Raw genomic sequence first — 72,089 nt, forward strand, 5'->3', positions numbered from 1 at the left:
CATGCAATTGTTTATTGGACGACACCATAAATGAAAACCCAGTGTTTTAGATGATTCGTTACAAATATTTTTGTACATTTCTGAAATTATTCCTCATCTTCTTATAATAGTGACTACTGCAAGCAACATACAAAATGAATTGATATCCCACCACAACATATTCTTGTCAAATATTGCCAAGACGAGTACATATTATTTCCTTCACACTTGAACTTCTTTTTGTTTTCATTGGTTCCTCGGCACAATAAAAATATTTAACATATTTTCAGTCCTCATCAAAATATTTTTTCATGTAGTGTTACGGTTTGGATGGTGCATCCCGTAACTTCAAAAACTAAATTGGTCCGATAAGCCAATCGCCGTTCGCTCGCAGCTCGTCCAAGTGGACAATTCGTTCCTTGAAAAAAAAAGGAAAAAAGCGAACAGCTGATCTGGTTTTTGATAAACAAGTTCTCTTCTGGTCGTGTTTATGTGTTGGTAGGTATTTCGGAATTGTACATTTTTCTCTATTGTGCAATAAAATTTGAAGTAATGTAACTTATTTACTTGACTTACAAGAATATGGAAGGACACTGAAGTGAGAACTCGAGTAGGAACGTTATGTAGGAGTAGAATGTGGGTTATTATAGTTAGTTGAGTGCTTCAACGTTAAGAAGGAATTGGTTTTCATCGTTGTCTCTGCTCCTGGTTGTGGAAGATTCTAATATTTGTGGGGAGAAGCATTTCAAAGCGATATTAGGAAGAGCTTTTCGCCAATAATATTCACTACAGGGCGGATATAATACTGTATAAGCAATTGTGCCTTTTCCTTTGTTACTTATTTTGGATTCGAGAGGTTTTGTGGACGTAAAGACTCTAGAAGTAACTTAACACGTATTCGAGAGCAACTGGTGAGTTATTTTTTTTGTAATTTATAGGGTTCCAGTGAGGGGGTCACTATTTCTGATTGAACTTGATGTGGAAGTTAATGAAGTAGCCATTTGCTTCTACATGCAATATTGCTGTCTTGGGCAAGTGAAATCGGTAGCTCCCAACTCAAAATCCCGTCTGAATTCTTCGGAAAAAACCGTGGAGCTTGTAGTTGTTAGGAATACTGATTTATTCAAATGGCAAGTTTTGAAATGGCCTTCCAGGTTTATTGAATCATTAGTCAATACTATTTTATTTAAACCCTCTGGTCCGTTAATTTAAGCAAGGACAATTCAAAGAAAATAGGATAAAAAAATAAAGATATAAGATTACACTCGAAATAAGAGCAATAGGGATTTTGAAGGGAATTTCAATGACGTTCTTCTTTAAAAAATGTATTATGTGTTTTGTTCTTAAGGTAACGTGTAAGCGACAACGTGACGTCACTGCGGCGTGTTAGCTGAGTTTGTTTTGCCTTATTTTTGTTGTGAGTAAATACATATTGGATATTTAGGGGCAGCTAACACGCCGCAGTGACGTCACGTTGTCGCTTACACGTTACCTTAAGAACAATATATATATATATATATATATATATATATATATATATATATATATATATATATATATATATATATATATATATATATATATATATATATAGAGAGAGAGAGAAAAGAAAAAATATTTGAATTTTGATAATTGACAATATGAAAAAACATTTAAAGTTCAATAATTTGACAGAGAAAACGACAGGATTACCAAAAGGCACAACAAACCCATGGCTGACCCAATTAAAATCAAAAGTATCTGTTTGACTCTGGGTACAGTGCTGCCAATCACTCCCAACTGACGTAAATGGTTTTTGACCGACTCAGCACTGCGCCTAAACCCAAATGTATATGTTACTTAGGGAAACTGGAGGAATTAGTTCCAATTTTAAAATGTAATTGTAAATATTGCTGAGGTTGTTGGGATCAGTTTTGTTCATATTGTTGGTATTCCTTTTGATAAAGAATATTTCTTTAAACAACCGTTTTTGTAAGTTACTTTCAGTACACAAAACTTCAACTTCGGTATAGTTCATTGTGTGTTTAGAGCTGATGACATGTTCTGCGAGTGCACAGGTGGCTTCATTTGTGTTACAATCACTTCTGTGTGACATTAAGCGTCCAGATAAAATTCTAGATGTTTATCCAATAAATATCTTGTCACAAGTATGACAGGGAATTTCATATACTACATTCGACTCTTCTAAAGTTTTCAAAGAAGTTTTAATTTTGGAAAATAGACTTTTATTAGTGGTAACGATGCGCTAGGCAAATTTAATATGTTCACTCTTGAAAACGTTAAGGAGTTTAGGTGTTAGAGACTGAAAATATGGTAGTGACCTAAAAACCAAAGTATTCGGAGATATCTCTCCACTATTTGAATTATTTAAATTACTATTTAGATTGCTATTGTTTATAGAAATATTTAAATTATTTGGAAATGTATTCCTGACTATGTATGGAGTGCTAAAAAGTAATTTATTCAAAAGCATATCATTTTTCAAGAAAAATACCTTTCAATTCGCTAATACATTCGTCTTTAAAATCTAGATGTGTTGAATTGATCACCCTGTTCTTCATGGTTAGGACTAAGTTTATTTTCATCTTCGTTGGTTGGTAAGAATGGTAGTTCAGTAACCTGTTACTGGCACATGGTTGACTATACCATTTTGTACGTAGGACATTATCTGGATCTCTTCATACACGCATATCTAGGAACGGTAAACTGTTATAACCTTCTTCTTCAGCTGTGAATTGTAAATGTTCGTTGAAACTGTTGAGTGTTGTTAACGCTTCCTCAGTTCTCCCACGAGGAGGTTTCGAGGTATTATCTTTCATGTATCTCTGTCAGATATAATTCAATATCCAGCGTGCTATTGCTCAGAGAAGTAGTTGTTTTCCGGTAGACATTTACCAGAATCTACTTTGTAGGTATTTGGGATGGATGAATGTTTCGAAATTTAATTTCGAAATATTTATTTTCTTGTACGTATGCATCTCTCCTCGATATAGTCTCAGACACGTTTCTCTCTATATGTTTATACCAACCTACTCTCAAACAAGAACAAAAACAACTAAATAACTATACAGTGTATAAAATTAATAGGTTTGTTGTGGTTCTACGAAATTCAGGTTCTAGGACGCTAGGATCATGCGCAGTTGATATAGGGCGTTCTGGTTTATTGAGGATAACTTCGGATTGATGAATCCTCTGTTCTGGTTTCGAATACGAAATGATTCTAAACTGTCTTGAACTGTCCTAAATCGTTCTTGCAGGTAGAATTTTTCGACAGGTAAATTTGTCAGGTTTCGACAGGTAATAATTCCAGTATTAAAAAGGCTGGAGGTGATATCTTCATCATTCCATATGTGCTTTACATTTCGGTGATAAGGCATTTTTACTACTATCAACATAAATTCTTTCTTCATTCGAAGTATATCGCTCATTCAGTTATCAGAACATAATATATATTTGTGCTACAAATTGTGATTAATAATAATCAAAAATACTGAAATTTGAGAGTGGTAAGTACAATGATAATTTATTCATTCATATGTAGTTTGAAATGTTACAAAGTGTTTGTTGTTCCGGGTTCTAATTACTACTAACAGACGATAGTCTGGGCTAAGAGTTTCAATCATCTCCAGATGATGCTGACTTGATTATCATTTATTGGTATAAGAGCTTGGCAACCATAATAACCACAAATGAATTCAATTCGATCAAATCTAATCAGGGAATGCAATCTCGCGAGATTGGGGCTCAAGCGAGCTCTCGCGAGTTTATGAATACCAGTACCGCGAGATTGACTGAAGCTGTTTAAATTGTGGCGTGTGAAAAAGGATTTTTATTCCTGGGGCAGTCTGAAAATTTCTGTTCATAATTTCTTAGTTTTGTTTGTTTTAAGATACATTCACAATGTTCGTAAAAAATCAATTATTCCAAATATTAAATTAAATGTTTCTTTCATAAAGTAATCTTAAACTTTGAAATAATAAAATTCATCTTCTATGTTCCCTACACAGTAAATATTTGGAATACATGAATAAATTTAAACGAATAATCGAATAAATCACAGCGAGAAATCATTTGAAAAAAACGAAGTAGTTATTACTTCTTACGTACGTACATAAATACACACACACTCTTCAATTAAAAAAAAAAACTCTCGGTACACATTTTGGTGAATGATTTCAAAAGAAATTCATATATTGGCTACATTGCCAGGTGAATTCAACAGGTAATTTTGTCAGGTAGATTCGACAGGTAAATTGAAATCACAATGGTTCTAGTATTTAAAAGGTTGAAGGTAATACTTTTCATTCTATATGTGCTCTTCTTTCTTCATTCGAAGTGTTAAGAATACGAATAAACATCAGTTTGGGCACTTCAGGTACAATTTTTGGTAGATAAAATTTCATATATTGACTATTTCGACAGGTAAATTTGTCGGGTGAATTCGACAGGTAATATTTTAGTATTTAAAAGGATGAATATCTGATATCCTCATCACTCTACATGTGTTAAGGCTTTTGATAAAGTTACTAACTACTTTCTTCATTCGAAGTGTATCTCTCATTCAAGTGATCAGAAAATAATATATTACTGCTACAAGTTGTGATTAGTGCTATTGCAATTTGGAGACTGGTGAGTATACGATGATGATTTATTTTTACTATTCAGTATACTTCTCATCTAGCATCTTTATGCGATTGCCTGTCGCTCCTTAATAGCCTGTACAACATTACTTTATTTATTGAATGAATTCTCTTTTTTCGAAGAAAGTGACCAATAGCATTTTTTTTCAGTTCAGCGTTAGTGGATTAGGAGAAGTGGACGAGAGAAATTTTCTGAGAATACGAGAAATGGGTGAGATAGAAGAGCTGGTACAGTACAATGTTCTGGAAACCACGATTGTTCCGCCTCCATCCCGCTATTGCGGTTCATATAGTGTCCGGATCGAACAGGGAAAAAGCGATGATGAATATTACTATACTAAATATGACCCTCTAGGATCACACCAAGAAGTGACAAATTATTTTCATAACGAATCTTACCAAAGAAAGGATTATTCTGGTAGTCATAGGATATTGCGAAGGAATAACACTTATTGTCAATTATCTCCACGAATACATTCGAGACATAGAGAGTACATTCCACAAGATTTGACATGTCAAGTGGCTCAACTTACTTCAGTATCGGGACACAGAACAGTCTCAAGAGTGTTACAGCCTTCGCCTTACTTTATCGCTTTGGGGGTTTCGGAGAGAAAGTTTGAGTTATTACTTCGCAGATATGTGATCCCTCCCACTTTATTATTGAGGTTAGGGTATCCGATTAAACCAGTAAATAGTTCAACAAGTGTTAGCTTTCCGGTTTCTGACGGAAAATTGAATATAAATGCCAAGGAGTTCAGGCCTAAAGAGAAATGTTTGACGAGGGCATGCTGCAGGTGCCAGAAAATATTTTTCACGACTGCAAACGCCTACATTACGCAGGAGACGTGTTACCACCATTGGGGCAAAAGACGTCGATGTAATAATCCAACGCATGAATATTATGGATACTTCGTTCACGATTGCTGTTATCAAAAATTTGGTTCCTTGGGTTGCACAGAGAGTCGTCTTCACGTATGGAGTGGATTCGAAAATAACGATATAGAAGATCCTTATGATGGATATGCAATAACGAAACAGAGGCAACATTTTCAAGTCGGTGAAACTAGTGGAGTTTATGCATTGGACTGTGAAATGTGTTATACAGTGAGAGGATTGGAGTTAACAAAAGTCACCGTTGTCCGTATTGATGGAGGCATAATTTATGACTCATATGTGAAGCCATATCACGAGATTGTAGACTACAATACTCGATTTTCTGGAATAACGGCCCGTGATATGGAAATTAATACCCCAAAAAGAATACACGAAGTGCAAGATGACCTATTGCAGTTCATAGGAGCATGCACAGTATTAATTGGTCATTCCTTGGAGAATGATTTGCGAGCTCTGAAAATTGTACATAACAATATAGTGGACACCGCCCTTGTGTTTGGACACGAAAAGGGGCTTCCCTATCGTAAGGCGCTGAAAGAATTAGCATCAACGGTGCTACATCGCAATATACAGTCCAGCGCAGAAGGCCATAATAGTTACGAAGGTGCCGTTACGTGTATGGATCTAATGCTGTGGCGTGTAAAAAACGATTTTGGTTACTGAAGCTCCTAAATCATTCCTTTTTCTGATTTTCCAGTTTGGTTTCTTTCAATAAAAAATTAGTCGAAATAAATGTATCATTATTTTTTCTCTCACCGTTACTCTCTTACCGTTTACTATGTATTGTACTCACCAAAGTATTTCTTTATGCATTGAAGATTTTCATATAAAAAAATTGGTGGGGATTTCTTGGTAATTTAACTTCCTACATGAGGTTCAGCAACAAGACTATGAAATTTTAAATGTGTCAGAAATAGATACCATGTAAAAATGGTTTATTTTTCATCAAATCGATAAAATCATCAATGTTCACTAGCAGAAGCATGTATAGGCCACTTTATTCAGTGAAAAGTGTTTGAAATTATAGGGACCATGTGAACACAATAACTTAGAGAGAAATAATAGGCTAACTGAAATGCTATATCCCGAAACGCCACTTCAAGCTAATTATGTTTATTCAGAAAAATTATTGATACATTAGTTTTTCGATGTGGCATCGATTGTGATCTGTTGTTTTCTTGATAATTATTCGAAAATGCCCACTAAGTTAATGTACGATGCTGGTTCTGGGACAAAATCCCATGCTTTTATTATGGTGCTGCATTTTGCAAAATGTCAGACCTCCCAGCGGAACCTTGTGAAACACCCAACCTAATTTATGATACAGAGTGACCACTCTTGATGCGTGTCTTTTACCTACCAAGTTGGTATAATTAAGAAATGAACTAAAGGTGAGAGATAAAGCCTTGAGATGAACATAACAATGATCATCATTTCCACTTTTCAACTTTTCGATGCGAGCGGAACAGACGTATCGAAAAAGCTTTAAAGAAAGATCATAACCTCTACTATTTTGATGGAAAACATTAGAACTTCACCACTCTTATTGACGCGCGTCTAACACCTTAACAATTTGGAATCATCAGGAGGTGAACTAGATAATATTTTTTGTCACAACACTTTATTGAAAACAATGTTCATACTTTTTCAACTACAATTATGAAATAATGTGTTTAGGTAACCGTACCGATTCTCTAAAGAAAGTACATAGTTATACAATTCGAAAATTATAAAAATTGTTTTGAATGAAACGATGTATTTAATTTTCAACGTTGATGAATATATCAAATTATAATGCAGAATTGCAACTTGTTATTAGTATCCTTTTTGTAATCAGTTATGAAAAAATCACGCATAACAAATTCAATTATTATGCTGGAAACAATAATCTGTTGGTAGTAAAACTATTGTATATTTCAGAAAATTATAGGGTATTCTCAAAACCAGAATTATCAACTAAAAATAAAACGGTTTCCACTCCCGGTTATACAAGTTGCAACCAGCTGATATGGGTACTCGTTTCAAATAATTTTTACTGTAGATCACACCACCACAGCACCAAATGTCATATATCATTGGAAGAATTGTAAATTTAAAGAAAATTATTGGAAAAATTTGAATTGTGTTTGGTCTTTGAATCAAACTCAGAGTGTTTGAATTTAATGTAGGTACCATCCACGGAAATATTATATTTCTCTTGGAAATAACACAGAGTCGATTCAAAATCTACGGGAGAATTGTTGTTATCGATGTATGAAAATCATGTTAGATAAACTCACGATAGCTGTGGGAAATGTTAATAGACCTCAGAATTCTAATACTTTTGAATTCATGGACCGCATAGAGGATATGTTTTCAGATGTATTCTCAAATTTCAATTTAATCATCTGTGTCGGCGATTTCAATATAAATATATTGGACATAACTTCCAATTTTACCCAGCAATTCAACTCTATCCTGAGTCATTCGTCTTTATAGATCACCAGCTACAGAAATTGAACCTTTTGTTGATGAGTTAGATACTATTTTGAATCAAAATAACGAAATTTTGATTACCTATAACTTAATAATAGGGGACATGAATATTGATATATTAGTGAATTCACATGAAACTCAACATTACAAGGACTCTTTGAGTGAATATGGATATAGGTATATCCATTTTTATCAAAACAAAAAACCAGGACTATGACACAATCCTACCAAATACTTTGGAATCATGTATTACAGACCATTTCACAACCTTAGCACAAATTGTCATACCTCATGAGAATAATGTTCAAAATGATATCAAGTACTATAGGAAAGTAAATGAAAAAAGGTTCAGAGTTAAAATGGAAGTTGCTGTTACTTCGCAACAATCTTGATCTTGGAGTAAACGAGTTCATTGATATCATGAAAACTAATTTAGAAAAATGTACGAGGTACATCAAACTGAACTAACCTAGTAAATGTATTCATCTTTGGATGAATCGAAACCCTCTATTGCTGTTTTCATAAACATAAGGAAAACTTTCGACACCGTCGACCACTCTATCTTACTGAATCTTCTGGACGATATGGAAAGAGGTATAGCGAATAGTCTTTTCAAAAGTTATCTCTACAACAGAGAGCAAAGGATAAAAGTGAGCAATCATATAAGTGAAGAGGAAAATATTACATGTGGTGTGCAATAGGGGACGGTGTTAGGACCAATCCTATTCAATATTTACTTGAACAAAGTTTGTCTACGAAACATCAACTCCAACATTCTGAGGCTCGCCGATGATACTGTGTTGTTTTGCAAAGACGAAAACTTGTTTAATTTGAAACAGAAATTAGAACATGACCTCCATCAAATCAAATTGTGGTTCGACCACAGACTCTTATCTATTTGAGAAAACTTATTACGTACCATTCAGTAGTTATGACAACTATTTACCAGAATAATACATCAAAATCTTCAATACGGAAGTCATCAAACCCACAAAGAAAATAAAATATCTTGGAATAATTTTAGATAGCAATCTCAGATGGAACCAGCACATAGACCACATAGTTAAAAAATTACGTTGTATACTTTACAAATTCAAACGGATAGCAAACATACTCAGTCAAAAACAGAAAATTATGTTATAAAAGAGTTTAGTAGAGCCCCATCTGAGATATGGTATAATTGGTTGGGGTGGAGTGTCGAAAACTTATCTACATTCTCTTGAGGTTATACAGAAAAGGTTTATCAGATGTATCCTACGGAAAGGTTACGACCACACTAGCGATCTACTTTATTCAGAATCTGGAATAATCGATCCCAGACAGCTGTTTTTTATAAATATTACTGCTGTACAGCATGAAAACAAAAAATAATTAACTACCTATCACCATAAATGGGTAATGCTTATCAGAAAGGAACCAAGCGACATTTTTGTGAAAATGAGTTTATGGCACTATACGACAAATAAGTACTCTCGAGCACCGTATGGAAGTAAACACAAGTAAGTTCACTTTTCGCCATATTTGGGTCAAGATTCCCCACCTCGAATTTTATGCACGGCTGAACTATAGCGCAACCGACTGAATCTGAGGCGTTTACCAAGCGAGCCAAATTGAGGCATGGAATATTATTACAGAGTGAGTCGTTGTAAGTGGTGATTTTGTATTTGTGAAATATTTGTTTCTAGTTTCAAAATGAACAAGTGTCGCGATGTGTGTTGCTGTAATTTGCAGAGTGATGTCGGTATTAATTTTTTTCGATTTTCAATTGACGAAAAAAGATATGTTTTTCTATTATTTATTATGTGAGATTGAAGGAATGAAGGAATAAATTGTTATAGACCATATATATGCAGATTTTTTTATGAAAGTAATTTGATGAAATTAAATTTTTGGGGAAAGAAAGTTTTTGGCTTTCTACTACTCCATCTTGACACAAAAAAGGATGATGGAATATTCCAAAGAAAGGAAGGAAGTAATCAATTTGAAAAATAAGTAACTCTATACATGGATGTAACTTTGTATCCAACAACTGTCTCATGGGCAAGGACGTTGGAAAAAAAGTAAAAATAATACAATGCAACCTTCAACACAAAAAGGCGGCAACGGCAACACTATGTCGCCACCTTGATGTATTGGAGGATGCAATAGCTTTGATCCAGGAGCCCTGGATAATAAAGACCAAAATTACTGGTCTCAGTAGTTTAACTGGTCAAATTTTCAGCTTACCAAGCAACCAGCAACCTAGGACGGCTGTCTACGTTCCTAGGAAATACAGAGCGTTTCCGATGGCACAATTCAGCACCTCAGATCTCACTGCGGTCAAAGTTGAATGTCCAGTTGGGAAAGGCAAATATATGGCGTTGATAATCGCATCGGTGTACCTCCCTTCAGATGCAGCCACCCTACCACCGACCAGAGAAATGGAGGTACTAGTGGACCACTGCCTCAACCAGAGAGTGGAGCTCATATTGGGTTGCGACTCAAACTCTCACCACGTGAGCTGGGGCAGCAAGGATATCAACGCCCGAGGTAAGTCACTATATGAATATATAATACAGAAAGATCTAACTATCTTGAACAGAGGCACGGAGCCAACATTTATTAATGCCCGTAGCCAAACGTTAATAGATATCACGCTCACGACAGCCGAAATATCAAACAAAATCCAAGACTGGCAAGTCTCGGACCATATCTCTATGTCAGACCACCGCTGGCTGACCTATACGGTAAGCCAGGATCTCAGGACTACTGTAAAATCCCGTGACCCGAAGAGGACGGATGTAGATCTCTACAATCGACTCTTAAGAGGAGCTCTGCGGGAAACAGAGGTCCTGACTCCTGGCAACAATGAGGAACTGGAAAGGTACACAGTATCTATCCACAACAAAATAGACACTGCCTATAAGGAATCCTGTCCAATGAGGATGGTTCAAACGCATGGCACAACCAACACATGGTGGTGCCCTGAATTGGAACACCTCAGGAAGATAGCGAGAACGACCTTTAACAAGGCAAAACGTACAAGACTCGAAGAGGACTGGGTTATATATCAAGCCAACCTCAGAGAGTTCAAAAAAGTCTGCAGACGAAAACAAAGAGAAGCCTGGAGAGCCTATTGTGAGGCAGTCGAAGACTTTCCACTAGCTTCTAGGCTACAGAAGGCACTCTCAAATGACCACCATAAGACTATCGGCATCCTGACGAGGGAAAATGGCGACAAAGCCGCCAACCTCCGGGAGAGTGCTGAGATTCTTATGGAAACTCACTTCCCAGGTTCTGTCTTTCCTGGAACGGCGAACTGGACGGATGTACCAATAACACCCTCACAATATGACTGGCAATATGCTAGTACAGTAATTGATGAGGACAAAATAAGATGGGCTATATCGAGCTTTTCCCCCTCAAGTCACCAGGGCCTGACGGTATAAGACCAGCCCTACTTCAGTGGGGACTGGACACTCTTATGCCACACCTGGTTGGAATATTCAGAGCCTCTCTAGCTCTGAGGTATATTCCCAGTAAGTGGAGAGAAGTAAGAGTAGTATTTATACCCAAACCAGGTAGGATGGACTACACCCTACCAAAAGCATTCCGACCAATTAGTCTCACATCGTTTTTCTTAAAAACCATGGAGAGACTATGTGAGCGGTATATAAGAGATGAAGTACTTGTTAACAACCCACTTCATCCAAATCAGCATGCATATACCCCGGGAAGGTCTACTGATTCGGCCCTTCACCATGTGGTTGGCAGAATCGAGAGATCATTGGATAACAAAGAATCCACCCTAGGTATATTCATAGATATTGAGGGAGCGTTTGATAAAACAACCTTTCCAACAATTACCCAGCAACTACACTCCAGGAATGTACCCCTGGTAGTAGGAGAATGGATACTCCAGATGCTCTCTAGCAGAGCAATAAGTATTAATGTAGAAGACATCACAGTAAAAGGACTGGTCATGAGGGGATGTCCACAGGGAGGGGTCTTATCACCCCTTCTCTGGAACATAGTTCTGGATACCCTAATTAATCACCTTAACAAAAATGGATTCTACACAATTGCATACGCAGATGACATAGTTATCTTGCAGACCGGCAAATTTGTAAACACACTGTGCGATAGAGCGCAGGATGGGCTCAAATTGATAGAAACATGGTGTAAGGAACACTCACTGTCGATCAATCCCAAGAAGACTGAGATGGTCCTTTTCACCAGGAAAAGAAGTTTAACGAGCTTAAAACCTCCTGAAATCTTCAAAAGCCAACTAAACTTCTCTGAAGAGGTGAAATACCTTGGTATTATCCTCGACAAGAAGCTAACATGGAACTCTCATCTACAGAGTAGAGCAAAAAGAGCATACGTGGCTTATGAGCAATGTCGGAGGACAGTGGGACGCGCATGGGGTCTTTCACCCCGTGTAGTCGCCTGGATCTACACTGCAATAATAAGACCTATGTTAACGTATGGAGCCATTGCATGGGGACCTAAAGTTCTACAAGCAACGGCCATCCAAAAATTATACCAAATACAGCGACTGGCTTGTTTAAACATCACAGGAGCCATGAGAACAACACCAACCGCGGCAATGGAATTAATCACGGGTCTGACCCCTCTGGACCTGTACGTTAAGGAGGTTGCGTTAATGGCCATGGTACGATTGCACACGGCTGGTGTAAACCTAGAAGTAGGAATGGGTCGATTGAGGTTGGGCCTGTGGCAGAAAGCGCTTACTGCGCAACCTCTGCTGCAGGCAACAAGTGATGCAATTGAACCCAGGTTTGTGTTTAATAAAACCTACAAAATACAAATCAAGCAGAACACAGAGTCAGATGTTACAAATGCAATACGGATTTATACAGATGGCTCAAAAACCAAAGAAGGCTCAGGATGTGGAGTGTACTCCAGATCACTAAGCCTAAGGATTAAGTGGGGAATGGGAAGAAATACCAGCGTGGTCCAAACAGAACTGGCTGGTATCTCAATCGCCACAAAAGAAATAACCAAGAAAAGAATTTCTGGCAAAAACATTACAATCTGCACTGATAGCAGACAAGCACTATTAGCCTTGAACAGACACCGTGTTACTTCAGGGCTAGCACTAGAGTGCCACGAAGATTTAGCCAAAGCCTCGATAGATAATAACATTATCCTGAGGTGGGTTAAAGGGCACAACAGGAGTAAAGGTAATCGCATTGCCGACTCTTTAGCCAAGGAAGCGGCTGGACTAAGAATTTTAGGACCAAGTGGCACCCACGGCCTGATGACTTCGACAATTGCGGAACTAGTCAAAAGTTACACCCATGCTCAATCTCTAAAGAGATGGGATGAAATCAAAGGATGTAATCTTGCCAGGATCACCTTGGGCGACCCTGGGAAGCTGGCGCCGAAGAAATATCTGGCGATGACCAGGAAAAATCTACGCCTTACAGTAGGATTTCTGACTGGCCACTGTCAGCTAAGGAAACACCTACATAATATGGGGCTAGTGGACACACCTCTATGCAGGATGTGTGAACAGGAAGATGAGACTGTCAGGCATGTCCTGTGCGAGTGCCCGGAGTTATCGTCAATAAGAGAGTGTGTGTTCGGCGAGTCTTGGCCTACACCTGCCGATATAAAGGAGATGTCTCCCAGCGACCTGTCCACCTTCCTGGAAAGGACAGGATGGACGACGACCTAGGAGGACAACTCCTCGGGAGGATGTACAATGGGTCACATGTGGCCTAAGTGCGTGGGCTTACACTCACCCTCCCTACTCTACAGATACAGATACTATACGACAAATAAGTACTCTCGAGCACCGTATGGAAGTAAACACAAGTAAGTTCACTTTTCGCCATATTTGGGTCAAGATTCCCCACCTCGAATTTTATGCACGGCTGAACTATAGCGCAACCGACTGAATCTGAGGCGTTTACCAAGCGAGCCAAATTGAGGCATGGAATATTATTACAGAGTGAGTCGTTGTAAGTGGTGATTTTGTATTTGTGAAATATTTGTTTCTAGTTTCAAAATGAACAAGTGTCGCGATGTGTGTTGCTGTAATTTGCAGAGTGATGTCGGTATTAATTTTTTTCGATTTTCAATTGACGAAAAAAGATATGTTTTTCTATTATTTATTATGTGAGATTGAAGGAATGAAGGAATAAATTGTTATAGACCATATATATGCAGATTTTTTTATGAAAGTAATTTGATGAAATTAAATTTTTGGGGAAAGAAAGTTTTTGGCTTTCTACTACTCCATCTTGACACAAAAAAGGATGATGGAATATTCCAAAGAAAGGAAGGAAGTAATCAATTTGAAAAATAAGTAACTCTATACATGGATGTGTAGATCATGCAAAGAAGTAACTTTCAGACATAAACTGAAAGAAAGTCCTTCTGAAACAGCTACTTTCATATAAACATTGAATTAAACGAAAGAAAAAAATTCTTTCGAAACAAATACTTCTATATGAACACTGAATTATATAGAAGATACTTTTCTCTACTCAGTTTGTATTTCAAACATTCGTTGTGGAATAAAAATCAGATATCATGCACATGATCTACACATCCATGTATAGAGTTACTTATTCTCAAATTGATTACTTCCTTCCTCCCTTTGGAAGATTCCCTCATTCCTTTTTTTTGTATCAAGATGGAGTAGTAGAAAGCCAAAAACTTTCTTTTCCCAAAAATTAATCACTCCTAAAAATATAACCCCTTCAATTCAAATGAAATTAAACTTTAGGAATAGTATAGGCCTCACAAGTAATGATATGAAATGACAATCGGAGTTCCACTAGAAATCCACGTAGGAAAATAATTGTTGAACCACATTATTTTATTTGGCTGGTATGTATCTGTAGGAAAAATATTACTTCCACTGTAATATCTGCAAAACCAAAGTATCAAATGTATATTCAAATAACCTTTTTTGGAGCCAGCTGTTACATACAATTTTACCGATTCATTCACATAAATACTGGATATAAAAAGTATTCTGATTAAAACTGTTATCAAAAATTGAATTAAGAGTTAGGGGTATCATTTCAGATTTAGGTTTTAATTTTTATGCACTTGTAGAGCAGCTACATTCATTTGTTGATAAGAAAAAAATATTGTACTTTTTTGATACTTCTCATCTGCTGAAATGTAGCAGAAACCATTTTTTCGATGACCTTTTGAAATTTGATGAATTTACAACGAATGAATTCATCTTGGACAACTTTACAACTTGGATAAGGAAAAGCAATATAGATCAGTACCCAAATTTACTGATTCTCATTCATTTTCAACTAATTTTCAAAGGATAAAGGTTGAATTAGCCAGTCAAGTTTTCAGTCATTCAGTAGCTTCAGCGATGAATACTTATGCCAGTTTCAATCAGATACCATCAGCAGCAATAGGGACGGATACATTCATTGAAAAAATATATGAAGTGTTTCATATTTTGAATTCAAATCGATTTGACGACGTCAAACATTACAACAAACGTTTTTTTCGGAACATCAAAACAAATTGATTTCCTGAAAGGATCGTAAATAAGTATTTTCAGCAAATTAAATATGATATCTTAAAAAGGAAAAAACTCGTTTTGACAAATGAGAATCATTGAGGGGTGGTAGATAACAATTTCGGCATTTCTTCAACTTTGAGAAAACATAGTTCAGGAAAACATTCATGTACTTCACATGTAGGTACAAATTTTGCCACTAGTATCACACTGAATGAAACAAATGTATATAGTTATTTCAAGGCATACAATGATATAGAAACCAAACAGTTTGAAAATTTATATATGCCTCCAGATTCATTTTTACAAAATATCATTCATCTAGAGACAGAATTTCCTTACCATTTTTATAATTTATTTGCCACGGATTGCATAGGCAACCAGTTCAAAACAATGTTTTCAAAAATCAACATTTCTCACCCTTTTGATAATTTTCCTGGGCGCCCTTTTCACAAGGGTAAGAATTTAATATACTTTGAAGTTTGCCAATAAAAATTTGAAAACAAATGTTAAAAAAAATAAAAAATTCATCATTCTGAAAAACCTTTAGAATAGATTAGCATAAATTTTTAACTCAATTGTATAATTTTACTTTACAAAATATACGTTTATTTCACCACCTTGTCTTATTTTTCATCAATTCCTGAACAGTTCACAATCATATGAGATATTTATTGTGAGCTCCTCGTAGCAATGATGAAGTCAGATCATGGTCACATATTTTTTGATTGAATCTCGTGCAGAGGTGCACGATAGCTCTCAGCCTTCACCCTCCTGCCCCGCCACATGCCAGCAAAAAATGAAATCTCGACCCGAAATATCAAATAAACCGACCGGGAGTGAATTCACTTTTGTTTACTTCTATACGGTGTCTCAGGTCATGTTTCTGAACAGAACCAAGCGTCAGATATGTATTAACGCTTGAAAAATGACCGTGCACTGGGAACTAAGTGGATTATTGCAGATACGAAATGAATCAGAAAGGGCCTAAACGCCTGGTTCCAATTAGATATTCAAGGAAACGAGTAGCAATGTCGCTTAGACTCCTCCTCCTTGTGACAAGGTTATCTTCTGATCATTGTTCACTCTCTAATTATACTATCGGTTAGTTTCGTTCATGAAGGAATGCACTATATTTTCACTTTTGCACTTGTCTGGGGTTGTATTCGCAGGTCAATATGTTTTCTTTCATCAACAAACTTTAGAAACGGTTTATTTCAAGTATCTAGTTCCGGGCCACAACTCTCTACCAAATGATTCAGATTTTTCGTTTATTAAAAAAGCAATAAAGTTGATTCCAAGGATTTATACTAGCGATTATTAAATAAAAATAATGAAGCTTTGCCGACAAAAACCATTGACTGACATCTTTCTTAGTGTGAAATGGATTTATTCGTATTTATAAGAAGGGAACTAAGCGGCAAAAGTCTCAAAATTATATAAAAAGTCGTACCTTGAAACCCATTTTTTCAGAAATTAGTAAATTGAATTATTCACATCAATCATAAATAAATGTTGTTATTTGAAGGTAATTAAGTGTCTACAATGTTTCAACTTTAGAACCGGTTTTCTCGGAAATATACAGATGTCGCTTGGTGCTCTTCTGATAAGCATGCTCAAATCAGTTGGGCTCTAAGGAAAGAAGTAGTGATACATTTTTTGTAGAAAATTTCATGGTCTACAATTTTTATCCGAAGTTATTTCATGATAAAGTTCACCGTTTTCCTGAAAATCGCAAAAAACAATTTTTTCCAGGCATCGCAATCATTCGGAATTTCAAAATCTTATATATATATATATATATATATATATATATATATATATATATATATATATATATATATATATATATATATATATATATATATATATATATATATATATATATTTATATATATATATATATATATATATATATATATATATATATATATATATATATATATATATATATATAAGAGTCTACATCTCAAGTTTGGCTTCGAGGGAAACAAACTATTACAAGCAACATCAGATTTGACCGAAATTCCTTTCTTAACTGTACGTAAAATAGTCAAAAACAAATCTTATGAACGCAAGACGCCATGTGATACGGGAATACCAAAACCTTCAGATGTTCATGTAATTAGATCATTGAAAAAACAATATACGACTGTTACAAAAGCAATGAGATACCTACAATTGAAATCATAAGAAAGAAAGAGCTCCTTCACGCTGGAACCCGCTTCTTTTCAGCCTACTTTACCTACAAACGATACCAATAAATAGTTTTATCGGTTACTGAGAAATCACTATTGATATTATTCAAACTACGAAATAAAAGTAATAATGCGCTAAAAAGTTTCGAAATAGGTTCTAAATTGATTGTAGTTTATTGTAGTAACAACACAATATCAATTTATGTTATATTCTTTTGAAGTATAGCAAACAAACTACTATAACAAGGCTTCAAATCATAAAATAACAATTGTCCTCAGACAACAAAGGATGGAGTTGATCGTAGCTGAAATTAGAAGTTTGTAGTTACCATTAAACACATACAAAATGAATGAAATGAAATCGAGTATTTTTCAACTGAACTAACCTAACATAACCTTTGTTTGAAGGTGGTTGACAATGTTTCGTGGTGTATTTCATCAGTTGGGACTTCCATTGTCTAATATAATATAAATTGATTTGAAATCCCTGAAAAATATAAAAAGATCAAACGAAAATAACAATTTTATCAAGGTTAAGTTATCACCCAAAGACGATTGTGGATACTAACAATCGAAACGTAATTTGGTTTGGAATATTTTAATTTCTATTTATCATTTTTGTTAATAGTATTTTTTAATTTTCAGCTTTCATTAATATTTCAATTTTTTATTTTCTGGTTGTAGCTGGTATGTTATTTCCTTGTAATTTCAGTTTTTTGTTTTAATAAAATTGTTATTTTCGGTTAATCTTTTTATTTTTTTCAGGGACTTCAAATCAATTTATATTATATTAGACAATGGAAGTCCGAACTGATGAAATACTAACATAACCTATCCTAATCAACATATGAAATCTGAAGTGAAAACTAACGTATTTTAGAATGCTTCATTTGGAAAAAAAACATCTACCCTCAACATCTAACCTGACTTCTGAATTCGAAAACGAACTCATGTTAGTATGTTGAAATAATTCTTAATTCTGAACATCTAGCATGAGTTCGTTTTTGAATTCGGAAGTCAGGTCAGATGTTGAGGGTAGATGCTTTCTTTCAAATGAAGCATTTCAAAATACATCATTTTTCACTTCAGATTTCAGGTAACATATTTTGGTTAGAATAGATTATGTTAGGTTAGTTCAGATGAAAAATACTTGATTTTATTTCATTAATTTCTGATGTGTTTAATAGAAACTACAAACATCTAATTTCAGCTACAATCAACCCCGTCGGTTGTAGTTTGAGGACAATTGTTATTTTATGGTTTGAAGTTTTGTAATCGTATCTTTTTTGCTATAGGTACTTCAAAAGAATTTAAAATATAGTGATATATGTGATAGTATTATGTAATACTTGATGAAAATCCATGACTTATCTAAATAATAAAAATTGACATCGAGAAATACTTGAAATATGAGAAAAGAATTATAAATAGTTGATTATATTAATTTAAATCATAAAAGAAATGATAAAAATCATCAATATCCACTAGCAGAAACACCTTATTCAAGAGACAATCTTTAACATGATTAGGACCTTGAGAACAAAATAACTTTAGATTAAGGAAACGTGCTTCTGTTCACTATGAAAAGGAGGAGTCTGGCCAAATGCGTTCGATTGAGAAGCAACGGCCATATAAATTAAAGAAGAAGCTAACTTCAGGTTCGTGACAGTGTGCGCACGCATCATAAAAATTTACTTCTTTCCAACCACGACATCCACATGCTATCTTTGAGAACGGCCGTTACTGGCATAGAGCGTCCAGTGTCGCGATGGGAGAGGAAGTAACTGAACTTAGCCATTTAATATTTTGGTTTTTCAAAAAAGTAACCAACAGAGAAAATAAAGACTGGCAACTGTATTCACGAAATTTATTCAAGTGTTTTTGAACCTACTACACGTGTTTTGTATCAGTCCAAATGAAATATATATATAGGTATAAATATTTTTTTATCGTGGTGGCTGATATTTATCAACAAGTTTTTGATTGAAAGAGAATTTACTGTGATTATAAGTGATAAAAGTGGTTTTTGCATATTACTTTGAGTAAGTTTGTAGAATTTGAGGTTAGTTGAAGGTATGTATCATTTTTTCACAATAAACTATAATAAATGTTAACATTGTTATTTAATATGTGATGAGTGTAAAAATGACTCAATGAATCAATAATAGATAAAAATAGCAAGTGTCTGGAAAAAAACAATTATTATTCCAAATATTAAATTAAATGTTTCTTTCATGAGATAATCTCAAAATTTGAAAGATTGTCCCATACATGACAATAGTATCAAAATAAATTTCAATAAATATTTGGAATACATGAATAATTAAATAAATTACAGCGAGAAACAAAATAAAACGAAGTAGGTATAACTTCTTACGTGTGTAAATAAATACACTCTTTTCAATAAAAAAAACTCTTATTGAATTTAGTCTTTATAGTAACTCACCTAATCAGTCTAGTCCCAAATCATTTCGGTATTCGTGAAGTACACATTTAAATAAGATCGCAACTAGATGTAAACTATCAAGTCATATGCATTATTTTTGAAAGAGACTAAAGAAAAACATATAAAAATGAACCCAACTTGGACTTATGGATAAATTTCACAAATTCATCGAGTTTCCATATGAAGGCTCATTTCATTTCTACGTATCTTCAATAAAAAATTCTACCTACTTCTACTAATGAAAGTTAGTACAGGTACTCGAGGTACAAACTTTAGTGAATGATTCTAGAGAAAATTTCATATAGGTATTGCCTATATTGCTAGGTCAATTCGACAAGCAATTTTGTCAGGTAGATTCGACAGGTAACTTGAAATCACAATGATTCTAGTATTTAAAAGGTTGACGGTAATACTTCTTCATTCTATATGTGCTCTTCATTTGGGTGATAAAGTTTTCTTTCTTCATTCGAAGTGTTTATCTCATTAAAATGATCAGAAAATAATATATATTTTTGATACAAATTGGGATTAGTGATATTGCAATACTGAAATTTGGAGAGTGGTGAGTACAATGATATTTATTTTATTTATATTCGAATCATAGTTCAAAATTGTTGTTTTGAGTTCGAGTTACGACTAACACACGATGGTCTGGATTTTTCAATTTGGCCTGAGAGTTTCGATCATCTCCTGATAATGCTAAATTGGTTAGCGAAACGCTTTCTGCGAGCCACATGTTTGTAATTGATTGGTCTAAGGCTTGGCAGCTGTAAAAATGATCTGCTCCACTTTTTCTGTAACAAACATCGATCCTTGCTACCTAGCGAGGCAAACTGAGACTTACTATCACTCAACTATCTAGTATATTTCTCATCTAGCATCTTTATGCGATTGGATGTCGCTTCCCAATAGACCTTACAACATTATTTTATTGATTCTTGCGAAATAGCCAAGGAGGGTTGTTTTTCTATTCGTCGTATAAGTCTCTTCTTTCGAAGAGGGCCATGTTGATAGAATCAAAAAATCTATAATGAAAGGCTATAATTTTTTCTCAATTATGTAACCATTTCCATCGTCATGTCCCCATTAATGTTACTGGAGTTTTTTCCCCAACACCAAATCGTTATTTTCAACACCTTGACACGTGTTTCGATCACCAAGTGATCATCTTCAAAGAGGAAGAAAAAACTCCAGTAATATTCATTACTACACCAAAGGTTCCAAACAGTGCATCATATGTAACCACTGAGTGATTTTATTCCATTACGTCAAACACTACCGACGAAAGTGACCTATAGCTTTTTTGCAGTTCAGCGACAGTCGACTGGAAGAAGTGGACGCAGAGATTTTCAGAGAATAACAATGAGTAAGATAGAAGAGCTGGTACAATACAACCTTCTGGCGACCACGATTGTTCCGCCTCCATCCCGCCAGTGCGGGTCATATAGTATCCGGATCGAACAGGGAAGAAGCGGTGATGAGTTTTATTTTACTAAATATGATCCTCTAGGATCACACCAAGAAGTGACAAATTATTTTCATAACGGATCTTACCACAGAAAGGATTATTCTGGTAGTCATAGGATATTGCGCAGGAATGACACTTATTGTCAATTACCTCCACGAATAAATTCAAGACGAAGAGAGAACATTCCACAAAATTCAACATATCAAGTGGCTCAACTTAATTCAGTATCGGGTCACAGAAGAGTTTCAAGAATGTTACAGCCTTCGCCTTGTTTTATCGCTTTGGGCGTTTCGGAGAGAACGTTTGAGTTATTACTTCTCAGTTATGTGATCTCTCCCAATTTATTATTGAGTTTAGGGTATCCAGTCGAGCCAGTAAGTAGTTCAACAAGGAAAAAATCTCATAGCGTTAGCTTTCCGGTTCATGAAGGAAGATTAAATATCAATGCCCAGGAGTTCAGGCCTACAGAAAAATGTTTGATGAGGACATGCTGCAGGTGCCAGAAAATATTTTTCACGACTGCAAACGCCTACATTACGCAGGAGAAGTGTTACCACCATTGGGGTAAAAGGCGTCGATGTAATAATCCATCGCATGAAAATTATAGATACTTCATTCACGATTGCTGCTATCAAAAATTTGGTTCCTTGGGTTGCACGGAGAGTCATCTTCATGTATGGAATGGATTCGAAAATAACGATATAGAAGATCCTTATTATGGATATGCAATAACCAAACGGAAGCAAGATTTTCAAGTCGGTGAAACTAGTGGAGTTTATGCATTGGACTGTGAAATGTGTTACACAGTGAGAGGATTGGAGTTGACAAAAGTCACCGTTGTCCGTATGGATGGAGGCTTAGTTTATGATTCTTATGTGAAGCCGAATCATGATATTGTAGACTATAATACTCGCTTTTCTGGTATAACGGCCCAGGATATGGAAATCAATGCCCCAAAAAGAATACACGAAGTGCAAAATGACCTATTGCAGTTCATAGGAGCAAGCACAATTTTAATTGGCCATTCCTTGGAGAATGATTTGCGAGCCCTGAAAATTGCACATAACAATATAGTAGATACCGCCCTTGTGTTTGGACACGAAAAGGGGCTTCCCTATCGAAAGGCGCTGAAAGAATTAGCATCAACGGTGCTACATCGCAATATACAGTCCAGTACAGAAGGTCATAACAGTTACGAAGATGCCGCTGCATGCATGGATCTCATGTTGTGGCGTGTAAAAAACGATTTTTGTTTCTGAAGCTGCATAACATTCCTGTTTCTAATTTTTCAGTTTTGTTTCTTTCAATAAAAAATTTACAATGTTCATAATTATTCGAACTAAAAATATCATTATTTTTTCTCTCACTATTTATTGTGTATTGAAGCTGAAGTGAAGCTGTTTAAATTGTGGCGTGTGAAAAAGATTTTCTTTCCTGGGACTGTTTTGTTTTAAGATGAATGGTGTTTGGGAAAAACTCCAGTAATATTCATTACTACACCAAAGGTTCCAAACAGTACATCATAAGTATAAATTCGCAATTGTTATCATTGGAAATAAAAATAAAATTTGATATCATTGTTTCGTCTCTCAGCACTTACCATTCTCTCATCGAAGTGTTGCTTTGTGCAATGAGAATTTTCATCTTTGAAATAAAATTTCAGAGGAAAATTTTGGTGTGAATAATACACATTTTTCACAAAAATGAAGTACAGTAAGTTTCTTTTATTCTTTAATTGATGAATCTTGAGCGCCAAAAACTATTGATCAATAAATTGAAGGGTATTGTACATTCGTTTACTAAATTCATGTCGGACCCATATTTTGATGAAAGAAGTGTGATGGTCCAAAAGTTTCATTCAGAAATTGTCATAAAATAAATTTCTCACGAAGATATATTGATTTTTGAAAAATGAGTTAGTTGGTTTTGACAGTGAAGTGAGAACCGTTTTCTTTTTAGGTATTGTATAACCAGAATATTTGTTTTTCCAACGTTTGTATTATTTTTGTTGATTATATGTCAAAATATCATTCAGAAAAGTTGTTCAGGGTGAAGAGTTATGGCTTGTTACAATTTCAGTATCTTTCAGTGTTATTTACGTTGAATTTTCAAATAAATATAATGTATATTTTTCAGTTGGCAGTTCAATCAAAGTATCTGAATATTCTCAAAAAAATTTTGACGTATTATGAAAAAAAAATATATCAACTAAAGGCCGTCAAATCCGACTTGTTTTCCAGGAACTGAACATTTTCGTGAAATTAATTTCTCACCAAGTAGAGCTTGTATGAAATTAAAAAATTTCAATTTCATCGTATCTTCTATTCTGAGAAATGCGCGAAAGTCACTCACCTAACACTCACTCATTCACCTTGTTCTCCATACTGCGTAGTCCTAGGAAGTTGGAAAAGGTGATTCTTTCCGTGGGTTGGGCTACCTATCGGGCGTATCTCCAAATGGCGGATAGGGGAACGGCCAAGAGAATGGAGGCCCTGTGTGAGAAGCCAATGTGGCCTTACGGACAGGGTCGCCGAACTCCTGTGGTCAAAGGCAGATATAAGTAGGATGAGGGGGACTAAAACTCCCCAAAAGTCTAAACAAAATATGACACCGTGGACCAGCCTACCTAAGCTAAGGTGTAAGGAATTGTGCCGACAGCTGAATGGCCACAGGGTGATATGAGGTTACGAACGATCCCCTTGGGGAATAAGGCGAAACCTCATTGTAATCAGCCTACCTCTTTCTTTGCTACTCGTAGGAACACACATTAATGAAACAAAAACGACAGTAATGTCGATGCACCTTCCAAAACCTTCGCGGAGGACACCGTGTCTACCTCAAGGTTGCCAAAGAGAGTGTGTGTTTGGCGAGTCTTGGCCTACACCTGCCAAAATAAAAGAGATGTCACCTAGTGACCTGTCCACCTTCCTGGAAAGGAGAGGATGGACGATGACCTAGGATGACAACTCCTCGGGAGGATGCACAATGGGTCACATGTGGCCCAAGTGCTATGGGTATACACTCACCATCCGTACTATTTCATACCAATGTAGCGCGGAATGTATTAAATACGAATTTATTGAAAATGCTGCGAACCCATCTTCATACGATGAAGCCTTCAGAATCATTCGAATGAAAGGCATCCAGATAGAAAAGACAAAAATATTGCCTATTTTCAAAAGTTGGAGAAGAATCACAGTGCTCAGGCAAGTGTATCATAACTTTTTTAGCGGCTGCTAAGCAAGACGATGACGGACTTCGAGCTTCTTACAGTATCTCTTTGTTAATTGCTTGAACAGGTAAATTACATACCACTGAAGAAGAGTTAATTTTACCGGCAATAAAAGAAGTAATAACTGCGGTACTACATGAACTGGCGGCAGATGTTATCCATAAAATCCTTTTAAGCAACAATTCTGTGCAATCACGAATTGATGAAATGGCTGAAAATATTGAAGAGTCGTTGTGCAATCATCTGAAAACTTGTACGTTCTCAATTTACCTCGATGCGTCCACTTTACAAACTAATGAAGCATTGTTGCTGTCTCATGCACGATTTATTGAAGACAAAAAAATATATCAAGAACTATTATATGCTAAACTATATGATACACTGAAAAAATTTTTTAATGAGAAAGACACTCCCTTGAACAGTATTATGTCAACTGCTACGAATGGCGCTCCAGCTTTGACAGGATGTCATGAATGCTTTATTGTGTACTTGAGAAACTAAATTTCAGATGTAATCGCCGTACATTGCGTCATTCATCGACTACATTTTTTAGTTGATAGAAATTTAAGTGAATGGCTGTTTCAATCACTGCAATAGGTCATCAAAGCAGTCAATAAAATCCAAAGAAGCTCTTTAAATGACAGACTATTTAATCAGCTTTGTGTTGCTAATGATGAAGACTTCCCCCAATTGATGTTTCACACAGAAGTGTGTCTGTCAGATAACATAAACACGAATTCTCAGAATACAATATTCATTCTCAGCCCATAACGAACATCAATACACAACACATGGGCACTCCAACAATGTCTAGCTGTGACCGATCTAGGGTTACTCCACATCTCAACATTAATCATCTCCTACATTCGGCCATCCTGCAAAAGGTCTTTCCTCAGACCTTATCCTGACCTGAGAACAAAATAAATATTAGAAAAATTCAACAGAGCAACGTTTATTCAATGGTGACGTTCACCAAAAGTAACGTTTACCTTCTCTACTTACAGAGCAACGTTTGCTCAATAGTGACGTTCACCAAAGGTAACGTCACTTACAGAGCAACTTTTTCTCAATAGTAACGTTCACATTTTCCTTTTCTATTTACAGAGCAACGTTTGCTTAATGGAGACGTTCACCAAAGGCACCGTTTTCCTTTTCTACTTACACAGCAACGTTTGCTTAATGGTGACGTTCACCAAAGGTAACGTTTACCTTTTCTACTTACAGAGCAACGTTTGCCTAACTTACTTTTGAATTTCTTGTATGCTTATCCATTTTTTAAGATGATCTGGAGACGTAACTGTTCTTGAGTGTCTATAACCTTCTTTGAGATCTTCTACTTCGAAAGGATCATCAATCAAAACTTTCGTGACTTTAAAAGGACCTTTATATTTTGCATTAAGTTTTTTGCTTGCACCTGTGGCTTTGAAAACTTGTTATTTGAACCATAACCAAATCACCCACGTTATACCTTATTGCATTACGTCTCAATCGATCATATCGTTGCTTATGCAATTTTCGATCTTCTGTTATATGCTTCGAGATTCTATTTCAAAATTGGTTGGGATCTAGGCGGTCAATCGAATATTTCACACTAAATAATAATTTTACTTCCATTCCATGGTTTGGACTGAATTCAGTCAATGACTCTATTGGTGTAGCTTTGATACCTTTATTGTGGCTAGTATTTATTGCATATTGAATTTGTTTTATATGTGAATCCCACTCCATAGGATCTTTTCTGGCAACAGTAGTTGAAAGCGCATTTACTATTGTTTGATTGTAGCGTTCACATTGTCTGTTACTCCTTGGAGTAGCAACAGCATTCAGAATATGTTTAATTCCATAATTTTCGCAAAAATTTCGAAAACTGCCAGAAGTAATAGCTGATCCTCTATCACTGATTATTTTTGTAGGTGATCCAGAAAGATATATTAGGCTAGTCATTGCTTTAATGGCATGCTTGCTCTTTTGTCTGCGTAGAGCTTCTATTACATTGCATTTGCTGATTTCGTTGATTTCCCTTTCCAAATATTCTATAGTTGTTCCAATAAAGACACTTTTACTTAACTTCAAAGTGAGGTTATGTTGTCTCAATTTTGACAAGACCATATGTAAACGTTCAAGCCCCTGGTCAACGGAGGTATATGGGATTACAATGTCATCAATGCATGAAAAAGCAATATTATTCCTGAGATCTCCCAAAACGGTATTGATTAAAGTTTGAAAAACCGACGGGGCATTCGTGAGCCCGAAAGGCATTTGAAAAAACTCATAATGCCTATCTGGAATGACAAACACTGTATTAGCTATAGAATTTTCTGCCATAGGTACCTGATAATATCCAGAAGCCAGATCAAGGGTTGCGAAATATTTATAACCACCCAACTTGTCAATTTGTTCATATATTATAGGAAGTGGATATTTAGCTTCAATAGTGATATAATTCAATTTCCGAAAATGTACGCACATACGATATTCACCAGTCTTCTGACAGGACGACATGACAGGACTGGCGTATGAGGACACAGATTCACGAATTATACCGTTTTCTAAAAAGTTCTCGACTCATATTACGTAATATATCTTTTTCAGTTTCAGGAATACGGTGACATTTGATGACCATTTCAACTGTGTTTGTTCTACCCAATTGTTTTGAGGAATGAGAAATGCGATCTGAAAATGTTTGAAGAAGTCTTTCACATCGCTTTCTATCACTTTTGTTAACATTGTCACATTTTATTTCTCGAAATGTCCCTTCACTATCGTGAACATCTATCAAATGAATGAAATGTTCATTTTGATCTTGATGAACAGGACGACTATCAAATGAAGGAGTTCGGTAACTAGCACTAGGGACTGTGATTTGAGATGGCATATCTCCCATGGTATTCAAATAAGCATATAATAAATTAGCATCATTATACTGGGGTGATCTAACAGTACGAGCTGAATTTCCATTCGTAATACCACCTATTAAATCATCAATTAAATCCTCATCAGGAATTGCCAAATTGAGTGCCCTCGATTTTGACAACTTTTGAGAACAATAGTCGCCTAAGTTTTGACCAGGTTTTGTTTCATAATTAGCAGCACTCTTTAGCAAATTAGAAAGTGAAACAGACTTATGGAATTGAAGTTTCATTAAACGTTTTACTTCTTCCCAACGTGCGTCATGTTTGGCATTTTCGTCAAACCACTGCCGTGCGTTGCCTCTCAACCTTCCCGATATCAACCGTATTATTGAATCATCATCCCAACCAACATTGCAGCCAGATGATCGACTCCACCAAACAATTGTTCTACCACTGAGTCATCTTGAGACGGATCGAATAGAGGTACCAGAAACTCGTCACCTGTTTGACGAGTGTACTTGACCCGCCTTTGTTTCAATCTTTCCAATTCAGATTTCAATCTTTTCAATTCCTGTTTCATGATACTGTCACTATCACTACTAGTACTACTTGGGGAAATACGCCTATTTCGGGAAATCGACTTTTTCTTGCCTTCACGTTTTTTTTTCACCCATTTTCACTTCAAAAATTTGTACAGTATTACGAAGGACGTATTTAGATTATAATTCCACCGCTGTCTTTGCCAGGTAACATAAACACGAAGTCCCAGAACAAAATATTAATTCTTATCCCATAACGAACGTTAATACACAACACATGTGCTGGGATGACGTCACAACGATCTACCATATGCAGTCTCGATTCTCAGGAATGGCAAGATCGTGGTATCATGGTTCATCAAATTATCCTAATTATTGGCGGGACTGTAAAGCCCTGATTATGAAAACATTCCCAGATCAGGTGGACTATGCTCTAGTTTTGAGAAAAATATTAAACAGGATAAAGCGGCCAGATGAAACCATGACTAATTATTATTTCACTAAAATGGAACTCTTTATAACATGCCAAATATTAGGGAGACATGCTGTGTCATGTATCATCGATGGAATCACTGAAGTTACGACTCAAAACGGTGCTCGAGCAGCACGTCACCTAACACCCGAGGCCCTGTACGAAGAATATCTTTCTGTTATGGGACGACAAGTCGGGTAATATCATGTGTAGTATTAGACGAGTGCTAAAAACCAGACTTTAGACAATCATTGTCTTTCAAACAGCGTCTACCGACTAGAAGAACTGGAAACCAAAATCGTACAATGTTTCAACTGCAAAATGTTGGACCACTACCAGTCGGAATGTCCCCGAATACGTCTGGAATGTCGTTGGTGTCATTTATTGGGCCCCGAAGAATCCAAGTGTAAGTTTGGCCAACGACCACAATTACGTAAACATGGAAATATATCAAACGAGGATTAGTCTACTGATGTTTTATAAGTACCTATCGTATACTACTCGAATATAATATGCTATTTCATTGAATGCGTTTTTAACGGGGAACCCTTGAGAGGTTATGTTGATGCCCGGTGTGCAGCGGTTACGATAAAAATGTCAGGATTTCAAAACTTGAACCTACAGAGTGAACCTACTATAGTGTGTTTACGAGGTTATGGAGGTGGGTCGATTAGTGTTCTCACAAAGGTACGAATTACTCTGGCAGTTGATTTGGCGATCGCAAACGTCGAAGCACTCGTGGTCCCAGACAACGTTCAAAATGTTTCTATAATTGTAGGGCAGCCATCCATGAATCACGAAAAGGTAACGGTTGTTATTCAGGGTAGCTAAATTAGATTATTCAATCGCAGTCAGAACGTGTCATTTGACTTGAGCAAATTACTCGCAAGGAAAGTGAATATATTAGCCAGAGAAACTACGAAACTACGGTTATACCTCCCTTTCACATAGGCCATATATCAACTTATATTAAAGATGATTTCAATGACGTTTTTATCAATATTCGGTATAGAGATTGGCCAGGCCTATCTCACATTTTACAACGATGCATTACGAATGCTAGTAGTTGCGGTTACCCTGACTATGTCAGACAGAGATGTGTGGTACAAAAAAAGGTAGGGTCGTAGCTAGGTAAGTAACATGCTTCGATGATGCTTCCACTCCATTATTAATATATATGCAGACTGAAATCAAGAATTGCAAACCGCTGACTTTGGCGAACATCGAAAACCAACTTAATCCAAATCTGACTGTTCATGAAAGGGAAATACAGAGGATGTTTGCTTTAACCCTCAGCGAATTGGGTAGAACGAATGTTCTCTGTATCTGTAGAGTAGTGAGGGCGAGTGTAAGCCCACAGCACTTAGACCACATGAGACCCATTGTACATCCTCCCGAGGAGTTGTCCTCCAAAGTCACCGTCCATCCTGTTCTTTCCAGGAAGGTGAACAGGTCACTTGGAGATATCTACTTTATATATGCAGGTGTAGGCCAAGACTCGCCGAACACACACTCTCTTATTGACAATAACCCCGAGCACTCGCAAAGGACATGCCTGACAGTCTCATCTTCCTGTTCACTCATCCTACATAGAAGTGTGTCCTCTAACCATATATTACGGAGGTGTTTCCTCAGTTGACAGTGGCCAGTCAGAAATTCTACTGTCAAGCATAGATTTCTCCTGATCATCGCCAAATATTTCTTCGGTGCCAGCTTCCCAGGGTCGCCCAGGGTGATCCTGGCAATATTGCATCCTTTGATTCCATCCCATCTCTTTAGGAATTGAGCATGGGAGTAACATTTGGCTAGTTCCGCAATTGTCGAAGTCATCAGGCAGTAGGTGCCACTGGGTCCTAAAATTCTTAGTCCAGCCGCTCCCTTGGCTAAAGAGTCGGCAATACGATTACCTTCACTCCTGTCGTGCCCTTCAACCCACCTCAGGATAATGTTATTATCTACCGAGGCTCTGACTAAATCTTGGTGGCACTCTAGTACTAGCCCTGAGGTAACACGTTGTCTATTCAAGGCTAATAGAGCTTGTCTGCTGTCAGTGCAAATGTTTTTGCCAGAAATTCCTTTTCTGATTTCTGTATATATATATATATATATATATATATATATATATATATATATATATATATATATATATATATATACAGTGTGACCCATTTAAAATGGAACCACCCCTGTAGAATGTGCATTTTTCAATCAATCTCATTTTTTTTTTATTGAAATATTAAGCATGAAAAACTGTATCTTGACACTAACTTTCACAATTTCAGTTTCATTTCCAAGGCACTCTATGGTTTTTTTTGTTTGTCAAAAACGGCAAAAGTTTATTAGGCAATTTTTGTTTTCAAATTTGACTACACCACTGGATTCGTAGTCGTTATAAATCAAAACTGTCAAATTTTCATTAAAAAATATTTGTTAACAACGAAGTTACAACAACTTCAATTTTGGAAACAAAGTATTTGTTTGTAATTTTTATTCAGATTATAGACACATTTGAGATCTGACAACACTGTCATCACCAAGTAGAACACCAGTGAATTTGTACAGTGAAAATCCGAAGTCAACAGCTCAATGCGTTCTACAGTTATAACTCCTGAAAATATGGTAATGTGAGAGATTTGTGGTGCAAGCATTTTGTAATAAAAATCTGACTACGCCACTGGATTTGTGGATAATATTCCCTTAAAATCATTCATTTGAGTGTAGGTTACGAGAAGTGTATTCTAGAATAACAGAAAATTAAAAATTCATTTTCAAGTTATGCAGTACTTAGTACATTCTTCCGCATAGCCGCTAAAATCAAATTGATTTAAAGCATGGAAATCATTTATTCAATAATAACACAGAGAGCAGGACAAAAATTGTTCCCTGTAAATTCTTCATAACTCAGCTAAAACAATCTTTTAGAGGAGATATCAATAATTTGAGGAAGCTGAACTCATTATGCAAAGGTTTTATAATAAATCAACAGTAGGCTGTGATTTTGACAGTTAATCATAAATAAAATAATAGTTGTTAGTTACGTGCATTTAATAATGGCTTTGCAATTATCATTAGAAGAAAGAATTGAAATTGTGAGAATTTCTGGGGACAATTATCATAGTGAAAGAGAAGCAGCTAGGATATTTAATCACAGACATCCAAATCGACTTCCCATTGACAGAAGCACCGTCAGTAAAATTAACAAAACATTTAAAGAAACCGGTGCAGTCAGCAAACATATTTTAAAAAATAATCACCGAAGAAGAAATTTAAACGAAGGTGCTGTTTTAGATTATTTTAGAAACCACCCAAACAGAAGTTTACGAGTCGCCAGTTTGGATTTAAACTTACCGAGAGAGACTATTCGACGATGTCTTAAACAAAACAAAATGAGAGCATTTAAACCTAAATTTCTTCACTCTTTAAAGGCAGGTGATGAAGTGAAACGTATGGAATTTTGTTTGTGGGCACAAGGCTAGTACCTGAATACAAGAAATTTTTTAAACTGCATAATGTTTAGTGATGAAGCTTCTTTCAGCACCAATGGGGTAGTTTCATCGCAAAATGCTCGGTATTGGGCTACGGAAAATCCGCACTGGATCATAAATTGTAAAAGTCAATATTCCGAAAAAGTTAACGTTTGGTGTGGTATAGTACAAAATAGAATAATAGGTCCATATTTTTTTGATGGAAACATAAACGGGCAAATTTTTTTGGAATTTCTAAATAACCAATTATCGGACGAAATAGATGAAATGCCTCTTGCGGAACAAGTAAATTTATATTTTCAGCTCGACGGCTGTTCCGTGCACAATTCGAGGATTGTTAAAGAGTGGCTAAATAACCAGTTTCCAAATCATTGGATAGGACGAGGTAGTGACTTAATTGAATGGCCACCTAGATCGCCTGATCTAACAATATTAGACTTTTTTCTGTGGGGTATTCTGACACAAAAAGTATACAGAACAAGACCAACGAATCGAGCTGAACTCATGCAAAGGATACGACAAGCTTGTGCCGTAATTACAGTTCAACAAATAAGAAATAGTGTAAACAATATTCGGAAGAGATACGATAAATGTATTGAACTTAATGGAGGTTTGGTAGAAGCCACAAAAATTTGAATGTTTAGTTTTAAATCAATGTTTATTTTAGTATCAGTTTTTTCTTAATGGCAATTAATTGTTGAATAAATACTTTGAAACTTGTTCGTATACATTTTGTTTTCATCAGCTATAGAAGAAGGTAGAGTAAGTTCAGAATCTCATAAAATGTGATTTTCCAGGTGCGCTGTTACAAAAGTACTATTATTTATTATTGGGAAACTTCCAAAAAGCTTACAAGTATGACCATTAATACTTCCAGATTCTATTAAGATTTGGTAAAAGCGCAATTGGGAGATCCCTGAACTTGGTCTACTACTGCGTAACTTGAAAATGAACTTTTAATTTTCTGTTATTCAATTATTCAATTTTCATTTTAATTTTCACTTCTCGTAACCTACACTCAAATGAATGATTTTAAGGAAATATTATCCACAAATCCAGTGGCGTAGTCAGATTTTTATTACAAAACGCTTGCACCACAAATCTCTCACATTACCATATTTTCAGGAGTTATAACTGTAGAACGCATTGAGCTGTTGACTTCGGATTTTCACTGTACAAATTCACTGGTGTTCTACTTGGTGATGACAGTGTTGTCAGATCTCAAATATGTCTATAATCTGAATAAAAATTACAAACAAATACTTTGTTTCCAAAATTGAAGTTGTTGTAACTTCATTGTTATCGAATATTTTTTAATGAAAATTTGACAGTTTTGATTTATAACGGCTACGAATCCAGTGGTGTAGTCAAATTCGAAAACAAAAATTGCCTAATAAACTTTTGCCGTTTTTGACAAACAAAAAAAACCATAGAGTGCCTTGGAAATGAAACTAAAATTGTGAAAGTTAGTGTCAAGATACAGTTTTTCATGCTTAATATTTCAATAAAAAAAAATTGAGATTGATTGAAAAATGCACATTCTACAGGGGTGGTTCCATTTTAAATGGGTCACACTGTATATATATACTCACATAGCTAACAGTCACAAAAAACACCCTATATCAACAGAAATAGCCATGAGGATATTTTTTTTTATGATTTCAACAATAAAGTGCCGCCAGATGAAAAAAAACAAATAGCGTAAATATTTTTAATGAAAATAACGGAATTACATTCAAGTTTTCACGCAAATTAACTAAAACTAAGACCTAATATTTCAATTTGAATCTTAGTTGCCATGGAAATGATATTACACTTTGACACTTGTGAAACATTTAAGTGTACTATTGTCAACAATATTCACCTTACAGTTCTTCGTATTAGTTTGTGTCATGGCTGCAAGACTTAGCGTAAGAAAGAAAATTGAAATTGTACGCCTTTCGGGAGATGACGTTAGAAGAGCTAGAGAGGTTTGTAGAGTATTCAATGAGAGACATCCAGATCGTCCTCGTATTAGCTGCGGTACGGTGAATAAAATAAATAAAATATTCAATGAAACTGGTGCAGTATCAAAAATAATGTTAAAAAGTAATCCTGTACAAAGACGAAACAGGAATGACAGGATCAAATCATTTTAAATTATTTCGGAAATAATCCTAATGCCAGTATAAGGAATGCCATTTTAGATTTGAATATTCTACGAGAAACTATTCGGAGATGTCTCAAGGCGAAGAATATTAAATCTTTCAAGCCAAAATTTTTACACACACTTCAAGAAGGCGACGAAGCAAGACGCCTGGAATATCGTTTATGGGCCCAAGGGGAATATTTAAAGAATAGAAATTTCCTAAAAAATATTTTATATACCGACGAAGCCACTTTCACTACAAATGGAGTAGTGTCATCACAGAATTGTCGCTATTGGGCAGCGGATAATCCTAACTGGGTAATAAACTGTAAAAGCCAGGTTTCCCAAAAAATCAACGTCTGGTGTAGGATATTGAACGAACGAATTATTGGTCCTTTCTTTTTTGAGGAAAACATAAATGCGCAGAGTTTTTACAAAAACGCAACACGTGTTTCGCCATGCAATGGCTTTTTCAAGCGAATCACGTGTTGTGTTTTTTGAATACGTTACAGTATTTTGAATAGGACAAAAAGTACTTACAAATTAGTCACTGTAGTCATGTTTCCTTCTATCAAAGATAATACATAAGTAACAGATGATTTAGAAAGTCGAAATCAAGCTCTGAAATCTGTTTCATCAAGTTCAGTGAAATAATTTGTCCGATTTCTAATTACACGACGTCTGCGAGGGCGCATAACAGGATTTAATAGATATTTATCAAACTCATCTTCTATAAATTCGAATGAATCCATCATCATTCACTACTCACATCATAAAAAATATTTGCAATAACATCACAGACCCACTGCTGCACCTCATAAATCAGTCATTTCTTAGCGGAGAGTTTCCTGATCTTCTCAAAATAGCTTGTATAATCCCTATTTTCAAAAAAGGCTGCATGAGTGAAGTAGAAAATTATAGACAAATATCCTTGCTAAGTGCATTTTCAAAAATTATAGAAAAAATTCTCTACTGCCGCATTCTACCATATATTGAAGGGAACAAAATTTTTACAGATTGTCAACATGGATTTAGGCCATCAAAATCAATAGAGACAGCATCCGCACATTTTTTCAAAAATGTATATAAAGAGCTAGATGATGGCAAATATGTTTTAACTCTATTTTTCGACCTATCGAAAGCTTTTGATTCAGTTGACAGGAACATACTGTCTAAAAAATTATATAATATCGGAATAAGAGGATGTCTCCTGAGCTATATCAATTCCTACATGGAAAATAGAAAACTGATTGTAAAATGTAATGAATGCCAATCAGACATGCATGACGTAACTCTCGGTGTTCCACAAGGCTCTATTTTAGGCCCACTACTCTTTTTAATTTATGTTAATGATTTACCAAATCATATTCAATATGGTGCCACCACTTTGTATGCTGACGATACCACTGTTACTGTGTCGGGTGTTACTGAGGAGGAACTTTACCACAAAACTCAGGTAACGCTTGACGAAGTGTATGCGTGGTGTCAAAGAAATAAACTTATTTTAAAACATGGGAAAACGGTTTTTATGAACTTTAACCTTAGGAGGCCATCAACACCTGGCTGTAATTTTGCTCTATCTGAAACAACTAAGTTCCTTGGCACCTTTATAGACAGCAAGTTAACATGGGAACCACACATTGACCACGTCTGCAAGCTGCTTAATAAAGCTTATTTTGCCATTTTACAGCTTAAAGACACAATTGCCAAACAGGGTCTTGTAAGTGTGTACTATGTATTAGCTTATTCACATATTTCATTGAATATATTAACCTGGGGACGATCGAGTCATTTACAGCGCGTCTTTGTTGCTCAGAAAAGATTACTGAGACTGATTTTCAATATAAATCGCTTAGATAGCTGTAAAGAAACTTTTATAAATAATAATATTTTTACGGTACCTAGCATTTACATCTATAAATGTCTGGTGTACGCGAAAACTAATATACTTTCTTTCAATACCTCTGCGGAAAGACACATGTACGATACACGACATAAACAATTATTGTCGATACCTGGGCATAACACAGCTGCATTCAAAAACTCTATACTATAACTGTTATATTTTGTATAACTGTGTTCCTCAGCCTATGAAAGAAATGACGTTATCTTCATTTAAAAATGAAATAAAAAAATATTTGATGCTGAATGTTTTTTATAGTATAGATGAGTTTATAAATAGAAATAAATGACCTGTCAAAGGGAAAATAGGAGGAATGAGGAATCTAAATTAATTCCTCATTGTGTAAACTTTTTGTGTAGTGTAAGTATTTTGTTTTATCCCATATACACCTGACAAATATTTTGTTTTGTATACACCTGTTTTTTTTGTGAAATTGACAAGTATAAGTTATATTATACAATCATATTTGTAAATATGTTCATGTGTGAAAATGTGTTGATTCAGTTTTTATTCATTTTGTTACATGACTCTACATTTATATGTGACATTTGTGATATTATTTGTGTGTGATATTTAAGTGACGTGCCAAATATACACTATTGTATCAAATATTGGTAAATAAATATTCTATTCTATTAAAATCTGTCAGATAGTATTTATCACGCACCGAAACTGAATGTTAGGTTACCAACCACTTTATGAACCAGATATAACTATCAGACACTTGTGAAACGTATAAAATGAGATATCTATCAGATAAGTTGTAATTAAGCTATCAGGAACTTTATCAGTGACTGGTGAAACGGGCCCTTAGGATGGCAGCATTACCTCGAGCACGACAGCTGCGCTCCCAGACGAAGCTTCTGTTCACTATGGAAAGGAGGAGTCTGGCCAAATGCGCTCGACTAAGAAGCAACGGCCATTTAATTTAAAGAAGAAGCTAACTTCAGGTTCGTGACCGTGCGCGCGCGCATTGTAAAAATTTACTCCTCTCCGACCACGACATTCACGTGCTATCTTTGAGGACGGTCGTTACCGACCGTCCTCAAAGTTTTTCAAAAAAAGTAACCAACAGAGAAAGTGAAGACATCTACGTATGTTTGCGTGAGAACTGGCAACTGTATTGCCGATATTTATTCAAGTGTTTTTGAACCTAGGTACTACGCGTGTTTTGTATCAGTCCGAATAAAATATATATAATACTGTATAAGCAATTGTGCCTTTTCCTTTGTTACTTATTTTGGATTCGAGAGGTTTTGTAGACGTAAGGACTCTAGAAGTAACTTATTTAAATTCAAGAGCAACTGGTGAGTTATTTTTTTGTGTAATTTATAGGGTTCCAGTGAGGGGGTCACTATTTCTGATTGAACTTGATGTGGAAGTTAATGAAGTAGCCATTTGCTTCTACATGCAATATTGCTGTCTTGGGCAAGTGAAATCGGTAGCTCCCAACTCAAAATCCCGTCTGAATTCTTCGGAAAAAACCGTAGAACTTGTAGTTGTTAGGAATACTGATTTATTCAAATGGTAATTTTTGAAATGGCCTTCCAGGTTTATTGAATCATTAGTCAATACTATTTTATTTAAACCCTCTGGTTCGTTAATTTAAGCAAGGACAATTCAAAGAAAATAGGATAAAAAAATAAAGATATAAGATTACACTCGAAATAAGAGCAATAGGGATTTTGAAGGGAATTTCAATGACGTTCTTCTTTAAAAAATGTATTATGTGTTTTGTTCCTAAGGTAACGTGTAAGCGACAACGTGACGTCACTGCGGCGTGTTAGCTGAGTTTGTTTTGCCTTATTTTTGTTGTGAGTAAATACATATTGGACATTTAGGGGCAACGTGACGCAGTGACGTCACGTTGTCGCTTACACGTTACCTTAGGAACAATATATATATATATATATATATATATATATATATATATATATATATATATATATAAAAATAAATAAATAAGTACTCTTTGATCATTCCCATATTGATTTCAATTTAAGAGCCACCGGTATACAGCTGTTTCAGCCTATTGGGCATCGTCAGTACCGGGCAGGCGGTCCTCGATTGAATAATAATACCGGTGGCTCTTAAATTGAAATCAATATGGGAATGATCAAAGAGTACTTATTTATTTATTTTTTGATTTTCATGGAATTATTTTCCAGCAGCTTGACTGCATTAACCTTTCTAGATTATATATATATATATATATATATATATATATATATATATATATATATACATATATATATATCTGAATATAAATACGTAAATAGTTTTTTTCAAATAATATATCGTGCTACCTGATATTCATTAACAATTTATTTATTAAAAGAGAATTTACTGTGATTATGAGTGATAAAAGTGGTTTTTACATATTACTTTGAGTAGGTACGTACGTACATAAACTGAAATGAAAGTTTACATATTTATTTAATATGTGATAAGTGTACAAATGAATCAATAATGGATACAAATAATAAATATTCGGAAAAAATCAATTATTCCAAATATTGGATTAAATGTTCCTTTCATAAAGTAATCTTAAAATTTGGAATGATAAAATTTATCGTCAGGTTGACCCATACACAGTACAACATGACGATAGTATCAAAATAAATTTTAATAAACATTTGGAATACATGAATAAATTTAAACGAATAATCAACGAAGTAGGTATAACTTATTTCGTACGTACACACACTTTAAATAAAAAAACTCTATTTAAATTTAGTACTTTGGTATTCGTGAAGTACTCTTTTAAATGAGATCATAACGAGATGTACACAATCGAATTATATGCATTATTGTTGAAAAATTCCATTTTCAAATGATGAAACTATAGAAAAAATTCGAAAATGACCCCAACATGGACTTAGGAATACGTTTCACAAATTCACTGAATTTTCACATGAAGGCTTATTTCATTTCTACGTATCTCTAATCAAAAATTCTAACTAGGTAATTTAGGTACTCGGGATACAAATTTTGGAGGAGAAAGATTTTAGAGAAAATTTTATATATTGGCTATATTGCCAGGTAAATTCGACAGGCAATTTTGTCAGGTAGATTCCCAGGTAAATTGAAATCACAATGATTCTAGTATTTAAGAACTTGAAAGTAATACTTTTTCATTCTGTATGTGCTCTTCATTTGGGTGATAAAGTTTTCTTTCTTCATTTGAAGTATTCATCTCATTCAAGTGATCGAAAAATAATATATATTTCTGCTACAAATTGTGATTAGTAATATTGCAATACTGAAATTTGGAGATTGGTGAGTACAATAATATTTATTTTACTTATATAAGAAATGTTGTTCAAAATTTTACAAACTATTCATTCGGGGTTTAGTTACTACTAACACACAATGGTCTGAATTTTTCAATTTGGGCTTAGAGTTTCAATCATCTCCGGATAATGCTAACTTGGTTAGCGAAAAGCTTTCTGTTGAGGACCACGTGTTTGTAATTGCAATAACATTTTTTGCAGTTCAGCGACAGTGGACTAGAAGACGTAGACGAAAGAAATTTTCTGAGAATACCAAGAATGAGTAACATAGAAGAACTGGTACAGTATAACCTTTTGATGACCAAGAATGTTCCGCCTCCATCCCGTCATTGCGGTCGATATAGTGTCCGGATCGAACAGGGAAGAAGCGGCGATGAATATTACTATACTAACTATGACCCTCTAGGATCACACCAAGATGTGGAGAATTATTTTCATAAAGAATCTTACCAAAGAAAGGATTATTCTGGTAGTAATAGGATTTTGCGAAGAAATAACACCTATTGTCAATTACTTCCACGAATAAATTCAAGACGAAGAGAGTACATTTCACAAGATTTGACATATCAAGTGGCTCCACTTGTTCCAGTATCGGGATACAAGACAGTCTCAAGAATATTGCAGCCTTCGCCTCACTTTATTGCTTTGGGGGTTTCAGAGGGAACATTTGGTTTATTACTTCGCAGATATGTGATCTCTCCCACTTTATTATTGACGTTAGGTTATCCAATCGAGCCAGTAAGTAGTTCAACAAGGAAAAAATCTCATAGCGTTAGCTTTCCGGTTCGTGACGGAAGATTAAATATCAATGCCCAGGAGTTCAGGCCTACAGCAAAATGTTTGATGAGGACATGCTGCAGGTGCCAGAAAATATTTTTCACGACTGCAAACGCCTACATTACGCAGGAGAAGTGTTACCACCATTGGGGTAAAAGACGTCGATGTAATATTTCATCTCATGAAAATTACGGATACTTCATTCACGATTGCTGTTATCAAAAATTTGGTTCCTTGGGTTGCACGGAGAGTCATCTTCATGTGTGGAGTGGAATCGGACATAACGATCAAGAAGATCTTCATGATTATGTAATTACGAAACGAAGGCAGAAGTTTGTCGGTGAAACTGGTGGAGTTTATTCATTGGACTGTGAAATGTGTTACACTGTGAGAGGATTGGAGTTGACAAAAGTCACCGTTGTCCGTATGGATGGAGGCTTAGTTTATGATTCTTATGTGAAGCCGAATCATGAGATTGTAGACTACAATACTCGCTTTTCTGGAATAACGGCCCATGATATGGAAGTCAATGCCCCAAAAAGAATACACGAAGTGCAATATGACCTATTGCAGTTCATAGGAGCAGAAACAGTTTTAATTGGCCATTCTTTGGAGAGCGACTTGCGAGCTCTGAAAATTGCACATAAAAATATAGTGGACACCGCCCTTGTGTTTGAACACGAAAAAGGGCTTCCCTATCGTAAGGCCCTGAAGGAATTAGCATCAACGGTGCTACATCGCAGTATACAGTCCAGCACAGAAGGCCATAACAGTTACGAAGATGCCGCTGCATGCATGGATCTCATGTTGTGGCGTGTCAAAAATGATTTGTATCCCTGAAGCTGTTCGCGAATTAAAGATAAAATTTGATATTATTGTTTTTTCTCTCAGCACTTACCATTTACTGCATATAATACTCTCATCGAAGTGTTGCTGTATGAAATGAGAATTTTCATATTTAAAAAAAAAACTTAGGGGTTTCCTGGGTCATTTGACCTCCTAGTTGAGATTCAATCAAGTGAGGTTTGTATCTGAAATGAACGTGGGCATATTTGAAAACAGTTTTTGTTGATTTATTTTATCCCTTTTTCCAAAAGTTTTTCAGTGGATAAATAAACGAGCTGACTGCATCGATACAATAAAGCGGATCTTGATGAATGTATTTGTCGAATACACATTTTTAAACTTGCATTACTTCTCAAAAAACGAAGTATAGTGAATTTGTTTCGTCATTCAATTGGGTATTGTACATTTATTTGCAAAAATCACATTGGTCATATCGGACCAATATTTTGGTGAACGTAGTGTGATGGTCTACAAGTTTTTTTCAGAAATTCCCATAAAATAGATTTATCACGACGATATGCTAAGAATATTTTCTTTTTTGGAATACAAGTTGGCTTTGACAGTGAAGCGAAAACCGTTTTTTTTAAATGTATAACCAGAATATCTGATTTTTCAACATTTGTATTCTTTTTGTTGATGATATGTCAAAATATTCAGAAAATTTGTTCAGGATGAGGAGTTATATGGCTTATTACAGTTTTAGTATCTTTCAGTGTTACTTGCGTTGAATTTTCAAAGAATATAATTTATTATTTTCAGCCTCAAAAATGGTAGTTCAATCAAAGTACCTACCTGAATATTCTCAGTAACATTTTGACGTGTTAGGAAGAAAAAGAATGTATCAACGGAAAGCCGTCAATTCCGACTTTTTCGTGAAATTAATTTCCCACCCAGTAGAGCTTATATGAAATTCAAAAATTTCAAGTTCGTCGCATCTTCTATACTTATAAATGCAAAAGTCACTCACTCAACACTTACTAATTCATCTGTTTCTCCGTAGTCCTAGGAAGCTGAAATAGGTGCTTCTTAGGTCTTAGATGCGCTTCTCGCACGGGGGGCGCCCCCCGTAAAAGGGACGCGTTAACATATGAAAATTACCTTTTCATCACTGTTTCTCCGTACCGCTATATTTTCCGAAGCTGAGATTTTGTATGTAGTTTCCTTTTATGTTGTAGATGTGCAATAAAAAAAGGATTTTTAAATATTCCAACTGGGGCGTCAGCCGCGGGGAAAAAGTCCCGTCCATAACACAAAATTATTTTTTCATCAATTTTGCTCAATGCCTTCGAACTTTCGGTGGGGGAATTCATATTAAGTGTCAGCATTGCACCCGTGCGGAGTCAGGGCGGTTCGCTAGTCACTTATATCATCAATCCTCCTCACTGTAAGGAAATGTACCTCTTTTGAGGCAGTTAGACCTCTTTATGGCTAAAGCATTCAAAATGTTGCATTTGTTTTTTCCTTTGTATCCCTTGTAATAGAAGTTTGCACAGAACTTTCATAACGAAATACTATATGGTAGAAAAGTGGTTCAGTGAGATCACGAGTAATGGTTTTTTCATTCAACGCGCGACTTTTCATATGATAACACCATTTCTTCATTAGTTTTTGTCAGTCGAACTAACCTGCAACCTGCCTAATTACATTAGATTGTGCCTACCTGTTTTTAAACATGATATTTAAAAAAATGTTTACTAGTCGAAAAGCTCATCACGTATTAGCAGGGGGGAAGGAAGGTTTTAGTGATTATAAAACATCACAAATATAATGGAAATATTCTTGTACATTTCCAAAAATGACCCTCATTTTCTTATAATAGTGACTACTGCAAGCAACGGACAATATGAATTGATATCCCACGAAAAACGTGTTCGGGTCAAATATTGCCAAAACGAGTACAAATTGTTTGATCTATAAAAAAGTTATCAATTTTCATAGTGAGCGAAAGTATCTATTTTAGGCAGTATTTCCCAAAGTGAGCGCTTAGATGACGGCGGTAAGGGGCCCAGAAAAAATTAGGGGGCGCTTATGTGATTCATGAGGGAGATTGATGACTTGTAGCTTACCCGCTGGTGCGCCTGTGTTTAACTGAGCTCTCCGTTCGGCAGTGTTTTGATAAGGAAATATTTTCCTAAAAAAGCCGTTTTTCTTTGTGAATCGAGTGTGTTGAATCATACAGTTTCATTTCCTTAGTGCGAACCAGAAGATTCAGTGGTTAGATCTGTAGAACTGCATGAAGATTCTCAAGTGAGCATTATTCATTTCTAACCCATCGTAAAAAACTGTCTCGATTCATATCAGATTTGTTTTTGTCCTTTTCATTTCTTCTACTGATAGTGAAACTAAACAGTGGCGGGTGCAATTTGAGTGGGGTTATTTCATATGAAAAATATACCTTCAAAAACCATCAATAATGACTGTAAAAAATATCTCTAATAGAGATATACCTATATATACACTTTTAACCAAAGTCAGTAAAGACGGAGAAGAAACAAAAGCTGAGATCGAAACTATAAAGGCTGAGTTTCAGAAGACAATTGATGCTTTGAACCACACTGTCAATGAATTGAAGGATGAAAATAACCTCCTGTGATCAAGGCTTTTGAACACTGAGAGACAGCTAAAGCAGAATTCCATTCTTATATATGGTTTAAAAGAGCTCACTTATCATTCCAGAAGTAGTTAAATTCATAAAGGACTAGTTCAAAATATCCTTCACCAACTCTGATATCAATCGTTGTTTTGTAAAGAAAAAAATTGATAAACAACCAATACTAGACCTGCTGTCTAATCTGAAAAAGTCTGAGATTTTCTCAAATATATCTCTTCTGAAACACTTAGGGATAGCGTTCGTTGAAAATTTACCCTACGAAGATCGACAAATGAGAAAGCAGTTGGTAGTTCATTTTAGAGCTGCAAAAGCTAAGAACCTGTCTGCGAAAATAAAGAAGAACACCCTGGTCACCAGTGGTCACCAGTATACCCTTTAGGAACTGAATTCAGATAGCCCTATTCTCTCTTCAAATACTCCGGTACCAACTGAAAGTGTGCCTTCTACATCACACTTAGACAGTCGGGTTTTAGGCGTGGTCACAGCTGTACTACAACAGCTCTACTGAAGGTAACCGATGATATTTTCAATGCGAGTGATCGAAATCAATGTACCGTCCAGGCTCTTCTAGATTTCAGCAGGGCATTTGACACCATCAATCATGAGCTGTTATTGTCGATCTTACACTACATTGGCTTGTCAGATGATTCAGTTCTTTTTTTTCGAAACTATCTACACAATAGACGCCAGGAAGTTGTTCTTGATGGAGTATATTCCACGCCTTTGAATTTGAAAACAGGCATTCCACAGGGATCAATTCTTGGTCCTCTCCTATTTACGATATACACCAGTCAATTAGTGAAATGCCTTCAGCATTGCTGTGTACATCTTTATGCCGATGACACCCAAATCTACTATTCTTTTGAACCACACAGAGTAAATGATGCTGATAGGCGGATCAGTCACGATCTCGATACATTTTCATCTCTTGCTGAAAATATGTGCTTAATGAATAATACATCCAAGTCGAAATTACTTATATTCGGTGCAAAAAATCACAGAGATGTAAAACAACAACTCAATATTAGTATAGGTTCTAATGTATTAGATATTGTGAAGGAAGCAAAAAATCTTGGGGTGACTATAGATAGTGATCTACGATTTGATTCCCATGTGAATAAATTAATCCAGAAAGCTTACCTTTCACTCAAGCTGATTTACGGAAATCGAAAATTCCTCCCCAAAAACACAAAAATTGCTTTATGTGACAGTCTCGTTTTTTCATCTTTGAAGTATGGAGATGTACTCTATGGACCATGCCTCACAATTAGGAACAAGAAAAGACTCCAACAGATTCAAAACTCATGCCTTTGCCTTATTCATGGGGTACGTAGAAGGAACAGAATCTCATCAAAGCTGTCAGAAACTTGTTGGCTCAATGTGGAAAACCGAAGGTCATTACACTCAGCGTGTTTCTATCATAAGGTTATCTGCAATAAGATTCCGACCTATCTATATAATAAAATTACTTTTCGGACTGACGTACACAACTTGAATGTAAGGCATAAAGGGTTATTAACTCCTCCGATACACACTCATGAATTTTTCTAACGATCATTCACGTATCAGATATGCAACGTTTACAATAAACTTCCCCCTCATTTAAAAAATTTCATTTTAGGTATTTCAAAATAGGTATTTTTAGGCAAACATTGAAAATTGAACTATTAGGTAAACAAACTTAAATACTCAATAGTTTATCCATATGTATATTCTTTTTTTTGTTGTTATTGTAATGCTGATTTATATCAGGTGTATAATGTATTACTTTTTCCATTTTTTTGTTTTTCGGTTGTATTTGTTTTATTTTTTTTTTTGTTGTTGCCAGTTCTCGTAGCTGGCTGTGGAGGTTAAGTGGTAGAACAAACCTGAAGTGTTGTACACTGCAGTTTTGAACTTCGCCTTTTGGATGTTATATTGTATTCCACCCAATAAAGACCATTATTATTATTATTATTATCATTATTAACTACTTCATGTTTTGAAATTCACTGAAATCAATATCATCCTACTACACATCTATCTATCAGTTCATATTCATTCATTTATAAATATAAACTACAAATATATTAAGTATTAATTATTTTCAATGCGTTCACAACGCTATTTATATCTTAAGTTATTTATTAAAAGACATCAAACACTGAAAAATATTCGTCGTGTCTTCAAGTGTCGCACGTGAGGTACTCACCTCCGAAGACACTTATTAAAAATAGATATATCAAGAAAAGATAAATTAAACTTTTTATGTTTTTTACCACTTTTATTTGTAACTAACCTTTACGGACATTTTCGAACTCATACTTATTGTATAAGTTCTTATACTTATACTCATTGTATAAGTTGTAAGTTTGTAAGTATGTCCGTATAGGATGAAACTGTAGTAACGTTAGTTACAAATAAAAGTGGTAAAAAACATAGAAAAATTGATTTATCTTTCCTTCATTATGACTTCCTACCACGTAGTAACGGTTACATCCATCAATTTATTGAAAGCAGCGGGATTTTTTATGTAGCTAATTTAGTAAAAATAAAGAAAAAATTAAATTGAAATAAAATTCAATGACAATTTAGGTTTGGGGGAAAAAAAATATTGTACGATTTATTTAAGCAATCCTGTATTATATTTAGTCGTGTTGGCGGAATGCAGGAGAGGGGAGGGACCAATCCCAAATACACAGCGGCGGCTCGCGACCGGCCAGCGACATACGTGACATTCCGCCGCACGCATCGCACTCGTTCGTCCTCCCGCTACTCCGCCTGCTACCCGTTTGAGACCGTTTCACTTCGTTCGTCTCCGCTTCTGTACCTACTCTAAGATATCTAAAAACCCTGGTGCATCTACTCATACCTGCAAAAGTTTGGGGTAAAATGAGGGATTTATGGCTAACTTGATAAGCAGAGATCAACGCCGTTTCAGCCAATGCCAACGCCAATGGATGTTTTGTGACAGAGTATGACTAGGATGGACTAGGAAAAACGTTTAGTGGAAGTTCAGGAGCGGTTTCACTGAGAAATAAAAATATCAAAATACCTATTTTTATTATAAAAATGACTATCACGTCATGTTCACAATAGAACTTGTCTAAAATCTAAATTTTTCATGATGACCTTCTACCACGTAGTAACGGCTATATATCCATCAATTTACTTGTCTAAAACATGTTTTATATTTAGATCAATAAATGTTATTTGATTAAATTAATCAAACTATATAAATAATCACACAATCCTTATCAAATATATGGCAGAAGCTTTATCAAATATTCTTTGAAAAAACTGATCACAGAACTAAATATAGGGATTCAAGTATTTCAGTTGTTCATGTTTCAAACGAAGTTTTTTCCACTGGATAATCCAACTGCAAACTGAAAAATAAAACCAGTTATAAAAAAATGAAAATCAATCTTTGAATCTGGGAAAATTTCAGCATCCCTCATCAATAATTTTCAATAGCTCATGTAGTATGATTTCATGACTGACTTCAATGTTTTGGTTGGTTTTCGGGTTTTGCTGTTGTCTTCTTTGGTAAACTCCAAACGTTTCGACTGCAACTACGACAGTCACCTTCAGCGGCGTTGACGAAGTACTATTCATGAGATATTCATTGAAACTAATTTCAGTATCAACTTTATTCTCTAAGATTACTTCATCAACGCAACTGAATATGATTGCCCCAGTTGCAGTCAAATATTTTTACCGAAAATGATCAGGGCAAAACCAGGAAACTAACTATTACGAAATCAGGCAGGATGGGTTCATACATTCAATTCGATTTTAGAAATATTTCATGCAGATTTCAGAATCGAAGTTACACTAAATCATTGGTTTATCTATTCAAATTTTTATTTGGTTTCATTGATTGTCCAGAAATTCTCTCCCTTATAACTTCCAACGTTCCACGGAGGTCCATTAGACAAATAAAACTATTTATTAGACCATATCACCTAACTAACTAGTGGTATCATTCTCCTTTATCTAAAATGTTGAGACTTGAAAATAACTACTCTGATAAAATCAATTTCTTCTGTGATATTGAAAATATTTTTAAGAATCTCACTCTTTGCTCATGTAAATGTTTTTCATTACTTTAATTGTCGTTCATTAAACACACATAAATGTGTCTATAATAATTATAGTAGTAGAGTATAAGTGTTTACAGTACAAGATTTCTTTGTTTTATAATTTATTGTTAACAAAAATTGGGGTTCACATATATACAAATGAATAAATTGAGATCCCTGTAAATAAACATGGACAAAAAACTAAAATGGTATTTGTTAAAATTGATTTTTCTGTTAACCAGCTGTCGTTCCCCTACGAACGGCAGCCCTCAGAAGTCGAAACTTGTGTGAACAGGGATTAACGAAATCTTACCTTTTAACGTGCGATTCTTAGCATGAATACCTAAATATAATCCTTTGTTCGATAACAACTTTTCCATTAATTGTTTTTAAATTCCTACTGGCATTTCATTATAACCAAGAAAGATTCTAAAAAATACACCTCTTTTTGATTATGTTCTCAGAAGAGGCTGTTTATAATAATGATACCGTATTTATCATTTCCGTGTGTAAGCAGTACGCTTACACAGATATTGACAAATATGAAATATCAGGAAATACAGGGTGAAGTTGATGAAGTTAATTTTCTGTGAATCAGGCATTTGTAGAAAATGTTCTTCAACTTTACCCCTTTCTTCCACTATCACCTTTTATTTATAGAATGATATTAGCACCTATTAGCTCGTATTGAATAATAATGTATTTTTATAAAAGGTATCAAGGGAAAATATAATGTAAAATATTGAACAAAACAGCAGTTGCGATCATTGAAATGAAAAATAATATGAAATGTTATAACTAAACTCCACACATTCGGACAATTTGTGACATATCCCTTTTTCAACATGATTTAATTAAATAATGGTTACATAAATATCTCTTCTCATATTATCTTATCAATAACTTTCTTTAAAGTCCGTTATGAGCCTTATATGAAATTTGTAAAAGGACATTGATATGCTTGAGTTGAACGGAAAACAGCAATATTTTATCTTCAAGATAAATTAATGGCATAGAGTGTTTGTTTCCAACTGCGAACTTCTGAGGGTCACCGTTAGAGAACAGCCGGTTGAAAAGAACTTTTTTTTTCTAGATAGGTAAAGCTAGAAGGGGTTATTTATCATTTCATATATGAATAATTATGAATTTATCATTCTGATAACACCAAGTGTTCTCTCTTGATTTGTATGTGATCACATTTGCTGATACCTTATTCAACAGATACTTTCCAACTACAGAAATTATTAGAAAACTGATTCTGGAAATGGTGCACGTTTTCTTGAAATTCGTACAATTAAGTACTTCTCTATAAGTGCACCTTGAAAAAATATACAAATCTTCGATAGGATTTATTGGTAGTGCTGTAGAAACTGAATACTCACATGCATGATATTTTGGCACCCTTCAATAGCTTTTTCTCACCAATGAAATGGATGGGAAAATGCTTTGAGCAAATGAAAGCATCATCAGGCAGATATTTTCTGACAGCATCCATCCACTGTTTCCTCTTATTTTCATACTATAAATTACAGATTTTGATCAGGTACAATGCACAAATAAAACCATTCAAATCACCAATTGAGAACAAGTAAAGTTGAAAGAGCATACTGTTTGGTTGCTTGGAATGCTATATGCTAACAATTACTACAAGTATATATTTAAGAGAACATTAGATTTCTCATCATACATGAGTAGTCTCTTAACCACCCAATAAAAAAAATATTTATACAAGTCCACAATACAACAACACCCTCGAGTTCTACAATAATTTTCCGCAGGATTTCAAAAATATACAACATTCTGTTAGGATTGGGGAACTATTTTTTTGACATGGAGCCCTACTCAGTCAGTGATTTTCAAACTTAATGTATGATTTAATAATTGTTGATATAGATTTAATTTTTTATTTGTTTTAAATTTTATGCTGATATTAATTTCATGATATTTTAAATGGATGTTAAATTTTATGTAAGTGTAAACTTACTTACTTCTCATAATAATTCTGTAGAAATGCAATAAATCATCTGCATACTGTAATATTCATCTGTAGGTATCTATGACTATATGAGTAGACTTTTCTTGTAACTAGGTATTAAGTTGTATTTAAAAAAAAAATAAAAAAAGCATAAGTGAATGTTTATTTTCAATTTGATATTATGATTAAGAAAGTGATGACACTCTAGTAGCAGAAGGTAGATTTGAAAGGGTGAAGGATTATTCAAAATATTAAGTTTGTTTTTGGTGTAGGCTGATACAAACATAAGGTTTGTTCTAGCAGCGATTTCAAACGATACGGAATCGTACGAAGCATGCGCATACGAATATAGGCGTTCTAGCAAAGCAAATCCAGGATTCGAACTAATAGTCGCATGTTCTAGCGAAGACGAAATCCAGTTTGCAAACCGTATGAGAACTGTCGAAGTAGTCCAGAGGAATTCGTTAGGATTTTCAGTTTGTGACATGCGCAAATATTCGGAGTGATCAAGTGATCCGATATCACGTTTGTCATGATTTTGGAATATGGATTTGTTGGTTATGTTATGTACTGAAGAAATGAGAAACCAAAATAGAAATATTTAGTGGCCTGATAATTGGTTTAAAATCTTGTTTTTTATAGAACGGCAATCCTCAAAACTGTCAATTTTTTCATATTTGCGTTTGAAAATTCAGGTGAGTAAAATGATTTTATGTTTTTGAATGAAAATCAAACAAGCATTTGGTGATTTTCAACTATGCATCAACTATTCAACTCCATTATTACAGGTAGGATTAGCCGAAATGTCATCAGAGTCATCAAGCTCTGAATCAAATTGGGGAAATAATTCTGAATCATCCAATGATGAGGAACTTGTCGAAATGCTGTTTCATCACCATGAGGAAGAGGATGAAAATAATCACATCAATAGAGATGCTGCAGACCACAGAAATTTTGTAGCTTGACAAGTTTTAAGATAGCAATAAAACTGTAATATTTCTGTTTGTTGATGTTCATTTCATTGTTTGGCATAAGTTAAATAAACATCCATTCAGGTAAAATAAGAATGATTTTTAAAACAGTATAAAAATATAATTTGCTCAAGGGTGGGTACTTTACGACCGGATTAAGAGTCAATTAAAGTAACCGGTGCTGAGAATGACACCACATCCTGTCATTTGCTAGTGAGACAGCACAGCCCCAGCACTGATTATTTTAACGGGCTGTTAATCAGGTCGTAAAGTACTCGTCCTAACACATAAACTAATAACTTCTTAATATATAAAATCACATAACAAGAACCCTATGTATGACATAAGATATCAAACTAAATCCCTCATACTAACATTGAATTCAGAATATTCATCAACATCTGAATTCTTATTTTTGCTCATTTGTCTGAGCAAATTATTTCTTGTTTCTAATAATTCATTTCTCTTCTTTCTTATTTATAACTTTTCTTTTTCCAATTTTAACATTTCTTCTATCTTGAATTTTTCCATTTTAACCAAGCCGATGACTATTCAAGCCAATTCAATATGTTCATTTTTATCGGTTTTCACCTTCACTTTTCGCTGCACAAAATATAAATTTCAAATTTCCAACTAATAAGTCAGTTTAAATGACAATTTGACAATTGACATTTATCAACACAAATAAGCGTTCTAGCAGGACATGAATTCCAAACTATTTTCAACCAGTCTCGCGGCATACATGCGCAGTTGGCCAGTCCATAACACCAGCTTCCGAAATTTCTTGCTAGAACAAACCTATAGTTTATCCTTGGTGGACTGACAGTAATAATATAATGTTTCATTTACCTTTGGCACTGAATACATATGATTACTCGATGATTACACTGTCCACACAAAATACAGAATTGTCCCATTTTACAAAAAGTATCCTTATACACTATATAAAACTATTCCTTATTACTACTGAAAAATGTAACCAAACTAAAATAACTGAGAACTAACGAACGAAAACAATAATAAAAAATACGAACAATGTAAAGATTGGGATGACAAAAAATATCAAAATACCAAAAGTTGAAAATTCTTTTTGACAATGACAGATAATAATTAATTTGACTGACTCAGCGGGGACTCGAACAATTCAGAATAGCGCCATCTTGGGAAAACTCTTGTAAGTATAGTTGAAAGCAACAGGTGGTTCCTTCAAAGTTCAAAACAAAATCTAAGCGTTGCCTACACCAGGGTTTCTAGGAATCTTAACTTACTCTGCGAGCGCGGACTGCTCGACGTTGACACGGCTGATTCATTGATACTCATTTGTTCTTACGTGCTCAGTACGATTAAATATATATATATATATATATATATATATATATATATATATATCAAGACACTCGATAACCTTTGTATTAATATTTATATAAATATATATATATATATATATATATATATATATATATATATATATATATATATATATATATATATATATATATATATGCGTTTCTGGAAAACGCAAAGCATGATTTTTCTGAAAATTTCACCTCTCACATTTCCTTACCTGTTCTATCGATCTATAATTTTAAGCATTGCGGCGTTGCCAATTCTATCAAAAAGTCCCAGCAATTATATTTTTTAAATAGAACACCCCGTATATTAATACATTTTTGGAATCGCTCTAGTATTTTAATACTTTTTTTTTTTGATAATGTCCTATACCTATCACTATCTGTTTTCGAGATAAAAAATGAATTGTGGTAAATATGGTCCAAAACATAGCCTTAATTGAAATTAAGTACATCAGTACTCTCAATTCATGAAAAGCCAAAGGCCAAAGGCCATGAAAAGCCAAAGCAAAACAAAGGGGTTATTGTCCCATTTTAAAATCATTTGAAATTCAAACCCATACACTTTCAGAGATATATTTGGTTGAAAATAGCTTAATAATTCGAATTTAATTTTATTTGTTATTTATATTCCACCATCTGTGTCTATTGAAGGGTTCGAACAGTTTTTCAATAATTTCATGTTGCTCGACTACCTCCATGATGATAATGTTTTGCTTGTTGGAGATTTCAATATTCTTTTTTTGAACACAAAAGCGGGCGATAATAAAGGAAAAATTCTAAGAATTTTCATGGAAATTGCTTGGCTACAATAATATAAATAATACCAACAACCGTACTTTAGATCTTGTTCTATCAACAATCACTTGTGCTATAAATAGAAATTTGGAACCTCTGCTGAAGGAGGATAGTCATCATCCTCCTTTATTGTTTGAAATCAGAACCTCACATAATCATTTCAATAATGTTTCAAAAACCAATAGCATCTCAAAAAATGATAACTTCAGAAAGGCAAATTTCCCTTTGATGTATCAACTCATTTCTGATATAGATTGGTCGCATATCTTAGAACAAACAAATGTTAATGACGCTTGCTATCATCTAAACAGTAGGCTCTATGATGTTTTTGATGTAACCGCCTCCCTGAAAATTAATCGTACCCGTAGATAACCCCACAAAAACCTGAAAAAACATAAAACATCTTTCAATCGGTAGCAATTTATCGCGTTGAGAAGTGAAGTTCAGCAACAAATAAACAATGCTCATTAAAACTTCCTTAACGAAAGTGAACGCAAAATTAATGAAGACTCAAGTGCATTTTGGTATTTTTGGAATTCAGTTGGATTGAAATTCCAAATGTGCTCGCCGTACATTGCGTCATTCATCGACAACATTAAGTTGATAGAAATTTAAGTGAACGACTGTTTCAATCGCTGCAATATGTCATCATAGCAGTCAATAAAATCCAAAGAAGCTCTTCAAATGACAGACTATTTAATTAACTTTATGTTGCTAATGATGAATATTTTACCTGATTGATGTTTCACACAGAAGTGTGACTCTGTGATAGAGTTCTTGGAAAACAAAGACACAATGTTTATGTGAAAGTATAGCTATTTCGAAAAGGCCTTCTCTTCCAGTTTGTGCCTGAAAATTACTTCCTTTTTGAAATTGATTGCATCCTTCCTTTCTTTGGAAGATTCCTAATTTGTGTATCAAGATGGAGACGTAGGAAGCCGAAACCTTTCTTTCCCAAAAAATTAGAACTGTGCAACAACCTCATTATATCTAATGATATCGCGTACTTGATAGACTTGTTCAAATTATTCAACGATATTAATCTCCATCTTCAAGGTGATAACTTGAACGTAATATAAACAAAAAAGTAGTTGCTGCTTTCGTAGCCAAACACAAGAAGAATATTAGCAGACGTGAGTTTCACATTTTTTCCAAATTATCACTATCCTGCAACAATGATGACTTGTTTGCCTGCATTTGAAAAACCTCAGCAGTGATTTTATAGAACACTTTCAAGATATTTTGAAATTAGATATACCAGAATAGGTATTGGATCCATTTTCTGATGTCTACACCGCAATATCACCTCATCTGGAAGAAGAGCTTATTGAATTGACAAGAAACAAGGAGCTTAAAAAAATTCGAAAATGATTACCAAGAATATTGGTTACAAAAGCCAATCCCGCAATTGTACTCTGGATTGTGGTGAATCGTTCAACGATTTGTCATGTCATCGTTATATGTGTATGGACGTGGCTTTAGTGCTGTAACAATGCTGCTAACTAAAACGAGAAATCGTTTGCATGTTACCGAACGCGGCGACTTGCGGCTGTTCTTAAGCCAATTGAATTAAGATTAACAAACTTGTTAAAAATCATCAGATTTATCCTTCACATTAGATTGGTTTCAAAACAAATGTTGATTATTGGTTGATTTTGAATGGGTAAAAGATACTCTCAATATTGTAAAGTTGTATTATTTATTATTGCTCAATGTTGATTACTGTTGATTTTGAATAAAATATGTTTTTGATATCTGATTCAAAAAATGCAGCCCCAATAGCTTTCTATTTCGTCACAGGTTATCAAAATATAAACCGTCTATTCAGTTTTGAGGATTTTATCGAAAATAATACTTAACCAACAGACCTCAAAGTTTTTGTCCATAAATTTCCATTTTTTAATGACAACTTCTTTATTTAGCAATACCGTGACAGTAATCAGCATGATAAAACTACGACTACTGCTGGTTATTTGATTGGCATTTCTCGAAAATAACAATTTTTTTAACTTAATAGCTATTTTAGACTTCGTAGTTATAATCCAGATCAGGGTCAATAAAAACAGTGTAACAAGAATTGTAAGAAATATATTAAAGAAGAAAGTAATACAAATCATGCAGCTGCAGGAAAACTCGGAAAAACCTACAGCACCACATCATCTGCAGATCTTGATATGCCAATGTCCTCTCTTTCATAAACAAATAGGGTTACTATTAAAAAGTTCTATTTTCATTACTTGAATTACAATCTTCTAAATCTAACAAAATCTCATTTTTTTTATATTCAAATTCAGTTTTCTCTCTATGTCATTTTTCATTCACGACATGCTGTAGCAAAAAGTTACATTTATCTACTTCTTGATTAGTTTCTTTACAGTACTCTCAAAATGATTCTGGTTTCTCCCATTTTTCTTATCTAGCACTGTATAAATATTCCTTTTTTTATCACCCTCAGCTGGGGAAACAATACAGTTCAAAGTTTGCGCCATTTTAGTAAACCAAAAAGCAAAATCGGAAATTGTAACCACCCTGTGGAGCTCTGTATTCCACTTATTCAAGTGTTTCCCCCATTCGACTTTCCAGTTAGATGTCAACTTTGGCACAATTTCATGTAATAGGTGTGGATTTGACAGATACTATTGATTTTGAAAACTCCAGTGCCAAATTATGAACGGAATAATAAAAAGCGATGATAGTTTCAAGTTTGTCGTCGTGAAGTTACCGGACTGTTGATATTGTTAAGTTTTCCCCCGTGGGTTCACCAATAATTGACTACACTGAATAATCAAACTTATATAACTTTATTTCACTTTAAATACACAAATACGTTTATCGCCTTACTAGATCACTTCGCGTACAGAATGCCAGTCTTCTATTATATCGAGTTGGATTTTAAATCCATGACTCTTTCGTACTCTGCTTGTGATATAGGCCTAGTTAAAACTCGAAAGGTGCGTTGCACGGTCGAGACTGATTCTCGCAGCCGTGTTATTTGTTGAACTCCTATCAACTCGTAGCTGTCCGAGGTTCGAGACCTTTTGAAACGGAAAGGGTTTAAACACAGTCTCATAAAGTAAGACTTTGTTTTCGAGACTTAGCTTGCTCTTGCGATTGAGGAGACGATACAAATGTGACATCCCCGCACATGGCCCAGGTAAGCTTGCGGTCTATAGTTAGACCTAGGTACTCAACCTGGGGGCTACAGGCGATTTCTTGTCCTGCCATGATAACTCTGAGATTCGAGTGGGCACTTTGCCTACCTAGTGCTACCGCTTGTATTTTTGCAGGGTTCACTCGGATTTTCCAGTCCAGGAACCAAGTCTCTAGAGCTGCAACTGCAAGCCCATAGACTTGACGTGTTTGATCTCCGCAACACCTTTTATAGATATAGTTGGTTGCGAATTGCTTAATAATTGGAATTTAATTTTATTTGTTATTTACATTCCACCATCTGTGTCTATTGAAGGGTTCGAAGAGTTTTTCAATAATTTCATGTTGCTTGACTACCTCCATGATAATGATGTCTTGCTTGTTGGAGATTTCAATATTCATATGTAACAAAAGCTCACCGTTTTTTGATTCGTTTGAAAAAATGGCAACCGAAGAGATTTCGGCCCGTAGATGCGAAAAGTATATCTAAACGGTAAAGTGATCACATCAACATCTTGTGCCAAGTTATGTTGATGTTACAGCTCCCGAGTACTTGAGGATTTGTTTCACCCGCCTTCGTAGGTAAGTTTATTGACGTCATTAGCCTCAGGGACGCAAATTTGATAAGGAGTTTCGTTCTTTCAAAATAATTATTGTTACTATTTTTTGTGGTTTCTTTTCCTTCTGCCGAATTTTCTCGAAACAATAAAATTCAATCACAATCCGCATTTTGGATTCCATAATCAAAACAAACAGAATGTAGCAAAACCGCAACACGTGCTGCGGTTTTGTAAACTGTCTAGCGCTAGTCTCATTATGAAGTGTTACTTGAATAAAAATACGAATAAGAATACGAATAAACATCAGTTTGGGCACTTCAGGTACAATTTTTGGTAGATAAAATTTCATATATTGACTATTTCGACAGGTAAATTTGTCGGGTGAATTCGACAGGTAATATTTTAGTATTTAAAAGGCTGAATATCTGATATCTTCATTATTCTACATGTGTTAAGGCTTTTGATAAAGTTACTACTATCAACATAAATACTTTCTTCATTCGAAGTGTATCTCTCATTCAAGTGATAAGAAAATAATATACATATTTGCTACAAATTGTGATCAGTGATTGGTGAGTGAAATTTGAAAAGAGGTAGGTACAATGATAATTAATTAATTCATATGTAGTTTAAAATTCTACAAAGTGTTTGTTGTTCCGAGTTCTAATTACTACGAACAGACGATAGTCTGAGCTGAGAGTTTCAATTATCTCCAGATGCTGACTTGGTTATCGAAACACTTTCTGTTGAGGCAAAACTGTTTATAATTGATAGGCCTCAAAGCTTGATAATTCGATCAAATCTAATCAGGGAATGCATTCTCGCGAGATTGGGGCTCAGACGAGCTGTCGCGAGTTTATCAATGTCAGTACTGCGAGATCTCACCGACTTCGAGATCTCGCGAGATTGGCAGTTTTGTGTGTTTATTCTTGCAAATAATCACAATATTTTAATAAATTAGAAAAACATATTAACAATATATGTAAATATATGTAAATAAACATTCATTATCGCGAATTTTTTTCAACACGATGTATTCAATATTGTTTAACGTATCTATCTATCTTTTTTTTGGTAAATTTTCAAGTATCAAACTTTGAAGCGTCTGATCGAATAAACAGTGACATAAAAAAATAGTTTCCTCTTCTAATATCTAACAGAAGTCTTTTTTGACTTGTGGCGTTCACCCTCCAATAGACCCTGCAACATTATTTTTATTGACTCTGCTCAACATGTTAATGCAATTGCATTAGTTATTGCAAGGTAGCCAAGAAGGGTTGTCCTTTCATTTGTCAAATACAGTCGTCCTTTTGAAGTGAGCCATGTTAGTAGAGACAAAAAACTCATAAGACGCTGTAATTTTTTTCTCGATAGAAATAGAGCATCGCTGGTCATATAACCACATTATGTCTTCACTTCATTACGTCAAACACTATCGATGAAAGTAACCAATAACATTTTTTTTGCAGATCAACGACAGTGGGTTAGAGACTTCTCACACACAGTACGTTCCACAAGTTTTGACATGCAGCCTTCACCTCATTTCACTACATTGGGGATTTCGGAGAAAACGTTTGAGTTTTTACTTCTCAGATATGTGGTCTCTCCCACTTTATTATTGAAGTTAGGGTATCCAATCCAGCCGGTACGTAGTTCAACAAGTGTTAGCTTTCCGGTTCGTAACGGAAGATTAAATATCAATGCCAAGGAGTTCAGGCCTAAAGAAAAATGTTTGACAAGGACATGCTGCAGGTGCCAGGAAATATTTTTTACAACTGCGAACGACTACATTACGCAGGAAAAGTGTTACCACCATTGGGGTAAAAGGCGGGAACATTATGGATACGTCATTTACGAATGCTGCAATCAAAAATTTGGTTCCTTGGGTTGCACAGAGAGTCGTCTTCATGTATGGAGTGGATTAGAAAATAACGATATAGAAGATGATTATGATGGATATGCAATAACGAAACATAGGCAAGATTTTCAAGTCGGTGGAGTTTATGCATTGGACTGTGAAATGTGTTACACAGTAAAAGGATTAGAGTTAACAAAAGTCACCGTTGTCCGTATTGATAGAGGCATAGTTTATGACTCATATGTGAAGCCATATCATGAGATTATAGACTACAATACCCGATTTTCCGGCATAACGGCCCATGATATGGCAATCAATGCCCCAAAACGAATACACGAAGTGCAAAGTGACCTATTGCAGTTCATAGGAGCAAGCACAGTTTTAATTGGCCATTCCTTGGAGAATGATTTGCGAGCTCTGAAAATTGCACATAACAATATAGTAGATACCGCCCTTGTGTTTGAACACGAAAAGGGTCTTCCCTATCGTTATCCACTGAAGAAATTAGCATCAACGGTGCTACGTCGCAATATACAGTCCAGCACAGAAGGTCATAACAGTTACGAAGGTGCCGTTACGTGCATGGATCTGATGTTGTGGCGTGTAAAAAACGATTTTCGTTTATGAAGCTGCCTAACATTCCTGTTTCTAATCTGTCAGTTTTGTTTCTTTCAATAAAAAATTCAAAATGTTCAGAATTATTCAAAATAAATATATCATTATTTTTCTTCTCAGCACATACCATTTACTGTGTATTGAATTCACCACTGTATCTCTTCATGCGTTGAAGATTTTCATATAAAAAAAAATTGAGGGGGATTTCTTGGTCATTTGACTTTCTTCATGAGATTCAATAACAAGACCATCAAATTTTAAATGTGTCACAAATAGACACTTTCATGTAAAAATAGTTTATTTTTCATCAAATCGATAAAATTATCACTGTTCGATAGCAGAAGCATGTAATGGCCGTTCACTTTATTTAATGAAAAGTCTTTGGAATGATAAGGACCTTGTGAATAAGGTTACTTAGATCAAGAAATAGTGGGCTAACTGAAATGCTGTATCCCGAAACGCTATATTATATTCCTGTTGAAAATCACACAAAGTCGATTCAAAATCTACGAGAGAATTGGTGTTACCGATGTATGAAAATCGTGTTAGATAATCTCACTATAGTGAGAGTGAAAATTACACAATAAAGTGTTTTTAGAATACGTTAGTTATGGATTTTCATCAAGTATCAGCCGATTCCATCATATATCTCACGATAGCTGTGGGAATTGTTTATATACCTCATAATTCTAATACTTTTGAATTCATGGACCGCATAGAGGATATGTTTTCAAATGTATTCTCAAATTTCAATTTTATCGTCTCTGTTGGCGATTTCAATATAAACATGTTGGACATAACTTCCAATTTTACCCAGCAATATAGCTCTATCCTGGAGTCATTCGTCTTTTAACAAGTTATCAACGACCCTACATCAATATCTCTCGTCGATTTATTCAATACAAATTGAAGTCCTGATGAATATAGCTCTTGGGTGGAAATCAGCCAGGTATCTGACTACAACATTGTATGTTGTGAGTTCGAATTGAATAATCAGTTTCATAATATTAAGAAAAACCTCACGTATAGGGACTTGGAAAATACAAAATAGAGAAAATTTTCAGAGAGATTTTCAGGTTATCCACTGGTACCTTCTTTTTGGAACTGATGACATTGACACTAAAGTGAATATACCAATAGAGAATATTATTAATCTTATCAATTATCATGCTCCCATGAAAACTACCACTATTAGAAACGATAAAGATGCGCCCTGGATCACAGCTACCATCAAAACCATGCAGAAAATTAGAGATAAAGCACTTCATGAATTTAAAAAGAGTCAATCACCACACCATTAGTCTTATCATAAACAGATGTCCGTATTGATGGAGGCATAGTTTATGACTCATATGTGAAGCCATATCTTGAGATTGTTGACTACAATACTCGATTTTCTGGCATAACGGCCCATGATATGGGAGTCAATGCCCCATTGCAGTTCATAAGAGCAAGCACAGTTTTAATTGGCCATTCTTCGGAGAAAGATTTGCGAGCTCTGAAATTTACGCATAACAATATAGTAGATACCACCCTTGTGTTTGAACACGAAAAAGGGCTTTCCTTTCGTAAGGCACTGAAGGAATTAGCATCAACGGTGCTACATCGCAATATACAGTTTAGCACAGAAGGCCATAACAGTTACGAAGGTCCCGCTACGCATGTTGTGGCGTGTAAAAACGATTTTTGTTTCTGAAGCTGCATAACGTTCCTGTTTCTAATTTTTCAGTTTTGTTTCTTTGAATAAAAAATTTACAATGTTCAGAATTATTCGAAATAAAAATATCATTATTTTTTCTCTCACCACTTATTGTGTATTGTACTCACCAAAGTATTTCTTCATGCATTGAGGAATTTCATATAAAAAAAATTGAGGGGAATTTCTTGGTCATTTGACTCAATGAGATTCAATGACAAAGCTATGAAATTTTAAATGTGTCACAAATAGACACTTTCATGTAAAAATATTTCATCGATAAAATCATCAATGTTCACAAGCAGGAGCATGTATAGGCCGTTCACTTTATTTAATGAAAAGTTTCTGAAATGATAAGGACCTTATGAACAAAACAACTTAGATCAAGAAATAGTGGGCTAACTGAAATGCTGTATCCCGAAAAGCTAAATATTTTATTCAGAAGAATAATTGAAAGATTAGTTTTTTAATGTTGCATCGATCGTGATCTGTTGTTTCCTTGATAATTATTGAATTCGAAAATGTCCAATAAGTTAATGTACAATGTTGGTTCTGGGACAAAATCTCAGTGCTGCATTTTGCAAAATGTCAGACCTCCGAGCAGAACCTTGTGGAACACCCAACCTAGTTCATGATACAGAGTGACGTCGGTCAGTCATTCGGAGTGCATCAGACACGTGGTTCCAGTGGCCACCGGCTGCTAGAAATTTCATAGAAAATTAAAATAAAAAAATTATCAATATGAGAATTGAACTCAGGTCGTCGGCTTGGTTGTCAGCCTCGACACCAACATGAGCCTTCAAGTAACAATATAACATCTAATATTTTGAATGTGAACCTCAGAACTTTACCACTTTTCTTTCACCTACCAAATCAAGAAATGAACTAGAGGTCAGAGAGAAATCCTTGAGATGAACATAAACATGATCATCATTTCCAAATAACAGAACTGTGACACTATTTCGATGCGCGCGAAACAGTCGTATCGGAAAAGCGTTCAGGAAACATTATAATCTCTAATATTCTGACGACAAACATTAGAACTCTACCACTCTTATTGACGCGCGCGTTTCCCCTAACAATTTGGAGTCATCAGGAGGTGAACTAGAGAATATTTTTTGTCACAACACTTTATCGAAAACAAATTTAATACTTTTTCAACTACAATTATGAAATAATGTTTTTAGGTAGCCGTACCGATTTTGTAAAGAAAATACATAGTTATACATTTCATTCGAAAATTATAAAAATTGTTTTGAATGAAAACGATGAATTTCATTTTCAACGTTGATGAATATATGAAATTATCATGCAGAATTGCAAATTGTTATCAGTATTCTTTTTGTAATCAGTTATAGAAAAACCACGCATAACAAATTCCATTATTATGCCGGAAACAACAATCTGTTGGTAATGAAACTATTGTATATTTCAGAAAATTATAGAGTATTCTCAAAACCAGGATTATCAACTGCAAAAAACGGTTTCAACTCCCGGTTATACAAGTTGCAACCAGCTGATATGGGTACTCGTTTCAAATAATTTTTACTGTAGATCACAAAAATCATAATATTCAGCACCAAATGTGACATATCATTGGACGAATTGTGAATTTAAAGAAAATTATTGGACGAATTTGAATTGTGGTCTTTGAATCAAACTCAGAGTGTCTGAATTCAATGTACCATCCACGGGAATATTATATCCCTTTGGTAAATCACACAGAGTCGATTCTATATCTACGAGAGAATGCGGTTATCGATGTATGAAAATTATGTTAGATAAACTCACGATAGTTGTGAGAAATGTTTATAGACCTCAGAATTCTAATACTTTTGAATTCATAGACCGCATAGAGGATATGTTTTCAAATGTATTCTCAAATTTCAATTTTATCATCTGTGCCGGCCAAGCTAGCGTAGAGATTCACAACATATGGAAACCCATAATCAAGCGAAAAATGGCCAACTCCCGCCAAACGGTCATCTCCCACTAAAACCAGTGAAGCGGAAAAAGGAAAGTAGAGATAAGTGAGAGTACTCAAATGGCCTATAAATAATCAGCTCACGGAGAAATCGGTCCAGTCATCACCCGAAGACGATTGTGGATAATCGAAACGTCGTGAATTAACTTGGCTTGGAATCTCTTAACTTTTTAATTTTATTTTATTTATTTTTTTATTCAATTTGTTCAATTTTGCTTGTATTTTATTTCACTTTTATTTCATTTGTGGTTTTTTGCTTAATATATTTGTTTTTTTTTTTCAGCTATTCATTTTTATTCTTCTTCTTTAATTTTAATTCTTCTTTTTTAGTTATTTCAGGGATTTCGAATCATTTTATATAATATCAGACAAGGGAAGCCCGAACTGATGAAATACATCATGAAACATTGTTAATCACCTTCAAACAAATATTCTCCCGAGGACTAACTGCGGCGTCATCGACTGATTTTATTTTTATATCGCCCAACACATTCACTTCCACATTTCAACTGACGGCCGAGTCCTTCATCATCTCATTACTGAAACTTGTCCAAATTGTGAAAGTTTTTATAAATTTTGTGGCAACCGATTCTTCATCTTCAGAATAAGAATTGGATTTTTGCCTTCCATTTTTCCGGATTGACTGAATTCAACTAATAAACAAAAAAATTCACCAAACATAGAGAATGCACAACATATGAATGGTGCAGATGAAGAGAGTACAATGAAATAACATAACGCCCTCGTGCAGAAGAAATCATGAACAATGAATTGAATAAAATCAAGACATCATCAGAAGAACACAACTTGAAACTCAATTCTGAAATATCCAAAGTATTTTATTTCGCTAGTAAATAATATGAACTTCTTGAAGAATAGTTTTAATCCTCAAATTGATAATTATCCATTGGAAATCTGTGATTCAGCCAGAAATCTTGGTTTAGTATTACCTAGATGGCGACATGCGTTTTTCTCAGCACATAAAAAATCTTATTGGTGAATCTTTTGCATTTTTGAAACGTATTTAGAGTAATCGTCATATTCTTAGTTTCGAAATGAAGCGAACATTGTGTGAATCATTTGTCCTGAGTCACTTTAACTACTGTGATTTCTTTTATGGACAATGCCTGACAAAATTCGATAAGGATATAATACAAAAAGTGTGAAATAACTGCGTAAGACTGATTCATGGTATCAGAAAATATGAACATATTTCACAAAAAATCGTTGAATGCAACTGGCTCAATATGTAGAATAGAAGGCAGATCCACATGGGTAACTTTACTCAAAAACTTTTAAATGATCCTAACCCTCCAGCATTGATCAATAAATTCATTCCTCAAATCAAAATATATTCACAAAATATCACACACAAATCCACCCTGACCATGCCGCAGCACAAAACTGCATTTTTTCAAAGTTTGTTTGTCTTCAATGCCATCCAAAGTACAGTACTATACCTGATGAATTCAAATATATATGTATATATATATATATATATATATATATATATATATATATATATATATATATATATATATATATATATATATATATATATATATATATATATATATATAAAGAAAGGACTTGGTCTTTAGAAAATGTGCTAAGCGATATAAAAATAAAAGTTGCTAATGAAGCGGCAGTCAATCCCTTTTCAATTCTTAATTCTTGAATTTCACCGATTCGATGTGATCCGAATGGTTTGTAGTTCCTCCCCTCTTCTCTTATCCAATAGGCCTTTCCATAATAAGACGAGCGCAAGCGTAGCCGCCAAATTGAAATGGCGGTAATTCAAAACATTTGTACTGTTTTAGTCAACAATGGCTGGGCAAGGAATATTATCTCTACAAACAAATTAATCATTGGAAAAAACCATTGATGGTACTTTACTGGCTTGTAATTCAGTTGAGGGTCATAATTGTGAACAATTAAAAAGGTGGTTAAAATTTCATGGGCATCCCCAAAAGGAAAAAAAAGTGAGCTGATTGAGAGGTTAGGTATCAGCATTTGCAGAACTAAAACCATATAAAACAAATCAGTATTTACAGTTTTATTCTTATTAATAATGTCAATTTATTTGATGTAATTGAAAATATATTTCAGTTGACAAGAGTATTACTTATGGAACTAATAAATAAATCAAGCCATTAATATTTTGAGGCTGTACATATGACTTTATTGATTAGACAAATATGTTAATACTGAATTGAATATGTTTAGTAAATTTTATTAGAAGGAAATATTTAATACAACATAAAATATATATGAAATTTACAGAGTCAACAATGCGATAAGGAATAATATACGTATGTTGAAATTCCTGATGGACCAATTTCTCCAATGAAATATAGTGAGCAAATATAAGTATCCTTGGCAACATCTTCAATAGATTTAAAGCCTCGATCACTCCTGCCACATTTTTTCACTTTCAATTCACATTTCGCACATGCTTTAATATGTAATTTGCTTGATGATTTGATTATTTTATGCAATATTCAAGACAAGGCTTTGGAAAATGTATAAAATAGTATGTGTTGGTTTTGAATAATTTGTATCGTGTATCACTTTTACATAATCCATAACAACGCCGTTTTGTTGTTCCTTTTCGTACAGATAATATAATTAAAATGGAGTATAAAACTTTTTTTCTGATTATTTTGACTTACTACTTGTTTAGCGATTATTAAAAAATAAAATGAAGTCAAATTCGAATGAATGTCGAAGTGAAAGACATTTTGAGAGGACAGTCAGTGCGATAATAGATGTTTTATTTGTGAAAGTCATATCGAAAGGACTGGTGACCCTCCCGTAAAAAATGTTTTCATAAAAGAAAAAGTGAATGAGAAAACTTATGGTGGCAGCAATGCCTCGAGCAAGACAGCTGCGCCCCCGGACGAAGCTCCTGTTCACTATGAAAAGGAGGAGTCTGGCCAAATGCGCTCGACTGAGAAGCAACGGCCATATAAATCAAAGAAGAAGCTAACTTCAGGTTCGTGACAGTGTGCGCGCATCGTAAAAATGTACTCCTCTCCGACCACAATATCCACGTGCTATCTTTGAGGATGGTCGTTATCGGCATAGACCGTCAACTGTCGCGATGGGAGAAGAAGTCCCTGAACTTAGCTAGTCAATATTCTAGTTTTTCAAAAAAGTAACCAACAGAGAAAGTAAATACTTCTACGTAAGTTTGCGTGAGAACTGGAACTGTATTCACGATATTTATTCAAGTGTTTTTGAACCTACTACACTTGTTTGCTTTCGGCAAACAAGTGTTGCCCATCTTCACACTTGGCTGCACCGCGCTGATGAGGCTAATAGCCAGAAACACGTGTCCGTGAGATATACGTGAGATATAGATATACGTAAATATTTTTAATCAAATAATATATCGTGGTCACTGATATTCATTAACAATTTATTTATAAAAAGAGAATTTACTGTGATTATAAGTGATAAAAGTGGTTTTTACATATTACGTTTGTAGAATTTGAGGTTAGTTGACGGTATTTCACAAATTCATCGAGTTTTCACATGAAGGCTTATTTCATTTCTACGTATCTCCAATAAAAAATTCTACCTACTTGTACAAATGGAAGTTAGTTTAAGTACTCGAGATACAAACTTTGGTGAAGGAGGAAATTTCATATATTGCCTATATTGCCAGGTAAATTCGACAGGCAATTTTGTCAGGTAGATTCTACAGGTAAATTGAAATCACAATGATTCTAGTATTTAAGAACTTGAAAGTAATACTTCTTCATTCTATATGTGCTCTTCATTTGGGTGATAAAGTTTTCTTTCTTCATTAGAAGTGTTTATCTCATACAAGTGATTAGAAAAAAATAAATATATTTCTGCTACAAATTGTGATAAGTGATATTGCGATACTGAAATTTGGAGAGTGGTGAGTACAATGATATTAATTTCATTTATATTCGAAATATAGTTCAAAATTTTACAAACCCTTTGTTGTTTTGGGTTCGAATTACTACTAACACACGATGGTCTGAATTTTTCAATTTGGGCTGAGAGTTTCAATCATCTCCTGATAATGCTAACTTGGTTAGCGGTTTCTGTTGAGGACCACGTATTTGTTATTGATTGATATAATGCTTGGCAGCCGTGAAAATAATCTGCATTACTTTTTCTGTAACAAACATCGATCCTAGCTATCAAGCGAAGCAAACCGAGACTTATTAACTATCTAGTATATTTCTCATCTAGCATCTTTGTGCGATTAGCTGCTGCTCCCCAATAGACCGTATAACATTATTTTATTGATTCTGGTTATTATGAGTTATATAGCCAAGGAGAATTGTTTTTCTATTCGTCGTATGAAGTTTCTTCTTTCGAAGAGAGCCATGTTGGTAGAAACAAAAAAAAATATTCATGAAAGGCTATACTTTTTTCTCAACTTTAAAGAGGCATCACAGTTGTTGATAGAATCAAAAAAAATCTATAATGAAAGGCTATAATTTCTCAATTATGTAACCATTTTCATGGTCATGTAACGATTATGTGATTTCATTCCATTTCGTCAGACACTACCGACGAAAGTGACCAATAGTTTTTTTTTGCAGCGACAGTGGACTAGAAGAAGTGGACGAAAGAGATTTTCTGAGAATACCAAGAATGAGTAAGATAGAAGATCTGGTACAGTACAAAGTTCTGGCGACCACTATTGTTCCGCCTCTATCCCGCCAGTGCGGTTCATATAGTGTCCGGATCGAACAGGGAAGAAGCGGTGATGAGTATTACTTTACTAAATATGACCCTCTAGGATCACACCAAGAAGTGACAAATTATTTTCGTAACGAATCTCACCGAAGAAAGGATTATTCTAATAGTCATAGGATATTGCGGAGGAATAACACTTATTGTCAATCACGTACACGAATAAATTCAACACGAAGAGAGTACATTCCACAAGATTCAACTTATCAAGTGGCTCAACTTTCTTCAGTATCGGGACACAGGACAGTCTCAGGAATGTTGCAGCCTTCTCCTCACTTTATCGCTTTGGGGGTTTCGGAGAGAACGTTTGAGTTATTACTTCTCAGATATGTGATCTCACCTACTTTATTATTGACGTTAGGTTATCCAATCGAGCCAGTAGGTAGTTCAACAAGGAAAAAATCTCATAGCGTTAGCTTTCCGGTTCATGAAGGAAGATTAAATATCAATGCCCAGGAGTTCAGGCCTACAGAAAAATGTTTGATGAGGACATGCTGCAGGTGCCAGAAAATATTTTTCACGACTGCAAACGCTTACATTACGCAGGAGAAGTGTTACCACCATTGGGGCAAAAGGCGTCGATGTAATATTTCATCACATGAAAATTATGGATACTTCGTTCACGATTGCTGTTATCAAAAATTTGGTTCCTTGGGTTGCACAGAGAGTCATCTTCATGTATGGAGTGGATTCGAAAATAACGATATAGAAGAACCTTACTATGGATATGCAATAACGAAACAGAGGCAAGATTTTCAAGTCGGTGAAACTAGTGGAGTTTATGCATTGGACTGTGAAATGTGTTATACAGTGAGAGGATTGGAGTTGACAAAAGTCACCGTTGTCCGTATGGATGGAGGCTTAGTTTATGATTCTTATGTGAAGCCGTATCATGAGATTGTAGACTACAATACTCGCTTTTCTGGAATAACGGCCCATGATATGGAGATCAATGCCCCAAAAAGGATACACGAAGTGCAATATGACCTTTTGCAGTTCATAGGAGCAGAAACTGTTTTAATTGGCCATTCGTTGGAGAGCGACTTGCGAGCTCTGAAAATTACACATAAAAATATAGTAGACACCGCCCTTGTGTTTGAACACGAAAAAGGGCTTCCCTATCGTAAGGCCCTGAAGCAATTAGCATCAACGGTGCTACATCGCAATATACAGTCCAGCACAGAAGGCCATAACAGTTACGAAGATGCCGCTGCATGCATGGATCTAATGTTGTGGCGTGTTAAAAACGATTTGTGTTTCCAAAGCTGTTTAAATGAATTTAAATGAAATAAAAATAAAATTTGATATTATAATTTTTTCTCTCAGCACTTACCGTTCACTGCATATCATACTCTCATCGAACTGTTTCTGTATGCAATGAGAATTTTCATGTTTGAAAAAACTGAGGGGGTTTCCTTGGTCATTTGACTTCCTAGTTGATTTGTTTTATTCCTTTTTCCTGAAGTTTTCCACTACATAAAGAAGCCAGCTGAATGCATCGATACAATAAAGCGGAACTTGATGAGTATATTTAGCGAAAATGATATATTTCTCTATAAATCTGCAATACTGGATTTTCACCTCAAAGCGAAGTTCAGGGTTAATGATAGAACACAGATATAAATTGATTTCTAAAGTGTAATAAACAAGAAATTTCATATACGATTGGTACTTTCTCATCGAATCGATAAAATAAACAGTATAAAATATTGAATGCTTCCAATATATGATATAACGTTTGGAACAGTGAATGTACAGGGCTTTCGGAGGAAAATCTCAGTGTGAACAATAAGTACACATTTTTTAAACTTGCATGACTTCTCCACAAATGAAGTATAGTGAATTTCTTTCATCCTTTAATTGGAAAATCTTGAGCGCTAAAAACTATTGATCATTAATTTTAAGGGTATTGTACATTCATTTACAAAAATCATATTGGTCATATCGGACCAATATTTTGATGAACGAAGTGTGATAGTTCAAAGTTTTATTCAGAAATTGCCATAAAATAGATTTCTCACGAAGATATGCTAAGAAGATTGTCCTTTTTGAAAGAAGAGTTGACTTTGACAGTGAATCGAAAACCGTTTTCTTTTTACGTAATGTATAACCAGAATAACTGTTTTTTCAATATTCGTATTCTTTTTGTTGATTATATGTCAAAATATTATTCAGAAAATTAGTTCAGAATGAGGAGTTATGGCTTGTTATAATTTCAGTATCTGTCAGTGTTACTTGCGTTGAATTTTCAAATAAATATAATGTATTATTTTCAGCCTCAAAAATGGCAGTTCAATCAAAGTACCTACCTGAATATTCTCAATAACATTTTGACGTGTTAGGAAGAAAGAGAATGTATCATCTAAAAGCCATTAAATCCGACTTGTTTTTAAGGAATTGAAAATTTTGGTGAAATTAATTTCAAGTTCATCGCAACTTCTATACTTATCAATGCGAAAGCCACTCACTTAACACTTAGTAATTCATCTGTTTCTCCGTAGTCCTAGGAAGCTAAAATAGGTGCTTCTTAGGTCTTAGATGTGCACTAAGGAAGAATTTTAAAATAGTCCAACTGGGGCGCCCCCGTGCGGGTAAAAGGGACGCGTTCACATATGAAAATTACCTTTTCATCACTGTTTCTCCGTATCGCTGTATATTCGGAAGCTGAGATTTTGTATGTAGTTTCGTTTTATGTTGTAGATGTGCAATAAAAAGGGATCTTTAAATATTCCAACTGGGGCGCCAGCCGCGGAGGAAAAAGTCGCGTCTATAAAACAAAATTATTTTTTCATTACTTTTGCTCCATGCCTTCAAATTTCCGATGGGGGAATTTATATTAAGTATCAGCATTGCACCCATGCGGAGCCGGGGCGGTTCGCTAATGACCTATATCATCAATCCTCAGACACTGTAAGAAAATGTACCTCTTTTGAGGCAGTTAGAACTCTTAATGACTTAAGCATTCAAGATGTCGCATTTGTTTTTTCCTCTCTATTCCTTGTAATAGAAGTTTGCATGGAACTTTCACTAACGTTCAATCTGAAACGGTATCGTTCATTCCCGTAAAGTTTGAAAGGTGGAAGATGGTTCCAAACAAAATAACGAAATACGATATGGTAGAAAAGTGGTTCAGTGAGATCCCGAGTAATGGTTTTTTCATTCAACGCGCGATTTCAAAACTGAATAGCGCCGCGAGACCTTGACTCGAAGATACCAGGCAACGATTTTTCCGTTCGCGGATAAAACAATTACATGTTTTTCATATGATTACACCTTTCCTTCCTAATTTTTTGTCAATCGAAATAACCTGCAACTTGCCTAATCACATTAGATTATTCCTACCTGTTTTTAAAGATGATATTTGATAGATTTTTGACTAGTCGAAAAGCTCATCACTTATTAGCAGGAGGGAAATGAGGTTTTAGTGATTATAAAACATCACAAATATAATGGACGACTCCACACATAAAAATTAGTATTATAGCTAATTCGTTACAAATATTCCGAAATTGACCCTCATTTTTTTATAATAGTGACTACTGTAAGCAACGGACAATATGAATTGATATCCCACCAAAAACAAATAGTGCCAAGACGTGTACAAATTGTTTGATCTATAAAAAAGTTTCAAATTTCATAGTGAGCCAAAGTATCTATTTTAGGCAGTATTTCCCAAATTGAGCGCTTTGGTGAGGGCGGTAAGAGGCCCAGAAAAAAATAGGGGGAACTTATGTGATTCATTGGGAGATTGATGACTTGTAGCTTCAACTACTTCATATTTTGAAATTCACTTAAATCAATATCCTCCTACTACACATTTATTTATCAATTCATATTAATTCATTTATAAATATAGACTACAAATATATTAAATAATATTCACTATTTTCAATGCGTTCACAACGCTATTTATATCTCAAGATATTTTTTCAATACATCAAACACTGAAAAATATTCGTCGTGTCTGCAAGTGTCGCACGTGAGGACTCACCTCCAAAGACACATATTAAAAATAGGTATAATAATAATAATAACAGGGTTAGTCCTGTGGGTCCACAGGGCTAACCACCCGGTGGACCGGTTGGTTCCCAATAATCAAGGAAGAGGCCCCCACAATCGACCCGCTCGAAGGGGTCAGAGGCAAGGTGGTGGGGCCCATAACGATGATTTGCTTACCGACGACAACCCTGGCTACGACAATGGACGCTTTGAGTGGACGCATGAGCTGAGAGATAGCCTTATGCATTGCTACGAGAGTAGTGAGCCCGCACGAAGAGGGTACATGACGAGATTGCATGCTCTGTGGTGTGAAACACATCCGGAGCATGCCGCCTTTTCCGCCCAAAATCTTAGGGATTACGTATCCTATCTTCGGCGGCAGGGCTACATAGCTCCTCCCCAGCCTGCTAACGAAGTGGTAGAAGCGGTTGAAGAAGAGACTTGCACCATACCACCAATGGAGACGACAATCAAAACACGCAGGGCGCTCCACAGAATTAGACCCCTGAAGCCACAAGAACTGGCTTGTTTGGATGCGGAGGTTCATAGTGTTCTGACAGAAGAGGCTGACATCTGGCAAATCAACAC

General features: G+C 34.9%; 5 protein-coding genes across 5 annotated transcripts; all 5 read left to right on the plus strand.

Annotated features, from left to right (window-relative positions):
- The first annotated feature begins 2,412 nt into the window (after positions 1 to 2,412).
- On the plus strand, positions 2,413 to 9,874 carry LOC141484745 (RNA exonuclease 1 homolog). Its single transcript, XM_074180071.1, has one exon. It carries the CDS (start codon positions 4,722 to 4,724, stop codon positions 6,174 to 6,176), a length of 1,455 nt encoding a protein of 484 aa, XP_074036172.1. The 5' UTR covers positions 2,413 to 4,721; the 3' UTR covers positions 6,177 to 9,874.
- Positions 9,875 to 19,086: 9,212 nt separating this feature from the next.
- On the plus strand, positions 19,087 to 25,651 carry LOC141484746 (putative exonuclease GOR). Its single transcript, XM_074180072.1, has one exon. It carries the CDS (start codon positions 21,499 to 21,501, stop codon positions 22,861 to 22,863), a length of 1,365 nt encoding a protein of 454 aa, XP_074036173.1. The 5' UTR covers positions 19,087 to 21,498; the 3' UTR covers positions 22,864 to 25,651.
- Positions 25,652 to 25,661: 10 nt separating this feature from the next.
- On the plus strand, positions 25,662 to 30,653 carry LOC141484594 (uncharacterized). The gene is given in 2 exon segments (XM_074179565.1): positions 25,662 to 29,163; positions 29,197 to 30,653. Coding segments are annotated over 2 exon segments (993 nt in total). The 5' UTR covers positions 25,662 to 28,504; the 3' UTR covers positions 29,531 to 30,653.
- Positions 30,654 to 39,419: 8,766 nt separating this feature from the next.
- LOC111511776 (putative exonuclease GOR) lies at positions 39,420 to 41,711 on the plus strand. Its single transcript, XM_074180074.1, has one exon. The coding sequence runs from the start codon at positions 39,767 to 39,769 to the stop codon at positions 41,123 to 41,125; it is 1,359 nt and encodes a 452-aa protein (XP_074036175.1). The 5' UTR covers positions 39,420 to 39,766; the 3' UTR covers positions 41,126 to 41,711.
- Positions 41,712 to 65,182: 23,471 nt separating this feature from the next.
- Positions 65,183 to 69,656, plus strand: LOC111515851 (putative exonuclease GOR). The gene has a single exon (XM_074180073.1). The coding sequence runs from the start codon at positions 67,401 to 67,403 to the stop codon at positions 68,787 to 68,789; it is 1,389 nt and encodes a 462-aa protein (XP_074036174.1). The 5' UTR covers positions 65,183 to 67,400; the 3' UTR covers positions 68,790 to 69,656.
- The last annotated feature ends 2,433 nt before the right edge of the window (positions 69,657 to 72,089 follow it).

Source organism: Leptinotarsa decemlineata, unplaced genomic scaffold, assembly GCF_025532065.1.
Source record: "Leptinotarsa decemlineata unplaced genomic scaffold, Ldec_3_MD MMD2_tig00026282_RagTag_RagTag, whole genome shotgun sequence".
Taxonomy (NCBI): Eukaryota; Metazoa; Arthropoda; class Insecta; order Coleoptera; family Chrysomelidae; genus Leptinotarsa; species Leptinotarsa decemlineata.

Bases quoted from the DNA above. Each gene is read 5' to 3' on its own strand.
- LOC111511776 (XM_074180074.1), top strand. From the start codon at position 39,767: ATGAGTAACATAGAAGAACTGGTACAGTATAACCTTTTGATGACCAAG.
- LOC141484745 (XM_074180071.1), top strand. From the start codon at position 4,722: ATGAATTCTCTTTTTTCGAAGAAAGTGACCAATAGCATTTTTTTTCAG.
- LOC111515851 (XM_074180073.1), top strand. From the start codon at position 67,401: ATGAGTAAGATAGAAGATCTGGTACAGTACAAAGTTCTGGCGACCACT.
- LOC141484746 (XM_074180072.1), top strand. From the start codon at position 21,499: ATGAGTAAGATAGAAGAGCTGGTACAATACAACCTTCTGGCGACCACG.